The 50497-nt window shown below is 42.9% G+C and overlaps 2 protein-coding genes and 1 long non-coding RNA gene across 3 annotated transcripts; all 3 read left to right on the top strand.

Annotated features, from left to right (window-relative positions):
* Nucleotides 1-1588: 1588 nt before the first annotated feature.
* LOC114442058 (uncharacterized) lies at nucleotides 1589-2473 on the top strand. Its single transcript, XR_003671305.1, has 3 exons — nucleotides 1589-1814; nucleotides 1960-2148; nucleotides 2353-2473. It is a non-coding gene; the product is annotated as an uncharacterized LOC114442058 (long non-coding RNA).
* A 19065-nt stretch (nucleotides 2474-21538) lies between these two features.
* LOC114441114 (dynein heavy chain 2, axonemal-like) lies at nucleotides 21539-27685 on the top strand. Its single transcript, XM_028413897.1, has 19 exons — nucleotides 21539-21598; nucleotides 21730-21910; nucleotides 21989-22081; nucleotides 22182-22420; nucleotides 22591-22782; nucleotides 22860-23017; nucleotides 23093-23180; nucleotides 23325-23530; nucleotides 23785-23914; nucleotides 24105-24287; nucleotides 24408-24622; nucleotides 24712-24858; nucleotides 25383-25539; nucleotides 25643-25752; nucleotides 26296-26425; nucleotides 26571-26759; nucleotides 26964-27093; nucleotides 27199-27367; nucleotides 27535-27685. The coding sequence occupies exons 1-19, from the start codon at nucleotides 21539-21541 to the stop codon at nucleotides 27683-27685; spliced, it is 2928 nt and encodes a 975-aa protein (XP_028269698.1).
* Nucleotides 27686-41740: 14055 nt separating this feature from the next.
* On the top strand, nucleotides 41741-47414 carry LOC114441111 (dynein heavy chain 2, axonemal-like). The gene is made up of 18 exons (XM_028413890.1): nucleotides 41741-41800; nucleotides 41932-42112; nucleotides 42191-42283; nucleotides 42384-42622; nucleotides 42792-42983; nucleotides 43061-43218; nucleotides 43294-43381; nucleotides 43526-43731; nucleotides 43986-44115; nucleotides 44306-44488; nucleotides 44609-44823; nucleotides 44913-45059; nucleotides 45584-45740; nucleotides 45844-45953; nucleotides 46495-46624; nucleotides 46770-46958; nucleotides 47163-47292; nucleotides 47398-47414. Exons 1-18 carry the CDS (start codon nucleotides 41741-41743, stop codon nucleotides 47412-47414), a joined length of 2625 nt encoding a protein of 874 aa, XP_028269691.1.
* Nucleotides 47415-50497: the final 3083 nt, after the last annotated feature.

Raw genomic sequence — 50497 nt, 5'->3', positions numbered from 1 at the left:
GGTCGAACCAGCTGGACATCAACTTTGACAAGTGGGTCTAACAAAAGTACACACAAATTACACAAAGACACAAAGTTTCACACTACGACTGTAAAATCTCCTTGTGTGTTCTTTTCCAGAAACCTGCTGGAGATGTTCTCTGAAATCTGCCACTGGAAACGACTAAAATTGAGATCCCCCCCAGATTGTGTCTGACATATACCAGGAGAAGGATGATCTCAAACTCCTCAGGGATAGGGTCGTGATGCTGATCAGGAATTATAACAGGTCACACACACGCACGCACATACTGTATATGTTTGCATTGTACCATTTGTACCTCTTCCCTCTGGAAAGAGGTACAGGAGCATCAGAACTCACACCAACAGACTGAGACACAGCTTCTTCCCCAGAGCTGTGAAATCCATCACTCCACATCCCACAGACTGAGTAATAAACCTCTGTACACAGACACTGTGCACTTTAAACCATTAATACACTGCTTCTTGTACAATATCATACTGGTCACTTTAAACACTTTAATTTGCACTGTTAGTTTTACTCTTTTTATTCTTATTCTATTTTATATTTATGTAGGTATATTATAAGCATGCCTCTTTTTTATTTTATGTGTCCAACTGTGTGCCTAAGCCAAGAGCTGCTAAACAAAAATTTCATTGTACCTGCACTAGTGACAATAAAGATTCTTCATTCTTGATTCTGTAATCACACATTGAACTCAAAATGCTTTTATCTAATGTTTTTTATCTCCGTTTGGGTACACATCAGGATCATCGGAATGCTGTCCCCAAACGAGCTGAGCCTGTTTAGGGATAAACTTCGTTTCATTGATGAGAAGATTCAGCCAGGTCTAACCAGCCTCAACGTGGTTGTCCAAAGCAGCTTCCACTGCGTTGTCTGTGACTCCCTCCCTCATGTTGACAAGGTTTTGTAACATGTCATTACAAAAACAGTTTAAAGATAATCATCAATGGATTATAATTACTGAGCAGTTCCTCTTGTCATCTCTCCTTTCCCAATAATCACTCTATAGCTCCAGTGATAGTAGATGATTACAAGAGTCATATGTTCCATATGCAACCTCTTCCACCAGATTAGTGAAGCACTGCTGGTTAGACTGGATGAAACACTGTGTACAGGTAACTACAAATGTAATTAAAGCTGCAAGCAGCGACTCACACGCCGCCGCCTCCCCTATCGTCCCACATCCTCTCTCCCCCTGTACTGGCACTAGCTGTGGTCTGCAGGGCAGAAGAGTACACCAAAACACACATATAGAAAAGAGGATAGAAAAGACAGGTCCTCCAGCCAGTAGGTGGCGCAGTGACTGTAGCAATACGATACAGCCAGAAAAACATCTATTTCTTGTGAGTTGGTGAAGGGTTAAACTTTGTGGCAGTGCCACAGCCAGACGGCATGACAAAGTGCTGCGTTTTTGATAACTTTTGGTCCCTAACCCCTTAAGTGCAAGTGCACCAATTTTCAGCCCTATCAAGCAATTCCCCTAAGAGGAGTTTGCAAAAGTGTGGGGAGTGCAAAATGTTAATATTAATTAAAAAAATTGCATTTCAATCGGGCTCTGGCACGTTTCTTGCTCGGACCCTAATGATGACCTTCAAGCATTGATTTTATACCCATACAGTACATTTTTTCATTTGATTTGATTTACCTCATTGTATTGTAGGAACTTGGAGTTTGAGGACGACCAGAAAGTTCACCAGCAGAGCCAACTCAAAATAATCCAGTCTGCACACCACGCTATTGCTGATATCCTGACCCACCTCAACAGAATTTTCAATACTGATGGAACTGAGGTACATGTCATTCACTTAGTAGTGGTAGGGTTCCACCATGTATATGCATGTGTAATTTAAGGAGTGGTTTACTTGTAAAGTAATAGCATAATAGTGATGCTTTTACAAGAATGGGTACTTTACAAGGTTTTTCATGGCATTTCAGGTCCAGGAAGCCTGGGTGGCCTTCACAGAGAAGGTGGACCACGTGGTAGAGGAAGCTCTTAGACGTAACATCAAGAAATCCATGAAGAAGCTATCTAGAGCCATCAATGGGGATAGCAAGACATCACCCAATCCCTTGCTCAAAGTCTTCGTAGAACCGCGTCAGGCATCTCCCCAAACTGAACCAAAGGTCCATGTGATAATGATTTGGTTTCACTTTAACATGTTCATTGTATACTGTACTCATTTTTCAGGCACACTTTAGGCTGTCTTTAAGAGGCTTTTATTCATCTGCAACTAGAGCTCAATGTTGCCATGTAGCCTTGTTTTTACAGCTCTTTAAAAGTCAAAGAAATACAAGAAAATTGAGTGTATGTCTGTGGTGGTTTGACAGGTGGAGTTCTCTCCAAGTCTCGCAAAGCTTGAACAGATTCTAAACATTTTGCCCCAGCTCATCAGCATCATCTCAGACATTGAACGCCTCACAGAAGGCTCTCAGCTAAATCCGATACACGTCAACATAGGTTTGAACATTTTTTACATTCTGCATAAACAGTATGTATATGCGACTATATGTGTCATTTGGTGCCTTTTATCTGGTGTCACCCTGGTCTTCTCTTATCCCTCAGAGCAAAATGAAGAGATAAGAAATATTCAGGAAGCTGTTTCTGCAGGGATGGCTGCCAATGCCAACCTCTTGCAGGACTGTGTGAAGACATGGGACCAATACAGGGACATCTGGAAGTTCAACTTTGAACAGGACCTGTCAGTATCTTCTCTTGATGCAGCTATATGCAGGTAAAAATGAACATGATCTAAAGTAAATACAATGCAAAATGTATTGTAAATTTTTTACACCCAGTACTCTAATTATCACCCTGTAATGCATGACTGCAAAAAAACATGCTCCAGATGTGCATACCAAGATTTCCTAAGCTTTGTCTGCCTCATTTGCTGCTCTGTAGGTACACAGAGATAACCAACAATGTTCAACAGGAAGAGACTGTATTTAACATCGGATTCATCGTGCTGGACTGTTCACTTCTCAAGTCCTTGTTGGTACAGCACTGCACTGAGATTACCCAGTTTCTCAGTCAGATCCGCCTTAAATATTAGTGTGCAGGTGTTAGTGTGCAGTAAACCACAATAGTTTACTATGGTTTATTATGCTGCTGGAGGTGTCATGACCTGGTGTTTATTTATGGTTTTGTTTTCCTTGTTTTGGGTTTTTAGTTTAATCTGTGTTTAGTTGTTGTTATTTTCCTGTAGTTCTGGTGTTTTGTTTCCTTGGGTTTGTGTTTTGTGTTTCTAGTTGTCTAGTTGTCTAGTCTTGTTTTGTGTTTCTAGTTGTCTAGTCTTGTTTTGTGTTTCTAGTTGTCTAGTCTTGTTTTGTGTTTCTAGTTGTCTAGTCTTGTTTTGTGTTTCTAGTTGTCTAGTCTTGTCTTGTTTTGTGTTTCTAGTTGTCTAGTCTTGTTTGTGTTTCTAGTTGTCTAGTCTTGTTTTGTGTTTCCTGTTTTACTTTGGTAGTCCTGTCCTCCCTGTGTATTGTCTTGAGTTTTGCTTCCTGTTTTCCCTCCTGGTTGATTACCAGCCCTGCCCTCATGTGTGTCACCTGTGCCTCGTTGTCTTCCCTGGTCCCCTTGTATATAGTCTGTGTCTTCCCCTTTGTCCTTGCTAGTTCGTCTCGTCTGTGTGGGCTTTGTGTCACTCCATGTCTCGTCCTTGCCATGCCATGCCATGCTTCGCTCCAGGTAGTTTCTTTGTTTATGTTATGTTTTTGAACCCTGCCTTGAACCCTCGCTAAGTTTCCTAGTTTTGCCTAGTTTTGCTTTTCTGGTTTTGCCACGTGTAGTGTGATTTTCAGTTAGTTATTTTGTACTTTACCTTTTGACCACGACAAGTGTGATTTTTAGTTTTGTATTGTTTTGCCCTCCTGGCCTTTAAATAAAGGACTGTTTTTGGAACTTAGAACTGCTCTGCATCCTGCATCTGTGTCCGCTCTCACTCACAAACCCTGACAGGAGGTATTAACATACATAATCTGTTTTACAATTCGTACAGCAGCCCATATTTCCTTCTCCTATGAGTAGACTTACAAAGGCCTTTAAGCTGTAGTTCTGTTTCACAAATCAGTTTGATTTAAGTCCAATTTGGGAAATTACATTAACGGGCATTTATTTTTCACTTAAGATTATTTTCTGTAGTAACAGTAGTTCAAATAAACTGTTAACCTAAATTTAGTTAAGTACATGTCAGGTAAATTACATGGCAGCATCACCCAGAAACAATGTAGTTCCTATGTGATGTACACAACATATTCTTACAAATAGATAATACAGACAAATAGTAAACAAATAGTTCAGTAGGTTAGTGTAATCCCCACTACATGTTCCTGCATTAACTGATAATACATATTTTTTAAAAGTTATTAAATGTATTTACATGTATTTTTATTTATCCTTTGTACTGGAGTCTCAGCCTTCTCTACATACATACGATCTCACTCGCTGATAGGTTTCCTTTTGATTTGGTTCAATTTGTGTTGTTATTAACCTTGACTTAAAACAAGTCTGCAGCTATTGTAAAGCTACAGAAATTGATCAATTCCATTGTGCATTTTTATCCAAGTATTTAACATGCTTCAAGACTGACTCAAATCCTTTGATTTTTTTTGATTTCGTTATTAAAGTTTTCAGATCAGATTGTGTTTTCTTGATCACCGTTTCACCACTCGGAGCCAACATACCTGCACACATACATCTTCATTCAAAGTTACAGCTGATTGACAGGCGTAAATTAGCAGCACAGTCTCATTTCATAACGTGCAGAGCCTGCTTTTGACTCATTACAGTTTTTTCTGAATGCTTAAACACTATCAATGATTCTTATAGCACAATTTCTAAAACTATTAATAGTTATAGCAAAATCACTCACTGAGTTTGCAAAACTAAAAGCAAAAAAGCTTTTTGCTGAACTGTAAACACAACTCACTGCTTTACACACAACTTCCAAATGATCAACACACTCCTAGTAAAACTACACACATTTATGGCTGGTATTTACACTATTTTGCCAACTGTCTGGCTACACTGTCACTTGTGAGAACTGTTTTAGATCATTAGCTCACTTTGCAATCAGCATGAGCTCTGTAAATAAGCCACAGGTAAGCTTCAGTGTGGAGAACAATGGAGGGAGAAGACTGAGAAGAGTGAGAATTAGAGGAGGATGAGGACATGAGGAAGCAGGAGGAAGAGGAGGAGGAGGACAAAGACTAGGAGGTGAATTTAGAGGAACAGGTTGCTTAAGCACATTTCTGTAACTATTGGCTATTTGTGCAAAACTCTACACACAAATAAAAAAACCTTACACCAAATCAGCAAAACATTGTAGATCTCTTGCAAAAGCCAATACATCTTGCTTAACTCTTCAAACCTTTGTAAAAATGGTATTTTTGTACCACACAGTTAACACAAACCATCATATTACTAAGCACACAATGTGCCAACTACACACTGATGGTATTAACTGAAAACACATCTGGCTTTTGCTTTCTCTGTGCACAAGGTCTGTCCATGTGAGGTCAAACTTTTGTCATAAATAGTTCTATGAACACACAGGGATTCAAATTTAAAGTATGAATGTTTATTCACACACATCAAAACAAACACAAGAAAACATACAATTTCATCAACATCACATGCATGCAATGTCTTCTAGTCCAAGGTACCGGGGAAAATGTCTCCTGGAGTGCCATATCCAGGCCTGACATGATGCCTGGTCCATATCCTCGCATGCCTCCTTCCAGATGCTGGATGTCTAGTAATTCTGTGGAGTAACAGTTTCAGTTTTACATGTACAGTATTGTTGTTTTTCTCATTAGAGTATGGTACACCTACAAAACTTAGAGTGAGGGAACTGTACTAACCCATTCTCATCAATATGTCCTTATGATGCTTGCTACAGTGTAGCGGCTCAGGCTGAACCCGTTGTCCAGCTTCCCTCAGGGTCAATCCAAGTTTGATCACATGATCCACTATTGTAGCTCCGATGACATCAGTAATTCTATTTCTTCTTACCCTTCCTCCTTCCTCTTCACCTCCTCGTCCTCTTCCTCTAAATTCACCTCCTAGTCTTCGTCCTCCTCCTCTAATTCTCACTCTTCTCAGTTTCCTTCTCCCTCCATTGTTCTCCACACTGAAGCTTACCTGTGGCTTATTCACAGTGCTCATGCTGATTGCAAAGTGAGCTAATGATGTAAAACAGTTCTCACATGTGACAGTGTAGCCAGACAGTTGGTAAAATAGTGTAAATACCAGCCATAAATGTGTATAGTTTTACTAGGAGTGTGTTGATCATTTGGAAATTGTGTGTAAAGCAGTGAGTTGTGTTTACAGTTCAGCAAAAAGAGTGCTGTGAAGTGGATTATATTTATACATTTGCAAATTGTGTGTTACAAAAGTGCAAATTGAGTGTAAAGCAGTTTTTTGGCTTTTAGTTTTGCAAACTGTCATATGCAGTACGGAAATAGGACCCAAATGCAGACCAAAGTAACGTTTAAACAAAGGTGAGTTTTAATGAAAGCCAAAAACAGTCCAGAGGACAAAAAATAACTAAACTCAACTAAGATCAGAACAGATCAAAACCACAAAGTACAAACAAAAGGAAATCAAAAACCAACAAACCAAGGAGATCTAATCCAGGGGAGGACGGGAGGAATACGGAGGACGACAGGACGGAAGAAGGCCAGGTAAACTGAAGAACACGGCACGGGGAATGACAAACACAATGATCCGACGAAGACAAAGGGGAGCATGAGACTTAAATAGGGAGGAGACAGCACAGGTGAAGACAATTAGGGAGGAGCTGGTAATCAGAGGGAGGAGGAACAGAAGGAGAGAGGGGAGGAGCAGAGAAAGACAAGAGGAGAAGCGAAGAAAGAAGATGACAGGAGGGAGAGAGAGGAAGAGGAAGAAGAGAGGGAAGGACTGAGGAGGAGCAGAGAAAGAGGAGGGAGGAAGAGAAGGGGAGAGGGAAGGACTGAGGAGAAAAGAGGACAAACACTGGAAACTAAATAACAAAATAAACAATAAAACAACAAAACAAGGAGCCAAAACCCTGGCTCATGACAAACTCAGTGAGTGATTTTGCTATAACTATTAATAGTTTTAGAAATTGTGCTATACAAATCATTGTTAGTGTTTAAGCAATCAGAAAAAACTGTCAGGGCTGGTGGAAGATGGAGGACACAAACGCAGCGGAGCCGGAAGTATCAGGCAATACTCTGTGTTTAATACAGGCCAAAGTTCGGTACACGGGTAATCATTCAGCGTAGCAGTAGTGTCCAAAAGGGCAAAGGCAAAAACAGTGGTCAAAGTTCAAAGCAGTGGTCGGTACACAGTGGATAAGTCCGCGAGGCAAAGGTAACAAAAGGGCAAGGCAAAAACAGTAGTCCGATCCAAAAACAGGTAATACACAGGAAAATCCAAACTCACTCGAAAACACACTGGGGAGATCACAAGAGCGGGAGGCTACTTGGACGGCTATGTCGCTAGGATTACTCACAAGACGAACTGGCAACGAGAGGGAGGAAATACACAGACTTTAAACACAAGAGGGCGGGAAGCCACAGGTGAGGCACATTAGGGCGGAGCAGGTAATCACGGGAGGGGGGAAGGGTGCACACACGAGGAAGGGGGAGTCAACAATCCTGAAACACAGAGGGAAAAATGAATACCAAAATAAGACAGGAAGTAACTAGTCAAACTCGGGTAAATGCACACAGAAAATAAGCTATCAAAATAAAAGCCCTGGCTCAAATCCTGACAGTACCCCCCCCCTCAACGTGCGCCTCTTGGCGCACTACCTGGTTTATCCGGATGGAGGCGGTGAAAGTCTTGGATAAGAGTGGGGTCCAAAATCCTTGAAGCCGGCTCCCAAGATCTCTCCTCAGGACCATAACCCTGCCAGTCCACCAGATATTGCAGGCCCCTGCCCCGTCGTCTGACGTCCAGAAGTCTGCGGACAGTGTAGGCTGGCTGACCGTCGATGATTCTGGGAGGTGGCGGGGGTGCAGCAGGTGGATGCAGTGGGCTGGTGGAGAATGGCTTCAACTGAGAGACGTGAAACACGGGATGGATCCGGAGCGTCCTGGGGAGGCGGAGTTTGACGGCCACAGGGTTGATGATCTTGATGATCTCGAATGGTCCGATGAACCTGGGTGAAAGTTTCTTAGATTCGGTATGGAGTTTGATATTGGACGTGGAGAGATAGACCTGCTGTCCAACGGAGTAGTCTGGAGCTCGGGAGCGGTGTCGGTCAGCCAGCCTCTTGTTGGTAGTGGACGAACGGAGCAGGGCAGCACAGGCCTCCCTCCAGACACGCCTGCATCGGCGATACTGATGCTGGACGGACGGTACAGCCACCTCGGTCTCTTCTTCAGGGAACAACGGTGGCTGGAAACCCATGGAGCACTCAAAGGGAGAGAGACCAGAAGCGGAAGAGGTGAGCGAATTGTGAGCATACTCAACCCAGGGGAGGTCCGTGCTCCAGGTGGACTGGCGCCGGGTACAGACGCAGCGAAGGGCAGCCTCCAGGTCTTGATTAGCCCGCTCGGTTTGGCCATTGGTTTGGGGGTGGAACCCTGAGGAGAGACTAGCAGAGGTGCCGAAGGCTGTGCAGAAGGCCCGCCAAACCTGAGAGATGAACTGTGGACCCCGGTCAGAGACGATGTCCTGTGGGAGCCCATGTAAGCGAAAAACATGTTTAATCATTAGTTGAGCGGTTTCTGCGGCAGAAGGTAGCTTGGGGAGGGCTATGAAGTGAGCGGTCTTAGAGAATCGGTCTACGATTGTGAGAATCGTAGTTTTACCCTTTGACAGGGGTAATCCAGTCACAAAGTCTACAGCTATGTGTGACCATGGCCGAGTAGGCACAGGGAGGGGCTGCAACTCCCCTGCAGGCGGCTGGTTGCCAGTCTTTCCTTGGGCACAGATGGTACAAGCTCCCACAAACTCTCTGACATCCCTTACCAGACCGGGCCACCAGAAGCGACGTCGGATGAAGGATTCAGTTCGGCGGGCTCCAGGATGACAGGTAAGGCGGGAGGCATGTGCCCACTGGAGAACTCTGGTGCGCACACTCTGAGGGACAAACAGACGATTAGCAGGCCCCCCACCAGGGTCCGGTTCCAGGACCTGAGCTCTTTTGATGTCATCAGAGAGTTTCCAGGTAAGTGCGCCTAGTACACAGGAGGGGGGTACAATGCTCTCTGGTACTTTGTTCTCTTCCTCGGGCTCGAACTGTCTCGAGAGAGCGTCAGGTTTCACATTCTTAGAGCCAGGGCGGTAAGAGATAGTAAATTGAAAGCGATCAAAAAATAATGCCCACCGCGCCTGCCTGGAGTTCAGCCGCTTTGCAGTTCGGATGTAAGACAAGTTTTTGTGATCCGTCCAAACCACAAAGGGCTGTTCAGCTCCCTCTAACCAATGACGCCACTCTTCTAAGGCTAGCTTGATGGCTAGAAGTTCTCGATTGCCCACATCGTAATTACGTTCTGCTGGGGTCAGACGGCGAGAAAAATAAGCACAAGGGTGCGTTTTGTTATCTTTCTCAGATTTTTGTGATAGGACGGCCCCCACCCCATAGTTAGAGGCATCTACTTCTACCACAAACTGGCTGGAAGGGTTGGGCTGAATGAGAACAGGCGCGGAGGAAAACAAGGTCTTAAGGCGAGAAAAGGCTGCTTCAGCTGCAGCTGACCAAACAAACGGAACCGAGGGAGAAGTGAGACCTGTTAGAGGAGCAGCCACGGCGCTGAAACCCCGAATGAACCTTCTGAGAAAATTGGCAAAGCCCAGGAATTTTTGTAGATGTTTACGGCTGGCCGGGGTAGGCCACTCCAGCACTGCTTTAACCTTATCTGGGTCAGGTCTCACCTCCCCCCCGGCCACAACAAACCCAAGGAAGGATACAGTGGAGGAATGAAACTCACATTTGCCAGCTTTCACAAATAGCTTGTTTTCCAACAGGCGTTGGAGTACAAGTCGAACATGTCGCCGATGTTCTGTAATATTTCTGGAAAAGATCAAGATGTCATCGAGATAAACAAAAACAAACCGATGAAGAAAATCCCTAAGAACATCATTGATCAAATGTTGAAACACAGCAGGAGCATTAGTTAGTCCAAATGGCATTACCAGATATTCAAAATGTCCCAAAGGTGTATTGAAGGCTGTCTTCCACTCATCTCCTGAACGAATGCGCACCAGGTGGTAGGCGCTTCGAAGGTCCAACTTGGTAAAAATCCGAGCTTCCTGCAGAGTCTCGAAAGCAGAGTTCATTAGTGGTAGAGAGTAACGGTTCTTTATGGTTATGGCATTCAGTCTTTTGTAGTCTATGCAGGGTCGGAGAGTTCCATCTTTCTTTCCGACAAAGAAAAATGGGGCACCCACAGGTGATGTGGAAGGCCGAATTATGCCGGAAGCCAAGGACTCAGAGATGTAGTTTTCCATTGCCTCCCGCTCCGGCTTAGCCAGGCTATACAGCTGTGCTTTGGGCAGGGTAGCCCCTGGCAGGAGGTCAATGGCACAGTCATAAGGCCGATGGGGAGGGAGAGAGAGAGCTCTGTCCTTACTAAAAACTTCAGCTAGGTCATGATACTCGGGCGGAACTAAGGATAGGTCTGGTGAGGGCGGCGCCGTAGGATTCCATCCACTGTCGGTAGCCAGAGCTCGGAACTCGATAGCGTAGTCCACCACGCTGCGTTTTCCTTGGGAGATGTTAAAGAGAGACCGCGCTGCTTCCCTGCCGGGCCGGGTTCGTTGGAAGACCTGGGCGAATGCTGCAACGAAGGCCTCGTATGTATCACAGCTGGGAGTAGCGTTATCCACCTCCGCCGTAGCCCACGCTTCGGCTCGCCCGGATAGACGAGAGACGAAGCAGGAGATCTTTGATTCATCCGTGGGGAAGGCGGCAGGCTGTCGAGCGAACAGGAGTCGAAACTGGGTGATATATGGGCGACAGTCACCCGTTTCACCCGAAAAACGTTCGGGGAGAGCCACAGGAATCTGGAACATAGCGGTCTTAACTGGTACCGGATGAGCGGCGGCGTCGGCGTGTGTTGGAACAGCCGGTGGGTTAACCGGAAGGCGCTGTTGTTGTAGCTGGTGGGCGAGTTGACCGATCTGATCGCTCAGGGAAGCAAATTGTCGCTCAGATGTTCCCGACAGCTCCACGTAGGCCTGGTGGAGACGCTCAAGTTGTTCTTCCTGCTGCCTCAGTCGGCGGCCTTGCCCGGAAAGCGCCGTTCGGACTGGCTCAACGTCTGCTGTGTCCATTTTGCTGGCCAGTTCGTAATGTCAGGGCTGGTGGAAGATGGAGGACACAAACGCAGCGGAGCCGGAAGTATCAGGCAATACTCTGTGTTTAATACAGGCCAAAGTTCGGTACACGGGTAATCATTCAGCGTAGCAGTAGTGTCCAAAAGGGCAAAGGCAAAAACAGTGGTCAAAGTTCAAAGCAGTGGTCGGTACACAGTGGATAAGTCCGCGAGGCAAAGGTAACAAAAGGGCAAGGCAAAAACAGTAGTCCGATCCAAAAACAGGTAATACACAGGAAAATCCAAACTCACTCGAAAACACACTGGGGAGATCACAAGAGCGGGAGGCTACTTGGACGGCTATGTCGCTAGGATTACTCACAAGACGAACTGGCAACGAGAGGGAGGAAATACACAGACTTTAAACACAAGAGGGCGGGAAGCCACAGGTGAGGCACATTAGGGCGGAGCAGGTAATCACGGGAGGGGGGAAGGGTGCACACACGAGGAAGGGGGAGTCAACAATCCTGAAACACAGAGGGAAAAATGAATACCAAAATAAGACAGGAAGTAACTAGTCAAACTCGGGTAAATGCACACAGAAAATAAGCTATCAAAATAAAAGCCCTGGCTCAAATCCTGACAAAAACTGTAAAGCCATCGCCATATGATGTCACTCCCAAGTTTGTAAATGCCACTTCGAACAGCAGATGTGCCACAATAATATGGATCTGAAACAAACACAAAACTCAGCACACAAAATAATGAATACAGCACAAGAAAAAGAAGAGCTAAGGGTTATTTTTACTACAGACACAACAAATGTACTGGAAAGAAGAAAGAACAGAAAAACAGAAATGCAGCAGGAAGAATCTTACTCGGCCATTTTCTCTGACGAGACTGCAGCTGCTGGTACACGAGTACACCAGCCGCATACTGAGCATGTGTCAAACAAACTCGCTGCCACACAAGCGGAGCAGGGTGTCTCCCACCCGGATTCTTCCTGGTCCATTGTCTCTACGAATACCAATGGCTGGGACCGCTACATTAAGTGGAAATGGGAAGAAATTGTATCTATTGCTATATTTCGGCAATTATTTGGGTATATACCACCCACCTCTGTTAACCCGTATCAATAATATTTTATAATATATATATATATAAAAGCCCCAATAGTAAGCCCCCACCTGCTCAACACAAGAGCAGCTGACCCGAGAGAGAAAATCATGGACAAGATGAACACCTGGAACCTCCGCAGCCGGTTACCAAGACTAAGTTAAGTATTAAGATTAAGATTAAGATTAAGAAACCTTTATTAGTCCCACAATGGGGAAATTGCATTTTTGCAACGGCATACAGACAGCAAGGGATAAGTTAGGAAAAAGATATATACAATATAAAATAGGCTACCAATAAAAGATATATACATTATAAACAGTTTACATATTTAACAGTTATTGCACAGGTGAGTGGAGGTAGAAATGGTATATAAACTGTACATAGTGCAACTAAATAAATAACAGTAAAATAAAAGCACACTGTGGTGTGTAAGTATTGCTCCTATCAGAAGTGTTTATTATAGAGTCTGACAGCAGCAGGAAGGAAAGACCTTCTGTATCTCTCCTTCACACACCGAGGGTGGAGCAGTCTGCCACTGAAGCTGCTCTGCAGGGCTGACAGGGTGTCCTGCAGGGGGTGGGACTCATTGTCCAGCATGGATGTTAGTTTTGCCAGGACCCTCCTGTCACCCACCTCCTGCACTGAGTCCAGAGAGCAGCCCAGGACAGAGCTGGACTTCCTGATGACTCTGTCCAGCTTCTTCCTCTCCCTCTCAGTGATGCTGCTGTTCCAGCAGACCACACCATACATGATGACTGATGCCACCACAGAGTCATAAAAGGTCTTCAGGAGTGCCCCTTTCACTCCAAAAGACCGCAGTCTCCTCAGCAGGTAGAGCCTGCTCTGGCCCTTCCTGTACAGTGCGTCTGTGTTGTGAGTCCAGTCCAGTTTGTTGTTGAGGTGAACACCCAGGTATTTGTAAGAGTCCACCTGCTCAATGTCCATTCTCTGGATGTTCACCGGTAAGGGGGGGGCTGAGTGTCGTCTGCGAAAGTCCACCACCATCTCCTTGGTTTTCCCTGCATTGATCAGGAGGTGGTTTCGCTGACACCAGTCCACAAAGTTCTGCGTCAGTCCTCTGTACTCCGCGTCATCGTCATCTCTGATGAGACCAACAATCGCAGTGTCATCAGAGAACTTCTGCAGCACACAGCCGTCAGTGTTGTGTCTGAAGTCCGACGTGTAGAGGGTGAAGAGAAAGGGGGCCAGGACGGTCCCCTGAGGGGCACCCGTGTTACAGGTGAGCAGGTCAGACACACAGTTCTGGGCTCTCACAAACTGTGGTCGGTTTGTGAGGTAGTCCCTGATCCACTCTGACAGCAGGTGGTCCACCCCTGTCTGCTCCAGTTTGTCCTTCAGGATCGCCGGCTGGATGGTGTTGAAAGCACTGGAAAATTCTCACAGTGCTGCCGGGCTTCTCCAGGTGAGAAAGAGCTCGGTGTAGCAGGAAGGTGACAGCATCCTCCACTCCAACATTAGGCCTGTAGGCGAACTGCAGCGGATCCATGGAGGAGCCCACTGTGGAGCGGAGGTGTCTCAGGACCAGTCTCTCCAGTGTCTTCATGAGGTGGGATGTCAGAGCCACTGGTCTGTAGCTGCTGAGGTCTTTGGGGTGTGGTGTTTTAGGCACTGGTACCACACAGGAGGTCTTCCAGAGCTGTGGTACCACCCCCAGCTTGAAAGTCTACCCGAGGATGTGAATGCAGCACTACAAACAATCCCTACCGTGACCATCACTGAGACCAACAAGCTAATGTACACCACAGCAACAGTGAGCCTTGAGATGCTTGGCCACAAAATACACACCACCAAGGAGCAGTGTCCTACATGGAGGAGAAGGTCAGAGGCAAAAATAAGGGCAACTCGGAGAGAAGTTAGCCAACTATCAGAACTACAGAGAATAAACTGCTTTTTGAACCAAAAAAAAGAAAGAAAGAACGAGTGACACTGGACCAAAAAAAACTGCATGCGCCCACACAGTCCTACCACGGCCTGAATGGACTCACGAGGCGCCACCTAGCGGTTTGAAGGACAACAAAGAAGCCAGATTAAGCCAGATTGAGCACGGACACGCGTGTGTGATAGCAAGACTTGAAAATAGGTCTGAACTCATGGAAATGATAGTGATGATCAGATCATGTGTTCCCATCTGTTTCAGTCCCTCTGAAAGAGCTGCTCATCAAAGTCACTGGGGTCCTGCGGGCTGTTTAATAACAGCCACTTTGACAAGTTTATGCCTCATTTCTGGTCTGTTTCTGCTCTCTTTATTTTGTGTCTCTGCTCTTTGATATAGCTGCTCTCCTCTACACAGACCTGAATCAGTCTTTCCACGTTGTCCTTCTATTTACCTCCCTCACACATTGCCACTAACACACCGGGAGTAACCTCTTGCTGTGAAGTGTTGTGGTGTGTGGAAACTGTTGGAACATCTGGATCAAGTGACTACGGTACTTAGTCATAAAAATATCTGAGCGTGTGCTCATTGAATCTCTAAGTGATCTGGTGAGCTGTGCTGACTAGCACTTGCATGAAGACAGTCCACAGCTTTAAAAAGTAAAAAGAAAGCACACCTTTCTAATGAATCTGTATTTACAGTGTTGCCTGAAAATATGTCCTGATTGATATTAGCCCATTTTCATACACGTCCTAACAGTGGAAAAAGTGTTCTCAATCAAACTAATGAAACCAAAATCTTTAACTTTGTCCTTACATATGTGCAAGGGGCACAAGTATGTGAACCTTCAGGATCAGCAGTTTTTTTAAGGCTAAATTAGAATCCAGCTGTTCAGAGGTGTTTTCAATCAATGGAAAACTGATTCTTGTCATGTTATTCATGTCATCTATAAATCCCTACAGGTCTTGAAATGAATGTGATTGTAAGGGTGCCCAAATGTATGCACATGCCTGTTTCTGTTTAAATGCACATAAAAAATGTTTCTGTTGGGCCAATAAAAATGATTTCACTACTGAAATGTTTCCGTTTCTATAAGGTATAACATATGTGAACATTAAGTTGCTGCTTCAAAAGCTCAGCAAGTGACAAACCGATGCACTGACTGCCTTTGTGTGTACGTATTTATCCATCATTCTGTGTTGTGTGTCTGTGCAGGAGTGCATTTTTTGTTCCAATCATACACAAACACACACACAGTGATGGTGCTCTCTAGCGGCTTTCCAGTTTTTTTCCAAGATCGTAGCATTCAGATGAATGCTTCAGATGAACAGATCAGAAAATGTTATCTGAATTTACAGCGTACATTTAAAAGTTATTGACTCTACTGTGCAGGTGAGATCTGATCATATGTGGCAGGTCTGGTTTAGGAGCAGCAGACATCAGTAAAATGTCAGGTAGACGAAGTTGGAGTCATTTAGTGCTGATCTCAAAGGGTCTGGTAATTTAACCCTCATGCGTTGTTCGGGACATTTTTGTCCTCTGAGAGAAATTTTTCTGTTTATTTTGGCCATAACTTTGTCAATATGTGGACAAATTGAATCATTTTTCCTCAATAAGCTTAATTTTACATAAATTTTGTTAATATGATTTTAAAATTTTTCATAGGTCAACGGTACACTGTGGGCAAATTTTACCCCCTAATGTGTTGTTCGGGGACAAAAACGTCCCCTAACTTTAACGGTTTTAAAAATATATTAGATAAATATTTTTTTGAAATTTTTTTGCATAGACCTTTTAATTAACTTCAGTTCTAATCAACAGTAGTGAAAAAATCATTTTCCCCCAGGATTTTAACCCTTTAATCACCAATTTTATAAGGGGTGGTGCTGAAAATTGAAAAAAAAACACACAAAATGGCTCATTTTTAATAGAAAAGGTGAATGTGGACTGGATTCTTTTTAACCTTTATTATAGTCTTGGTCATGTCAAACATCAGTAAAAAAATTGACTTTATTGCATTATTAGTTTTTGCACAGCACTGGATTTTCTTTTTTTCTCCCATTTTGTCCCATAGACTTACATTATAAACACACTTTTTTTGACTGCACAGCCATGGCACTAAATAATCATGCATTCTTGATTGTTGGTGGTTTACCCTGTTGGTAGGAGGTAACATTTGTGATTTTTACAGTTAACAACTTAATTACCATATTAACCCTTTACCTGCAGGCCTGTGCTCATGTACTGTAGTTTCTGGCTTAAGTATATGGAGTTATAGGGAGTATTTTAGCACATAATTGTGTGTCTACACACTGTGTGTGTATGTTAGAGAGGAAGAGAGCCATTTGCACACTGTCAGGGAAGGAAAGTCAGGAAAATAAAGTTACTAAGTAAGTGAAGTGTACCTAATTCAGACGTACAACGGCAATGCATAAGCATGTAAAATGAAAACATCCAGGAGTTCTGGCGTCTGAAGTTGTGGATGGGTAAAATAGCTGTTTTTTTTTTTTTTTTTAGCTTTCGGAAAACACGTCCTCCAGTAGAGTGACTTTACTTTTAGGTTAGTGTCTCAGTTGAGATCACTGAATTAGTCTAAGTGAGGTCTAAGTGCCCCTTTTCCATGGTGTGTTGCGCTCCACACGACCATACGTACATGTGCATGTTACTAAATAGACACCATAGATAGATAACTTGATAACATAATAAATAATCATTGACTAACCAAATCTAATCTACAGTTTAGTCCCCTACTAAAATTAGTATTAAAAGTAGTTTAGTAAAGTAAAGTAAAGTAAATTTGTTGCAGCCCTAAAAGTAAGTGCCGGGCCCTTTGATGCTGAGAGGTTCAGACTAAACAAAACAAAAACACTAGTGGACTTGCATGCATCCTCCTGGTCATTTAATGGTGACAAGAGCAGCAAGCAGCATGAAGAGAGGATTCACCTGTGCATGAGTGAAGGATTCACTTGTGAACGAATGAAGGATTCGCTTGTGAACAAGTGACGGATCTACTTGTGCAGCCTTCACAGCTTCACAGCCTGGCCCTTCATAGAGCCAGGCTGCACAATCATTTCCAGAGATTGTGCACAAGTGAATCCTCTCTTCATGTTGCTTTCTGCTCTTCTCACCATCAAATGACCACAAGGTCACATGTAAGACCACTTGCCTTTTTGTTTTGTTTAGTCTGCACCTGTAGACATCAAAGGGCCACACGTGCATAGCAACACTTTCTTTGTTTTTGTTTACTATGAAGACTCTGTGGTTGTGTGTACTCACAGACAACAAGATCAGTGTGCAAATGGCTCTCTTCCTCTCTAACATACACACACAGTGTGTAGACACACAATTATGTGCTAAAATACTCCCTATAACTCCATATACAAGCCAGAAACTACACTACATGAGCACAGGCCTGCAGGTAAAGGGTTAATATGGTAATTAAGTTGTTAACTGTAAAAATCACAAATTTTACCTCCTACCAACAGGGTAAACCACCAACAATCAAGAATGCATGATTATGTAGTGCCATGGCTGTGCAGTCAAAAAAAGTGTGTTTATAATGTAAGTCTATGGGACAAAATGGGAGAAAAAAAGAAAATCCAGTGCTGTGCAAAAACTAATAATGCAATAAAGTCAATTTTTTTACTGATGTTTGACATGACCAAGACTATAATAAAGGTTAAAAAGAATCCAGTCCACATTCACCTTTTCTATTAAAAATGAGCCATTTTGTGTGTTTTTTTTTCAATTTTCAGCACCACCCCTTATAAAATTGGTGATTAAAGGGTTAAAATCCTGGGGGAAAATGATTTTTTCACTACTGTTGATTAGAACTGAAGTTAATTAAAAGGTCTATGCAAAAAAATTTCAAAAAAATATTTATCTAATATATTTTTAAAACCGTTAAAGTTAGGGGACGTTTTTGTCCCCGAACAACACATTAGGGAGAAAAAAAGAAAATCCAGTGCTGTGCAAAAACTAATAATGCAATCAAGTCAATTTTTTTACTGATGTTTGACATGACCAAGACTGTAATAAAGGTTCAAAAGAATCCAGTCCACATTCACCTTTTCTATTAAAAATGAGCCATTTTGTGTTTTTTTTTTTCAATTTTCAGCACCACCCCTCATAAAATTGGTGATTAAAGGGTTAAAATCCTGGGGGAAAATGATTTTTTCACTACTGTTGATTAGAACTGAAGTTAATTAAAAGGTCTATGCAAAAAAAATTCAAAAAAATATTTATCTAATATATTTTTAAAACCGTTAAAGTTAGGGGACGTTTTTGTCCCCGAACAACACATTAGGGTAGTGTTTGCGAACAATGCATGAGGGTTAATGTTTACACAGGTTTGCAGTGCATGGCAACGAGACGTAAAAACGTGATGACGTGCCCTACGACAGATGCGTACTGAATGACGGAGTCTTTTTGAGAGAAGTGCCGCGTCTCACTGTACAGCTGACAGTTTAACAGCAGAGAACGTTAACAAGCAAAGACGGACTGCTCTGCTGCTCCAGTAAAACATCACAGTTTATCACAGACAGTCTGCTCACACGACACAAACTAATTCATGGTTTACACATGTTCGCATTTCTGGAGAGTTGCTTTTATCCAGCCGCCGCTAAAAAGGCCCGAGCAGGCTGCCGGCCAGGACGCAGCCTCCCCGGGCAGCAGGGAGCAATGAGCGTCCCTCTCCCTCTCCATCGTTTCGCTTTAACTTCTCTAATGGCTCCAGCATCGCTCCCTGCTGCCCGCTCCTGCCCGCACCGGGCAGCAGGGAGCGACACGATGGACAGGGAGAGGGACGCTCCGCTCCACTCCCCTGCGCTCCTGGAGCCCCCCTGTACTCCGGCACGTTCCCCAGAGAGGGACGCTCAATGCTGCACGGGGAGGCTGCTCTCTGGCCGGGCAGCCTGCTCCCATGCGCCCGGTCCATGAATTCTAATAGGGCTACTATACTACAACTAATAATAACAATATTTCGTGCGCACGTTATACATAATTCCTGGCGACAATTTATTTCTTTTCTTTTTGACCATGTCACAGAGGGGCTCCGTAGTTTTGGAGAACTTCACTTGTACAGACGCTCTCTGATAGCAGGCTGTCTGCAGAAGTGTTTAGTCTCGCAGTGAATTGTGTCGAAGTGCTGAACCGGTGTTGTGCACCTTCCGAGCCCTCTGCGTAGCTGGAACCAACAACCAGGCCCTGCAGCACCGCGTGACGCACCACGATGCAGACAGAGAGAGAGAGAATGTTCTGCTCAGAGAGTGATGATGCAAACGTTACACAATGAGTTGAAAACAAAAATAAGAATTGCCTGTTGACTTTGTATGATTTATGATTGTATTAGTTTGGCTGGCGGGCCATAGAAAATCCGACCGCGGGCCGTAGTTTGGACACCCCTGCTGTAGATCTTCTGTCTGATTCATACAGCCTGTCATAGCTCCCCTCTTTTCTTTATTTATCCCTCTCTGCTCTGCCCCTCCTTGGCATGGCAACCTGTCATTAGTTATGAGCTGACAGACAGGATTTTGGCTTGCCGGCTGCATCTCTGCGAAGATTGTCTGCATGTTTGGTGGTTATATGTCTGTGTTGCACTACCTGCATAAAAGTCATTCCAAACTTGTTTTAATTAAATACGCTGTAATTGACTTCAGAACTTATTGGTTAACACATATTAAAGGTGTACACAAATTAATATAAATACTAAAATAGCTGACAATTAAATATTTTGCAGCTCACGTGACTGAAAATATAATTGTCCCTTTTTCTGTCTTCCCCTAATGTAACAGTAATTTGCCATTTTGCCACTAGGGGGCGACCTGGGACAATTTAAAATAAAGGACTTCACCAAGGTTGTACAGATTTAGCCACATATTATTTTATTTTAGATTATTTTAGATTAGATTTGTTATCGTCCAGCATATTAGGTAACAAGGCTACAGCAAACATTTTTTTCCACCATTCTTTGGCTACATCAACACAAAGTGTGGTTGTGTGTATGGCAAAAAGCATAGACGCATGACTCTTAACATTCGTTTGTATTCTAAATCTTTGCAGTTCGCAGAAAATCTTGTCTTTAAAAATGCAACGTGAGCACGCATGTAACATGAACGAGCTCGTTTTCACGCCCTCTCTGCGCCTGGTTTCCCAGGCGACCAAACCTCCCCATTGGGACAGGCACACAGGTTTAACGGAATTAACGGGAAATTTTAAGAACGGCGTGTCATAAAAGTTTTATTTGCGCATAGCTGTCACTGTGAACCTGTAGAGTTAGAATTACGTTACGTTGCACCGCGGGAGGACCGTTACCCGAAAGGTAAAGAAAATAACGATGCTAAAAGTTTGCAAACTGGCTAATGCTAAATGCTATTTTGTTAGCTAGGCTACATCTATGGCGTACGTTAATGTAGATGAAAACACGAGTTGTTTATTAGTAAATATAAGTGAGCTTTAAATGTAAGAGTCAATAAAAGCAGTGTAAGCTAAATGGCCAAGGTCTTAGTAACAATGCTGAGATATGCTCTGTTAACGTAAAAAACGGCAATGAATCATTACTTAAACTTTTAAATTCAAATCTGTTTGCTTCATTTGCACATCACTAGTAATTATGTTTTTGTCTCTGTGTGCATTCACATGTTTCCATAGCCATGGCGGAAGGAGTAAATTTGGAGGTGGGGGCTTCGAAAGAACAGGAAGAGGATTATAATAAAGCCATTCGTCAGGTAAAGATGGATAGTGGATCCACATTCTGTAACTTTACCTCATACTACAGAATTTTAACTTAACATGGATATATATTTCCCCTAAAAAATTAAGGCAGAATAAATAGCTGTCTTTTTGACAAAGTTACCGTCTAAGCTAACAGACCTACCTGTTATATTTACTTTAATACAAAATGAAAGTGCAGAAAAGTCTTGCACATCCTAATATGTTGGCAATAGGTGCACTGAAGGTTCAGTTCAGTGCATACATGGGAGGTGTTCAGACGCACAATGTGTCAAATGTGTGTCAGTGTTGAGTATTATACTCTCTACTACTTGCTTAGCAAAATATTTAGTTTTAGTTTCAATTTTGCAAAGTATCCTTGGTTCACAGATTTTCCATTTGCCCTCTCCTTTCTTTTTCTTTTGTCTGCCCATCCACTGGAAGTTGTTTATCTGTTTTGCACCTGGTGTACCCAATGAATACTGGACAGAGGAGAATGAGAAGGCATTGGATACATTTATTATGGACACCTCCATCAGAACCATGATAATCTACAATGATACCTCTGTCGGGCTTCGTGTGGTGTACTCCATGCCATCATTGGTACAGTATTTTACTTTCTTCTCTACTCTCAACTGATTTCTTATTATGAACAAATCAGATTATTTATTTATAGTATTTCTGTAGATTTTTCTCTTTTATTTCACCATTGTATATAAATGTTTGCCTTACAGGAAGAAGTAGAGAAGCTGTCCTATTTTATCCGCAAGCCAGGAGCTGTAATCACAGTGGAGACGTTTTATGAGGCCCTCCAATTTGGCTGTGTGCATGGCAATGCCATCCAGAGTCTGTTGCAGTTCATGAACTCCATTGCCAACACCGAAGAGATGCACTGCTACCTTTTCAGTATTACAGGTATTTAAATCAGGAAATTGGAGTTCACATTTCTGATGATGTGTTGCAGTGTCATAATTGAAAGATTTTTTTTTACAGATGAGATGTTTGTTGTGTATATCCCATCTGAAGCCCTACAGTGCAGTCCTGAGGAAGCCTGCAAAGACAAGAGTCTGGTACAGAGAATTGAGAGTAAGCTTGAGAAACCATTTATGTTTGTGACTCTTTGTTCAATACACAGTCCTTGTCTGTGTTTTTTTCCACCACTCACTCATTTTTTATCACATTATAGCTGTTATGATTCACTGGATGGACCAGATCAAGGAGCTACTGAATGAACAAGAAATAGTGACAATGATGGACAATTGTGGTCCGCTGCCAGAGATTGACTTCTGGGAGAGGCGCTACGCCAAGCTGTTGGACATCACCCAGCAGCTAGAAAAGTCAGAGGTCAGACACATCCAGAATATCCTGCAGCTTGCTTCCTCTCTGTATGTACATCGCTTTTGCGAAGTAGCCAACAAAATTCAGGTATGTAACACAAAACAATCATTTTCTTACAACAGTACTATACATGTAATGTCTCCTGAGTATTTCTTATTTATTCTGTTCAGCAATTTGTTATGTAGAAAGTTATTCTGTAATTTCTAATGTAGGAATTTGATATCATATCATATTTTCCTTCTGTGTGTGGTGTCCAGGAGTGCTGTCTGCAGGCCAAGTCAAACCTGACCTTTCTGTCCATACTGAAGGAGCCCTGCAAAGAGCTAGCCCAACTCAAACCAAGCCAAGTTGCTTCCAAGCTGCCGAACATTGTCAATCTTATTCGTATTATCTGGAACAACTCCATCCACTACAACAGCAGTGAGAGGATCACCGGCCTCTTTCGGCAGGTATGTGAATATATATGTTAAATACATCCACACCACATGTAACCAACCCACCAACTTTTTGTGTTTGTTTTCTGCAGATAAGCAATCAAATCATCTACCTGTGCTCCCAAAGCATCTCCCTGGACAAGATTTTTAAGGGCCACGTGTTATCCAGCAAACAAGTCCTCGCTGACTGTTTGCAGTGCTGCACGTCCTGGAAGGAAATTTATCTGCAGGCTTCACAGCTGCACTCCAAGTAGGAGAGTTTTCATCTGTACAGAGTACACAGCTGAGTTTATTTGTAATGCTACATGTCTGTTCTTTATTTCAGGTATTCCCCTAAAGGCTGGGATCTGGATGAAACAAGGTTTTTCGTGGTGATTGATGCTTTCATTCAGAGGCTCACTGACCTGCTTGAGGTAAACACAGTAGCATCTGCATGTTATGTCGGCGGACATAGCTGACATGACCAAATGGCCCAAGTTGACTAGGCTTCTTTTTGAATATATTGTAAATCCCTGGAACATATTTTGATTTATTATTATTTTCTCGTCCCCTCTCAGGTGTGTGACTGTCAGCATCAATTTGCCCGTTGGGAGGATGGAGAGCAGACATCCCTGCCATGCTTTGGTGGTCTCCAAGGGGAAGAGTTCACCGGCACCCTCCAGACACTGGAAGATACATTTCATCATGGCCTGCAGAACCTGTGCTCTGTTGATAAAGCCATCTTTGATGTCACTGATAACACATGGTGCAGTGAATTCAGCAGGTTGATCTAATGCTTTTTATTCTTAAGACTAAATATTTTAGCAGGAAAATATTTAATGTACTACCGAATTCCCAAAATGTGTTTTATGGGTATGTGTAAGAATTGGCCACATCAGAAGGTGCTTCCCTTTAGACAGAGACATTTTCCAAAGAAAGCACTCACTTGTGCGCATGCATAATATCTAAATATCTATAATGTGTGTTCGTGTGCACTCCTGTTTTAATGTGCTTCTGAAGTGTTTTTTGTGTACACAGATTTTGCGCACTGGTAAAGAATCTGGAAATGATGATGCAGAACTTGATCAATTCAGTATTTAAGACAGTGTACTTATTCGAGGAAGGAGTCCGGCTTCTGGACATTTTCAGGCCTGTGTCTGCTCGTGAGGTATCATTCACAGTCTATACATTAGATTTGTCATTAGTTACTTCAACTTAATTTATTTAAAATTCTATTACTTAGAACAAATAGGCAAAAGTAACCGCACTTTTAGGCTAGATGCATTGTTTATAGTCTGTCCCATGTTTGCCTTCTCTTGCACTCACACAATTCATACATACAATCTTCTCAATCACAGGCCATTAAGCGCGTCACAGATGAAAAGGCAGAGGAGGTGTACAACATTTTTAACAAGGAGCTCAAAATGGTTAACAATATCCTTAACAAGAACACAAGTTCTTCTTCTCTCCATATGCCCAAGATATCAGCACATGTCTACAAGCTGATGGGCCTCAAACATCGTTTAGAGACACCCATGGAGGTGAGTGCATAACACTATACATATCAAACCTGCTTTTTTTTTGTGTGTGATGGTTACTTCACTACATCCTTTTATTCTTTCCTGGATTTTCTCCCTTTTGTCCTCTTTATCCCACTTTAGGTGCTCCAAAAGGCTTACTTCATGCCTGACTCTAACACACGCAAAGCAGTAGTTTCCTCCTGTAGCCAGACAATCCAGGTTTTAGATGAGCTAGTCAGGAAGAGCTTCAGTGAGTGGAGCCAGAAATTGGACGGACAGCACTTAAAGAGCCTGGAGCAGCCACTCATGGTGCGCTACGCAGACGGGTCGAACCAGCTGGACATCAACTTTGACAAGTGGGTCTAACAAAAGTACACACAAATTACACAAAAGACACAAAGTTTCACACTACGACTGTAAAATCTCCTTGTGTGTTCTTTTCCAGAAACCTGCTGGAGATGTTCTCTGAAATCTGCCACTGGAAACGACTAAAATTTGAGATCCCCCAGATTGTGTCTGACATATACCAGGAGAAGGATGATCTCAAACTCCTCAGGGATAGGGTCGTGATGCTGATCAGGAATTATAACAGGTCACACACACGCACGCACATACTGTATATGTTTGCATTGTACCATTTGTACCTCTTCCCTCTGGAAAGAGGTACAGGAGCATCAGAACTCACACCAACAGACTGAGACACAGCTTCTTCCCCAGAGCTGTGAAATCCATCACTCCACTATCCCATACACATCCCACCCACCCAAAGACTGAGTAATAAACCTCTGTACACAGACACTGTGCACTTTAAACCATTAATACACTGCTTCTTGTACAATATATTCATACTGGTCACTTTAAACATTTAATTTGCACTGTTAGTTTTACTCTTTTTATTCTTATTCTATTTTATATTTATGTAGGTATATTTTAAGCATGCCTCTTTTTATTTTATGTGTCCAACTGTGTGCCTAAGCCAAGAGCTGCTAAACAAAATTTCATTGTACCCTGCATAGTGACAATAAAGATTCTTCATTCTTGATTCTTGTAATCACACATTGAACTCAAAATGCTTTTATCTAATGTTTTTTTTATCTCCGTTTGGGTACACATCAGGATCATCGGAATGCTGTCCCCAAACGAGCTGAGCCTGTTTAGGGATAAACTTCGTTTCATTGATGAGAAGATTCAGCCAGGTCTAACCAGCCTCACGTGGTTGTCCAAAGCAGCTTCCACTGCGTTTGTCTGTGACTCCCTCCCTCATGTTGACAAGGTTGTAACATGTCATTACAAAAACAGTTTAAAGATAATCATCAATGGATTATAATTACTGAGCAGTTCCTCTTGTCATCTCTCCTTTCCAATAATCACTCTAGCTCCAGGTGATAGTAGATGATTACAAAGAGTCATATGTTTCCATATGCAACCTCTTCCACCAGATTAGTGAAGCACTGCTGGTTAGACTGGATGAAAACACTGTGTACAGGTAACTACAAATGTAATTAAAGCTGCAAGCAGCGACTCACAGCCGCCGCCTCCCCTATCGTCCCACATCCTCTCTCCCCCTGTACTGGCACTAGCTGTGGTCTGCAGGGCAGAAGAGTACACCAAAACACACATATAGAAAAGAGGATAGAAAAGACAGGTCCTCCAGCCAGTAGGTGGCGCAGTGACTGTAGCAATACGATACAGCCAGAAAAACATCTATTTCTTGTGAGTTGGTGAAGGGTAAACTTTGTGGCAGTGCCACAGCCAGACGGCATGACAAAGTGCTGCGTTTTTGATAACTTTTGGTCCCTAACCCCTTAAGTGCAAGTGCACCAATTTTCAGCCCTATCAAGCAATTCCCCTAAGAGGAGTTTGCAAAAGTGTGGGGAGTGCAAAATGTTAATATTAATTAAAAAAATTGCATTTCAATCGGGCTCTGGCACGTTTCTTGCTCGGACCCTAATGATGACCTTCAAGCATTGATTTTATACCCATACAGTACATTTTTTCATTTGATTTGATTTACCTCATTGTATTGTAGGAACTTGGAGTTTGAGGACGACCAGAAAGTTCACCAGCAGAGCCAACTCAAAATAATCCAGTCTGCACACCACGCTATTGCTGATATCCTGACCCACCTCAACAGAATTTTCAATACTGATGGAACTGAGGTACATGTCATTCACTTAGTAGTGGTAGGGTTCCACCATGTATATGCATGTGTAATTTAAGGAGTGGTTTACTTGTAAAGTAATAGCATAATAGTGATGCTTTTACAAGAATGGGTACTTTACAAGGTTTTTCATGGCATTTCAGGTCCAGGAAGCCTGGGTGGCCTTCACAGAGAAGGTGGACCACGTGGTAGAGGAAGCTCTTAGACGTAACATCAAGAAATCCATGAAGAAGCTATCTAGAGCCATCAATGGGGATAGCAAGACATCACCCAATCCCTTGCTCAAAGTCTTCGTAGAACCGCGTCAGGCATCTCCCCAAACTGAACCAAAGGTCCATGTGATAATGATTTGGTTTCACTTTAACATGTTCATTGTATACTGTACTCATTTTTCAGGCACACTTTAGGCTGTCTTTAAGAGGCTTTTATTCATCTGCAACTAGAGCTCAATGTTGCCATGTAGCCTTGTTTTTACAGCTCTTTAAAAGTCAAAGAAATACAAGAAAATTGAGTGTATGTCTGTGGTGGTTTGACAGGTGGAGTTCTCTCCAAGTCTCGCAAAGCTTGAACAGATTCTAAACATTTTGCCCCAGCTCATCAGCATCATCTCAGACATTGAACGCCTCACAGAAGGCTCTCAGCTAAATCCGATACACGTCAACATAGGTTTGAACATTTTTTACATTCTGCATAAACAGTATGTATATGCGACTATATGTGTCATTTGGTGCCTTTTATCTGGTGTCACCCTGGTCTTCTCTTATCCCTCAGAGCAAAATGAAGAGATAAGAAATATTCAGGAAGCTGTTTCTGCAGGGATGGCTGCCAATGCCAACCTCTTGCAGGACTGTGTGAAGACATGGGACCAATACAGGGACATCTGGAAGTTCAACTTTGAACAGGACCTGTCAGTATCTTCTCTTGATGCAGCTATATGCAGGTAAAAATGAACATGATCTAAAGTAAATACAATGCAAAATGTATTGTAAATTTTTTACACCCAGTACTCTAATTATCACCCTGTAATGCATGACTGCAAAAAAACATGCTCCAGATGTGCATACCAAGATTTCCTAAGCTTTGTCTGCCTCATTTGCTGCTCTGTAGGTACACAGAGATAACCAACAATGTTCAACAGGAAGAGACTGTATTTAACATCGGATTCATCGTGCTGGACTGTTCACTTCTCAAGTCCTTGTTGGTACAGCACTGCACTGAGATTACCCAGTTTCTCAGTCAGATCCGCCTTAAATATTAGTGTGCAGGTGTTAGTGTGCAGTAAACCACAATAGTTAACTATGGTTTATTATGCTGCTGGAGGTGTCATGACCTGGTGTTTATTTATGGTTTTGTTTTCCTTGTTTTGGGTTTTTAGTTTAATCTGTGTTTAGTTGTTGTTATTTTCCTGTAGTTCTGGTGTTTTGTTTCCTTGGGTTTGTGTTTTGTGTTTCTAGTTGTCTAGTTGTCTAGTCTTGTTTTGTGTTTCTAGTTGTCTAGTCTTGTTTTGTGTTTCTAGTTGTCTAGTCTTGTTTTGTGTTTCTAGTTGTCTAGTCTTGTCTTGTTTTGTGTTTCTAGTTGTCTAGTCTTGTTTTGTGTTTCTAGTTGTCTAGTCTTGTTTTGTGTTTCCTGTTTTACTTTGGTAGTCCTGTCCTCCCTGTGTATTGTCTTGAGTTTTGCTTCCTGTTTTCCCTCCTGGTTGATTACCAGCCCTGCCCTCATGTGTGTCACCTGTGCCTCGTTGTCTTCCCTGGTCCCCTTGTATATAGTCTGTGTCTTCCCCTTTGTCCTTGCTAGTTCGTCTCGTCTGTGTGGGCTTTGTGTCACTCCATGTCTCGTCCTTGCCATGCCATGCCATGCTTCGCTCCAGGTAGTTTCTTTGTTTATGTTATGTTTTTGAACCCTGCCTTGAACCCTCGCTAAGTTTCCTAGTTTTGCCTAGTTTTGCTTTTCTGGTTTTGCCACGTGTAGTGTGATTTTCAGTTAGTTATTTTGTACTTTACCTTTTGACCACGACAAGTGTGATTTTTAGTTTTGTATTGTTTTGCCCTCCTGGCCTTTAAATAAAGGACTGTTTTTGGAACTTAGAACTGCTCTGCATCCTGCATCTGTGTCCGCTCTCACTCACAAACCCTGACAGGAGGTATTAACATACATAATCTGTTTTACAATTCGTACAGCAGCCCATATTTCCTTCTCCTATGAGTAGACTTACAAAGGCCTTTAAGCTGTAGTTCTGTTTCACAAATCAGTTTGATTTAAGTCCAATTTGGGAAATTACATTAACGGGCATTTATTTTTCACTTAAGATTATTTTCTGTAGTAACAGTAGTTCAAATAAACTGTTAACCTAAATTTAGTTAAGTACATGTCAGGTAAATTACATGGCAGCATCACCCAGAAACAATGTAGTTCCTATGTGATGTACACAACATATTCTTACAAATAGATAATACAGACAAATAGTAAACAAATAGTTCAGTAGGTTAGTGTAATCCCCACTACATGTTCCTGCATTAACTGATAATACATATTTTTTAAAAGTTATTAAATGTATTTACATGTATTTTTATTTATCCTTTGTACTGGAGTCTCAGCCTTCTCTACATACATACGATCTCACTCGCTGATAGGTTTCCTTTTGATTTGGTTCAATTTGTGTTGTTATTAACCTTGACTTAAAACAAGTCTGCAGCTATTGTAAAGCTACAGAAATTGATCAATTCCATTGTGCATTTTTATCCAAGTATTTAACATGCTTCAAGACTGACTCAAATCCTTTGATTTTTTTGATTTCGTTATTAAAGTTTTCAGATCAGATTGTGTTTTCTTGATCACCGTTTCACCACTCGGAGCCAACATACCTGCACACATACATCTTCATTCAAAGTTACAGCTGATTGACAGGCGTAAATTAGCAGCACAGTCTCATTTCATAACGTGCAGAGCCTGCTTTTGACTCATTACAGTTTTTTCTGAATGCTTAAACACTATCAATGATTCTTATAGCACAATTTCTAAAACTATTAATAGTTATAGCAAAATCACTCACTGAGTTTGCAAAACTAAAAGCAAAAAAGCTGCTTTACACTCAGTTTGCACTTTTGTAACACACAATTTGCAATTGCATAAATATAATCCACTTCACAGCATCTTTTTGCTGAACTGTAAACACAACTCACTGCTTTACACACAACTTCCAAATGATCAACACACTCCTAGTAAAACTACACACATTTATGGCTGGTATTTACACTATTTTGCCAACTGTCTGGCTACACTGTCACTTGTGAGAACTGTTTTAGATCATTAGCTCACTTTGCAATCAGCATGAGCTCTGTAAATAAGCCACAGGTAAGCTTCAGTGTGGAGAACAATGGAGGGAGAAGACTGAGAAGAGTGAGAATTAGAGGAGGATGAGGACATGAGGAAGCAGGAGGAAGAGGAGGAGGAGGACAAAGACTAGGAGGTGAATTTAGAGGAACAGGTTGCTTAAGCACATTTCTGTAACTATTGGCTATTTGTGCAAAACTCTACACACAAATAAAAAAACCTTACACCAAATCAGCAAAACATTGTAGATCTCTTGCAAAAGCCAATACATCTTGCTTAACTCTTCAAACCTTTGTAAAAATGGTATTTTTGTACCACACAGTTAACACAAACCATCATATTACTAAGCACACAATGTGCCAACTACACACTGATGGTATTAACTGAAAACACATCTGGCTTTTGCTTTCTCTGTGCACAAGGTCTGTCCATGTGAGGTCAAACTTTTGTCATAAATAGTTCTATGAACACACAGGGATTCAAATTTAAAGTATGAATGTTTATTCACACACATCAAAACAAACACAAGAAAACATACAATTTCATCAACATCACATGCATGCAATGTCTTCTAGTCCAAGGTACCGGGGAAAATGTCTCCTGGAGTGCCATATCCAGGCCTGACATGATGCCTGGTCCATATCCTCGCATGCCTCCTTCCAGATGCTGGATGTCTAGTAATTCTGTGGAGTAACAGTTTCAGTTTTACATGTACAGTATTGTTGTTTTTCTCATTAGAGTATGGTACACCTACAAAACTTAGAGTGAGGGAACTGTACTAACCCATTCTCATCAATATGTCCTTATGATGCTTGCTACAGTGTAGCGGCTCAGGCTGAACCCGTTGTCCAGCTTCCCTCAGGGTCAATCCAAGTTTGATCACATGATCCACTATTGTAGCTCCGATGACATCAGTAATTCTATTTCTTCTTACCCTTCCTCCTTCCTCTTCACCTCCTCGTCCTCTTCCTCTAAATTCACCTCCTAGTCTTCGTCCTCCTCCTCTAATTCTCACTCTTCTCAGTTTCCTTCTCCCTCCATTGTTCTCCACACTGAAGCTTACCTGTGGCTTATTCACAGTGCTCATGCTGATTGCAAAGTGAGCTAATGATGTAAAACAGTTCTCACATGTGACAGTGTAGCCAGACAGTTGGTAAAATAGTGTAAATACCAGCCATAAATGTGTATAGTTTTACTAGGAGTGTGTTGATCATTTGGAAATTGTGTGTAAAGCAGTGAGTTGTGTTTACAGTTCAGCAAAAAGAGTGCTGTGAAGTGGATTATATTTATACATTTGCAAATTGTGTGTTACAAAAGTGCAAATTGAGTGTAAAGCAGTTTTTTGGCTTTTAGTTTTGCAAACTGTCATATGCAGTACGGAAATAGGACCCAAATGCAGACCAAAGTAACGTTTAAACAAAGGTGAGTTTTAATGAAAGCCAAAAACAGTCCAGAGGACAAAAAATAACTAAACTCAACTAAGATCAGAACAGATCAAAACCACAAAGTACAAACAAAAGGAAATCAAAAACCAACAAACCAAGGAGATCTAATCCAGGGGAGGACGGGAGGAATACGGAGGACGACAGGACGGAAGAAGGCCAGGTAAACTGAAGAACACGGCACGGGGAATGACAAACACAATGATCCGACGAAGACAAAGGGGAGCATGAGACTTAAATAGGGAGGAGACAGCACAGGTGAAGACAATTAGGGAGGAGCTGGTAATCAGAGGGAGGAGGAACAGAAGGAGAGAGGGGAGGAGCAGAGAAAGACAAGAGGAGAAGCGAAGAAAGAAGATGACAGGAGGGAGAGAGAGGAAGAGGAAGAAGAGAGGGAAGGACTGAGGAGGAGCAGAGAAAGAGGAGGGAGGAAGAGAAGGGGAGAGGGAAGGACTGAGGAGAAAAGAGGACAAACACTGGAAACTAAATAACAAAATAAACAATAAAACAACAAAACAAGGAGCCAAAACCCTGGCTCATGACAAACTCAGTGAGTGATTTTGCTATAACTATTAATAGTTATTGTGCTAGAAATTGTGCTATACAAATCATTGTTAGTGTTTAAGCAATCAGAAAAAACTGTCAGGGCTGGTGGAAGATGGAGGACACAAACGCAGCGGAGCCGGAAGTATCAGGCAATACTCTGTGTTTAATACAGGCCAAAGTTCGGTACACGGGTAATCATTCAGCGTAGCAGTAGTGTCCAAAAGGGCAAAGGCAAAAACAGTGGTCAAAGTTCAAAGCAGTGGTCGGTACACAGTGGATAAGTCCGCGAGGCAAAGGTAACAAAAGGGCAAGGCAAAAACAGTAGTCCGATCCAAAAACAGGTAATACACAGGAAAATCCAAACTCACTCGAAAACACACTGGGGAGATCACAAGAGCGGGAGGCTACTTGGACGGCTATGTCGCTAGGATTACTCACAAGACGAACTGGCAACGAGAGGGAGGAAATACACAGACTTTAAACACAAGAGGGCGGGAAGCCACAGGTGAGGCACATTAGGGCGGAGCAGGTAATCACGGGAGGGGGGAAGGGTGCACACACGAGGAAGGGGGAGTCAACAATCCTGAAACACAGAGGGAAAAATGAATACCAAAATAAGACAGGAAGTAACTAGTCAAACTCGGGTAAATGCACACAGAAAATAAGCTATCAAAATAAAAGCCCTGGCTCAAATCCTGACAGTACCCCCCCCTCAACGTGCGCCTCTTGGCGCACTACCTGGTTTATCCGGATGGAGGCGGTGAAAGTCTTGGATAAGAGTGGGGTCCAAAATCCTTGAAGCCGGCTCCCAAGATCTCTCCTCAGGACCATAACCCTGCCAGTCCACCAGATATTGCAGGCCCCTGCCCCGTCGTCTGACGTCCAGAAGTCTGCGGACAGTGTAGGCTGGCTGACCGTCGATGATTCTGGGAGGTGGCGGGGGTGCAGCAGGTGGATGCAGTGGGCTGGTGGAGAATGGCTTCAACTGAGAGACGTGAAACACGGGATGGATCCGGAGCGTCCTGGGGAGGCGGAGTTTGACGGCCACAGGGTTGATGATCTTGATGATCTCGAATGGTCCGATGAACCTGGGTGAAAGTTTCTTAGATTCGGTATGGAGTTTGATATTGGACGTGGAGAGATAGACCTGCTGTCCAACGGAGTAGTCTGGAGCTCGGGAGCGGTGTCGGTCAGCCAGCCTCTTGTTGGTAGTGGACGAACGGAGCAGGGCAGCACGGGCCTCCCTCCAGACACGCCTGCATCGGCGATACTGATGCTGGACGGACGGTACAGCCACCTCGGTCTCTTCTTCAGGGAACAACGGTGGCTGGAAACCCATGGAGCACTCAAAGGGAGAGAGACCAGAAGCGGAAGAGGTGAGCGAATTGTGAGCATACTCAACCCAGGGGAGGTCCGTGCTCCAGGTGGACTGGCGCCGGGTACAGACGCAGCGAAGGGCAGCCTCCAGGTCTTGATTAGCCCGCTCGGTTTGGCCATTGGTTTGGGGGTGGAACCCTGAGGAGAGACTAGCAGAGGTGCCGAAGGCTGTGCAGAAGGCCCGCCAAACCTGAGAGATGAACTGTGGACCCCGGTCAGAGACGATGTCCTGTGGGAGCCCATGTAAGCGAAAAACATGTTTAATCATTAGTTGAGCGGTTTTCTGCGGCAGAAGGTAGCTTGGGGAGGGCTATGAAGTGAGCGGTCTTAGAGAATCGGTCTACGATTGTGAGAATCGTAGTTTTACCCTTTGACAGGGGTAATCCAGTCACAAAGTCTACAGCTATGTGTGACCATGGCCGAGTAGGCACAGGGAGGGGCTGCAACTCCCCTGCAGGCGGCTGGTTGCCAGTCTTTCCTTGGGCACAGATGGTACAAGCTCCCACAAACTCTCTGACATCCCTTACCAGACCGGGCCACCAGAAGCGACGTCGGATGAAGGATTCAGTTCGGCGGGCTCCAGGATGACAGGTAAGGCGGGAGGCATGTGCCCACTGGAGAACTCTGGTGCGCACACTCTGAGGGACAAACAGACGATTAGCAGGCCCCCCACCAGGGTCCGGTTCCAGGACCTGAGCTCTTTTGATGTCATCAGAGAGTTTCCAGGTAAGTGCGCCTAGTACACAGGAGGGGGGTACAATGCTCTCTGGTACTTTGTTCTCTTCCTCGGGCTCGAACTGTCTCGAGAGAGCGTCAGGTTTCACATTCTTAGAGCCAGGGCGGTAAGAGATAGTAAATTGAAAGCGATCAAAAAATAATGCCCACCGCGCCTGCCTGGAGTTCAGCCGCTTTGCAGTTCGGATGTAAGACAAGTTTTTGTGATCCGTCCAAACCACAAAGGGCTGTTCAGCTCCCTCTAACCAATGACGCCACTCTTCTAAGGCTAGCTTGATGGCTAGAAGTTCTCGATTGCCCACATCGTAATTACGTTCTGCTGGGGTCAGACGGCGAGAAAAATAAGCACAAGGGTGCGTTTTGTTATCTTTCTCAGATTTTTGTGATAGGACGGCCCCCACCCCATAGTTAGAGGCATCTACTTCTACCACAAACTGGCTGGAAGGGTTGGGCTGAATGAGAACAGGCGCGGAGGAAAACAAGGTCTTAAGGCGAGAAAAGGCTGCTTCAGCTGCAGCTGACCAAACAAACGGAACCGAGGGAGAAGTGAGACCTGTTAGAGGAGCAGCCACGGCGCTGAAACCCCGAATGAACCTTCTGAGAAAATTGGCAAAGCCCAGGAATTTTTGTAGATGTTTACGGCTGGCCGGGGTAGGCCACTCCAGCACTGCTTTAACCTTATCTGGGTCAGGTCTCACCTCCCCCCCGGCCACAACAAACCCAAGGAAGGATACAGTGGAGGAATGAAACTCACATTTGCCAGCTTTCACAAATAGCTTGTTTTCCAACAGGCGTTGGAGTACAAGTCGAACATGTCGCCGATGTTCTGTAATATTTCTGGAAAAGATCAAGATGTCATCGAGATAAACAAAAACAAACCGATGAAGAAAATCCCTAAGAACATCATTGATCAAATGTTGAAACACAGCAGGAGCATTAGTTAGTCCAAATGGCATTACCAGATATTCAAAATGTCCCAAAGGTGTATTGAAGCCTGTCTTCCACTCATCTCCTGAACGAATGCGCACCAGGTGGTAGGCACTAAATGCACACAGAAAATAAGCTATCAAAATAAAAGCCCTGGCTCAAATCCTGACAAAAACTGTAAAGCCATCGCCATATGATGTCACTCCCAAGTTTGTAAATGCCACTTCGAACAGCAGATGTGCCACAATAATATGGATCTGAAACAAACACAAAACTCAGCACACAAAATAATGAATACAGCACAAGAAAAAGAAGAGCTAAGGGTTATTTTTACTACAGACACAACAAATGTACTGGAAAGAAGAAAGAACAGAAAAACAGAAATGCAGCAGGAAGAATCTTACTCGGCCATTTTCTCTGACGAGACTGCAGCTGCTGGTACACGAGTACACCAGCCGCATACTGAGCATGTGTCAAACAAACTCGCTGCCACACAAGCGGAGCAGGGTGTCTCCCACCCGGATTCTTCCTGGTCCATTGTCTCTACGAATACCAATGGCTGGGACCGCTACATTAAGTGGAAATGGGAAGAAATTGTATCTATTGCTATATTTCGGCAATTATTTGGGTATATACCACCCACCTCTGTTAACCCGTATCAATAATATTTTATAATATATATATATATAAAAGCCCCAATAGTAAGCCCCCACCTGCTCAACACAAGAGCAGCTGACCCGAGAGAGAAAATCATGGACAAGATGAACACCTGGAACCTCCGCAGCCGGTTACCAAGACTAAGTTAAGTATTAAGATTAAGATTAAGATTAAGAAACCTTTATTAGTCCCACAATGGGGAAATTGCATTTTTGCAACGGCATACAGACAGCAAGGGATAAGTTAGGAAAAAGATATACAATATAAAATAGGCTACCAATAAAAGATATATACATTATAAACAGTTTACATATTTAACAGTTATTGCACAGGTGAGTGGAGGTAGAAATGGTATATAAACTGTACATAGTGCAACTAAATAAATAACAGTAAAATAAAAGCACACTGTGGTGTGTAAGTATTGCTCCTATCAGAAGTGTTTATTATAGAGTCTGACAGCAGCAGGAAGGAAAGACCTTCTGTATCTCTCCTTCACACACCGAGGGTGGAGCAGTCTGCCACTGAAGCTGCTCTGCAGGGCTGACAGGGTGTCCTGCAGGGGGTGGGACTCATTGTCCAGCATGGATGTTAGTTTTGCCAGGACCCTCCTGTCACCCACCTCCTGCACTGAGTCCAGAGAGCAGCCCAGGACAGAGCTGGACTTCCTGATGACTCTGTCCAGCTTCTTCCTCTCCCTCTCAGTGATGCTGCTGTTCCAGCAGACCACACCATACATGATGACTGATGCCACCACAGAGTCATAAAAGGTCTTCAGGAGTGCCCCTTTCACTCCAAAAGACCGCAGTCTCCTCAGCAGGTAGAGCCTGCTCTGGCCCTTCCTGTACAGTGCGTCTGTGTTGTGAGTCCAGTCCAGTTTGTTGTTGAGGTGAACACCCAGGTATTTGTAAGAGTCCACCTGCTCAATGTCCATTCTCTGGATGTTCACCGGTAAGGGGGGGGCTGAGTGTCGTCTGCGAAAGTCCACCACCATCTCCTTGGTTTTCCCTGCATTGATCAGGAGGTGGTTTCGCTGACACCAGTCCACAAAGTTCTGCGTCAGTCCTCTGTACTCCGCGTCATCGTCATCTCTGATGAGACCAACAATCGCAGTGTCATCAGAGAACTTCTGCAGCACACAGCCGTCAGTGTTGTGTCTGAAGTCCGACGTGTAGAGGGTGAAGAGAAAGGGGGCCAGGACGGTCCCCTGAGGGGCACCCGTGTTACAGGTGAGCAGGTCAGACACACAGTTCTGGGCTCTCACAAACTGTGGTCGGTTTGTGAGGTAGTCCCTGATCCACTCTGACAGCAGGTGGTCCACCCCTGTCTGCTCCAGTTTGTCCTTCAGGATCGCCGGCTGGATGGTGTTGAAAGCACTGGAAAATTCTCACAGTGCTGCCGGGCTTCTCCAGGTGAGAAAGAGCTCGGTGTAGCAGGAAGGTGACAGCATCCTCCACTCCAACATTAGGCCTGTAGGCGAACTGCAGCGGATCCATGGAGGAGCCCACTGTGGAGCGGAGGTGTCTCAGGACCAGTCTCTCCAGTGTCTTCATGAGGTGGGATGTCAGAGCCACTGGTCTGTAGCTGCTGAGGTCTTTGGGGTGTGGTGTTTTAGGCACTGGTACCACACAGGAGGTCTTCCAGAGCTGTGGTACCACCCCCAGCTTGAAAGTCTACCCGAGGATGTGAATGCAGCACTACAAACAATCCCTACCGTGACCATCACTGAGACCAACAAGCTAATGTACACCACAGCAACAGTGAGCCTTGAGATGCTTGGCCACAAAATACACACCACCAAGGAGCAGTGTCCTACATGGAGGAGAAGGTCAGAGGCAAAAATAAGGGCAACTCGGAGAGAAGTTAGCCAACTATCAGAACTACAGAGAATAAACTGCTTTTTGAACCAAAAAAAAGAAAGAAAGAACGAGTGACACTGGACCAAAAAAACTGCATGCGCCCACACAGTCCTACCACGGCCTGAATGGACTCACGAGGCGCCACCTAGCGGTTTGAAGGACAACAAAGAAGCCAGATTAAGCCAGATTGAGCACGGACACGCGTGTGTGATAGCAAGACTTGAAAATAGGTCTGAACTCATGGAAATGATAGTGATGATCAGATCATGTGTTCCCATCTGTTTCAGTCCCTCTGAAAGAGCTGCTCATCAAAGTCACTGGGGTCCTGCGGGCTGTTTAATAACAGCCACTTTGACAAGTTTATGCCTCATTTCTGGTCTGTTTCTGCTCTCTTTATTTTGTGTCTCTGCTCTTTGATATAGCTGCTCTCCTCTACACAGACCTGAATCAGTCTTTCCACGTTGTCCTTCTATTTACCTCCCTCACACATTGCCACTAACACACCGGGAGTAACCTCTTGCTGTGAAGTGTTGTGGTGTGTGGAAACTGTTGGAACATCTGGATCAAGTGACTACGGTACTTAGTCATAAAAATATCTGAGCGTGTGCTCATTGAATCTCTAAGTGATCTGGTGAGCTGTGCTGACTAGCACTTGCATGAAGACAGTCCACAGCTTTAAAAAGTAAAAAGAAAGCACACCTTTCTAATGAATCTGTATTTACAGTGTTGCCTGAAAATATGTCCTGATTGATATTAGCCCATTTTCATACACGTCCTAACAGTGGAAAAAGTGTTCTCAATCAAACTAATGAAACCAAAATCTTTAACTTTGTCCTTACATATGTGCAAGGGGCACAAGTATGTGAACCTTCAGGATCAGCAGTTTTTTTAAGGCTAAATTAGAATCCAGCTGTTCAGAGGTGTTTTCAATCAATGGAAAACTGATTCTTGTCATGTTATTCATGTCATCTATAAATCCCTACAGGTCTTGAAATGAATGTGATTGTAAGGGTGCCCAAATGTATGCACATGCCTGTTTCTGTTTAAATGCACATAAAAAATGTTTCTGTTGGGCCAATAAAAATGATTTCACTACTGAAATGTTTCCGTTTCTATAAGGTATAACATATGTGAACATTAAGTTGCTGCTTCAAAAGCTCAGCAAGTGACAAACCGATGCACTGACTGCCTTTGTGTGTACGTATTTATCCATCATTCTGTGTTGTGTGTCTGTGCAGGAGTGCATTTTTTGTTCCAATCATACACAAACACACACACAGTGATGGTGCTCTCTAGCGGCTTTCCAGTTTTTTTCCAAGATCGTAGCATTCAGATGAATGCTTCAGATGAACAGATCAGAAAATGTTATCTGAATTTACAGCGTACATTTAAAAGTTATTGACTCTACTGTGCAGGTGAGATCTGATCATATGTGGCAGGTCTGGTTTAGGAGCAGCAGACATCAGTAAAATGTCAGGTAGACGAAGTTGGAGTCATTTAGTGCTGATCTCAAAGGGTCTGGTAATTTAATGTTTACACAGGTTTGCAGTGCATGGCAACGAGACGTAAAAACGTGATGACGTGCCCTACGACAGATGCGTACTGAATGACGGAGTCTTTTTGAGAGAAGTGCCGCGTCTCACTGTACAGCTGACAGTTTAACAGCAGAGAACGTTAACAAGCAAAGACGGACTGCTCTGCTGCTCCAGTAAAACATCACAGTTTATCACAGACAGTCTGCTCACACGACACAAACTAATTCATGGTTTACACATGTTCGCATTTCTGGAGAGTTGCTTTTATCCAGCCGCCGCTAAAAAGGCCCGAGCAGGCTGCCGGCCAGGACGCAGCCTCCCCGGGCAGCAGGGAGCAATGAGCGTCCCTCTCCCTCTCCATCGTTTCGCTTTAACTTCTCTAATGGCTCCAGCATCGCTCCCTGCTGCCCGCTCCTGCCCGCACCGGGCAGCAGGGAGCGACACGATGGACAGGGAGAGGGACGCTCCGCTCCACTCCCCTGCGCTCCTGGAGCCCCCCTGTACTCCGGCACGTTCCCCAGAGAGGGACGCTCAATGCTGCACGGGGAGGCTGCTCTCTGGCCGGGCAGCCTGCTCCCATGCGCCCGGTCCATGAATTCTAATAGGGCTACTATACTACAACTAATAATAACAATATTTCGTGCGCACGTTATACATAATTCCTGGCGACAATTTATTTCTTTTCTTTTTGACCATGTCACAGAGGGGCTCCGTAGTTTTGGAGAACTTCACTTGTACAGACGCTCTCTGATAGCAGGCTGTCTGCAGAAGTGTTTAGTCTCGCAGTGAATTGTGTCGAAGTGCTGAACCGGTGTTGTGCACCTTCCGAGCCCTCTGCGTAGCTGGAACCAACAACCAGGCCCTGCAGCACCGCGTGACGCACCACGATGCAGACAGAGAGAGAGAGAATGTTCTGCTCAGAGAGTCATGATGCAAACGTTACACAATGAGTTGAAAACAAAAATAAGAATTGCCTGTTGACTTTGTATGATTTATGATTGTATTAGTTTGGCTGGCGGGCCATAGAAAATCCGACCGCGGGCCGTAGTTTGGACACCCCTGCTGTAGATCTTCTGTCTGATTCATACAGCCTGTCATAGCTCCCCTCTTTTCTTTATTTATCCCTCTCTGCTCTGCCCCTCCTTGGCATGGCAACCTGTCATTAGTTATGAGCTGACAGACAGGATTTTGGCTTGCCGGCTGCATCTCTGCGAAGATTGTCTGCATGTTTGGTGGTTATATGTCTGTGTTGCACTACCTGCATAAAAGTCATTCCAAACTTGTTTTAATTAAATACGCTGTAATTGACTTCAGAACTTATTGGTTAACACATATTAAAGGTGTACACAAATTAATATAAATACTAAAATAGCTGACAATTAAATATTTTGCAGCTCACGTGACTGAAAATATAATTGTCCCTTTTTCTGTCTTCCCCTAATGTAACAGTAATTTGCCATTTTGCCACTAGGGGGCGACCTGGGACAATTTAAAATAAAGGACTTCACCAAGGTTGTACAGATTTAGCCACATATTATTTTATTTTAGATTATTTTAGATTAGATTTGTTATCGTCCAGCATATTAGGTAACAAGGCTACAGCAAACATTTTTTTCCACCATTCTTTGGCTACATCAACACAAAGTGTGGTTGTGTGTATGGCAAAAAGCATAGACGCATGACTCTTAACATTCGTTTGTATTCTAAATCTTTGCAGTTCGCAGAAAATCTTGTCTTTAAAAATGCAACGTGAGCACGCATGTAACATGAACGAGCTCGTTTTCACGCCCTCTCTGCGCCTGGTTTCCCAGGCGACCAAACCTCCCCATTGGGACAGGCACACAGGTTTAACGGAATTAACGGGAAATTTTAAGAACGGCGTGTCATAAAAGTTTTATTTGCGCATAGCTGTCACTGTGAACCTGTAGAGTTAGAATTACGTTACGTTGCACCGCGGGAGGACCGTTACCCGAAAGGTAAAGAAAATAACGATGCTAAAAGTTTGCAAACTGGCTAATGCTAAATGCTATTTTGTTAGCTAGGCTACATCTATGGCGTACGTTAATGTAGATGAAAACACGAGTTGTTTATTAGTAAATATAAGTGAGCTTTAAATGTAAGAGTCAATAAAAGCAGTGTAAGCTAAATGGCCAAGGTCTTAGTAACAATGCTGAGATATGCTCTGTTAACGTAAAAAACGGCAATGAATCATTACTTAAACTTTTAAATTCAAATCTGTTTGCTTCATTTGCACATCACTAGTAATTATGTTTTTGTCTCTGTGTGCATTCACATGTTTCCATAGCCATGGCGGAAGGAGTAAATTTGGAGGTGGGGGCTTCGAAAGAACAGGAAGAGGATTATAATAAAGCCATTCGTCAGGTAAAGATGGATAGTGGATCCACATTCTGTAACTTTACCTCATACTACAGAATTTTAACTTAACATGGATATATATTTCCCCTAAAAAATTAAGGCAGAATAAATAGCTGTCTTTTTGACAAAGTTACCGTCTAAGCTAACAGACCTACCTGTTATATTTACTTTAATACAAAATGAAAGTGCAGAAAAGTCTTGCACATCCTAATATGTTGGCAATAGGTGCACTGAAGGTTCAGTTCAGTGCATACATGGGAGGTGTTCAGACGCACAATGTGTCAAATGTGTGTCAGTGTTGAGTATTATACTCTCTACTACTTGCTTAGCAAAATATTTAGTTTTAGTTTCAATTTTGCAAAGTATCCTTGGTTCACAGATTTTCCATTTGCCCTCTCCTTTCTTTTTCTTTTGTCTGCCCATCCACTGGAAGTTGTTTATCTGTTTTGCACCTGGTGTACCCAATGAATACTGGACAGAGGAGAATGAGAAGGCATTGGATACATTTATTATGGACACCTCCATCAGAACCATGATAATCTACAATGATACCTCTGTCGGGCTTCGTGTGGTGTACTCCATGCCATCATTGGTACAGTATTTTACTTTCTTCTCTACTCTCAACTGATTTCTTATTATGAACAAATCAGATTATTTATTTATAGTATTTCTGTAGATTTTTCTCTTTTATTTCACCATTGTATATAAATGTTTGCCTTACAGGAAGAAGTAGAGAAGCTGTCCTATTTTATCCGCAAGCCAGGAGCTGTAATCACAGTGGAGACGTTTTATGAGGCCCTCCAATTTGGCTGTGTGCATGGCAATGCCATCCAGAGTCTGTTGCAGTTCATGAACTCCATTGCCAACACCGAAGAGATGCACTGCTACCTTTTCAGTATTACAGGTATTTAAATCAGGAAATTGGAGTTCACATTTCTGATGATGTGTTGCAGTGTCATAATTGAAAGATTTTTTTTTACAGATGAGATGTTTGTTGTGTATATCCCATCTGAAGCCCTACAGTGCAGTCCTGAGGAAGCCTGCAAAGACAAGAGTCTGGTACAGAGAATTGAGAGTAAGCTTGAGAAACCATTTATGTTTGTGACTCTTTGTTCAATACACAGTCCTTGTCTGTGTTTTTTTCCACCACTCACTCATTTTTTATCACATTATAGCTGTTATGATTCACTGGATGGACCAGATCAAGGAGCTACTGAATGAACAAGAAATAGTGACAATGATGGACAATTGTGGTCCGCTGCCAGAGATTGACTTCTGGGAGAGGCGCTACGCCAAGCTGTTGGACATCACCCAGCAGCTAGAAAAGTCAGAGGTCAGACACATCCAGAATATCCTGCAGCTTGCTTCCTCTCTGTATGTACATCGCTTTTGCGAAGTAGCCAACAAAATTCAGGTATGTAACACAAAACAATCATTTTCTTACAACAGTACTATACATGTAATGTCTCCTGAGTATTTCTTATTTATTCTGTTCAGCAATTTGTTATGTAGAAAGTTATTCTGTAATTTCTAATGTAGGAATTTGATATCATATCATATTTCCTTCTGTGTGTGGTGTCCAGGAGTGCTGTCTGCAGGCCAAGTCAAACCTGACCTTTCTGTCCATACTGAAGGAGCCCTGCAAAGAGCTAGCCCAACTCAAACCAAGCCAAGTTGCTTCCAAGCTGCCGAACATTGTCAATCTTATTCGTATTATCTGGAACAACTCCATCCACTACAACAGCAGTGAGAGGATCACCGGCCTCTTTCGGCAGGTATGTGAATATATATGTTAAATACATCCACACCACATGTAACCAACCCACCAACTTTTTGTGTTTGTTTTCTGCAGATAAGCAATCAAATCATCTACCTGTGCTCCCAAAGCATCTCCCTGGACAAGATTTTTAAGGGCCACGTGTTATCCAGCAAACAAGTCCTCGCTGACTGTTTGCAGTGCTGCACGTCCTGGAAGGAAATTTATCTGCAGGCTTCACAGCTGCACTCCAAGTAGGAGAGTTTTCATCTGTACAGAGTACACAGCTGAGTTTATTTGTAATGCTACATGTCTGTTCTTTATTTCAGGTATTCCCCTAAAGGCTGGGATCTGGATGAAACAAGGTTTTTCGTGGTGATTGATGCTTTCATTCAGAGGCTCACTGACCTGCTTGAGGTAAACACAGTAGCATCTGCATGTTATGTCGGCGGACATAGCTGACATGACCAAATGGCCCAAGTTGACTAGGCTTCTTTTTGAATATATTGTAAATCCCTGGAACATATTTTGATTTATTATTATTTTCTCGTCCCCTCTCAGGTGTGTGACTGTCAGCATCAATTTGCCCGTTGGGAGGATGGAGAGCAGACATCCCTGCCATGCTTTGGTGGTCTCCAAGGGGAAGAGTTCACCGGCACCCTCCAGACACTGGAAGATACATTTCATCATGGCCTGCAGAACCTGTGCTCTGTTGATAAAGCCATCTTTGATGTCACTGATAACACATGGTGCAGTGAATTCAGCAGGTTGATCTAATGCTTTTTATTCTTAAGACTAAATATTTTAGCAGGAAAATATTTAATGTACTACCGAATTCCCAAAATGTGTTTTATGGGTATGTGTAAGAATTGGCCACATCAGAAGGTGCTTCCCTTTAGACAGAGACATTTTCCAAAGAAAGCACTCACTTGTGCGCATGCATAATATCTAAATATCTATAATGTGTGTTCGTGTGCACTCCTGTTTTAATGTGCTTCTGAAGTGTTTTTTGTGTACACAGATTTTGCGCACTGGTAAAGAATCTGGAAATGATGATGCAGAACTTGATCAATTCAGTATTTAAGACAGTGTACTTATTCGAGGAAGGAGTCCGGCTTCTGGACATTTTCAGGCCTGTGTCTGCTCGTGAGGTATCATTCACAGTCTATACATTAGATTTGTCATTAGTTACTTCAACTTAATTTATTTAAAATTCTATTACTTAGAACAAATAGGCAAAAGTAACCGCACTTTTAGGCTAGATGCATTGTTTATAGTCTGTCCCATGTTTGCCTTCTCTTGCACTCACACAATTCATACATACAATCTTCTCAATCACAGGCCATTAAGCGCGTCACAGATGAAAAGGCAGAGGAGGTGTACAACATTTTTAACAAGGAGCTCAAAATGGTTAACAATATCCTTAACAAGAACACAAGTTCTTCTTCTCTCCATATGCCCAAGATATCAGCACATGTCTACAAGCTGATGGGCCTCAAACATCGTTTAGAGACACCCATGGAGGTGAGTGCATAACACTATACATATCAAACCTGCTTTTTTTTTGTGTGTGATGGTTACTTCACTACATCCTTTTATTCTTTCCTGGATTTTCTCCCTTTTGTCCTCTTTATCCCACTTTAGGTGCTCCAAAAGGCTTACTTCATGCCTGACTCTAACACACGCAAAGCAGTAGTTTCCTCCTGTAGCCAGACAATCCAGGTTTTAGATGAGCTAGTCAGGAAGAGCTTCAGTGAGTGGAGCCAGAAATTGGACGGACAGCACTTAAAGAGCCTGGAGCAGCCACTCATGGTGCGCTACGCAGACGGGTCGAACCAGCTGGACATCAACTTTGACAAGTGGGTCTAACAAAAGTACACACAAATTACACAAAAGACACAAAGTTTCACACTACGACTGTAAAATCTCCTTGTGTGTTCTTTTCCAGAAACCTGCTGGAGATGTTCTCTGAAATCTGCCACTGGAAACGACTAAAATTTGAGATCCCCCAGATTGTGTCTGACATATACCAGGAGAAGGATGATCTCAAACTCCTCAGGGATAGGGTCGTGATGCTGATCAGGAATTATAACAGGTCACACACACGCACGCACATACTGTATATGTTTGCATTGTACCATTTGTACCTCTTCCCTCTGGAAGAGGTACAGGAGCATCAGAACTCACACCAACAGACTGAGACACAGCTTCTTCCCCAGAGCTGTGAAATCCATCACTCCACTATCCCATACACATCCCACCCACCCAAAGACTGAGTAATAAACCTCTGTACACAGACACTGTGCACTTTAAACCATTAATACACTGCTTCTTGTACAATATATTCATACTGGTCACTTTAAACATTTAATTTGCACTGTTAGTTTTACTCTTTTTATTCTTATTCTATTTTATATTTATGTAGGTATATTTTAAGCATGCCTCTTTTTTATTTTATGTGTCCAACTGTGTGCCTAAGCCAAGAGCTGCTAAACAAAATTTCATTGTACCCTGCATAGTGACAATAAAGATTCTTCATTCTTGATTCTTGTAATCACACATTGAACTCAAAATGCTTTTATCTAATGTTTTTTTTATCTCCGTTTGGGTACACATCAGGATCATCGGAATGCTGTCCCCAAACGAGCTGAGCCTGTTTAGGGATAAACTTCGTTTCATTGATGAGAAGATTCAGCCAGGTCTAACCAGCCTCACGTGGTTGTCCAAAGCAGCTTCCACTGCGTTTGTCTGTGACTCCCTCCCTCATGTTGACAAGGTTGTAACATGTCATTACAAAAACAGTTTAAAGATAATCATCAATGGATTATAATTACTGAGCAGTTCCTCTTGTCATCTCTCCTTTCCAATAATCACTCTAGCTCCAGGTGATAGTAGATGATTACAAAGAGTCATATGTTTCCATATGCAACCTCTTCCACCAGATTAGTGAAGCACTGCTGGTTAGACTGGATGAAAACACTGTGTACAGGTAACTACAAATGTAATTAAAGCTGCAAGCAGCGACTCACAGCCGCCGCCTCCCCTATCGTCCCACATCCTCTCTCCCCCTGTACTGGCACTAGCTGTGGTCTGCAGGGCAGAAGAGTACACCAAAACACATATAGAAAAGAGGATAGAAAAGACAGGTCCTCCAGCCAGTAGGTGGCGCAGTGACTGTAGCAATACGATACAGCCAGAAAAACATCTATTTCTTGTGAGTTGGTGAAGGGTAAACTTTGTGGCAGTGCCACAGCCAGACGGCATGACAAAGTGCTGCGTTTTTGATAACTTTTGGTCCCTAACCCCTTAAGTGCAAGTGCACCAATTTTCAGCCCTATCAAGCAATTCCCCTAAGAGGAGTTTGCAAAAGTGTGGGGAGTGCAAAATGTTAATATTAATTAAAAAAATTGCATTTCAATCGGGCTCTGGCACGTTTCTTGCTCGGACCCTAATGATGACCTTCAAGCATTGATTTTATACCCATACAGTACATTTTTTCATTTGATTTGATTTACCTCATTGTATTGTAGGAACTTGGAGTTTGAGGACGACCAGAAAGTTCACCAGCAGAGCCAACTCAAAATAATCCAGTCTGCACACCACGCTATTGCTGATATCCTGACCCACCTCAACAGAATTTTCAATACTGATGGAACTGAGGTACATGTCATTCACTTAGTAGTGGTAGGGTTCCACCATGTATATGCATGTGTAATTTAAGGAGTGGTTTACTTGTAAAGTAATAGCATAATAGTGATGCTTTTACAAGAATGGGTACTTTACAAGGTTTTTCATGGCATTTCAGGTCCAGGAAGCCTGGGTGGCCTTCACAGAGAAGGTGGACCACGTGGTAGAGGAAGCTCTTAGACGTAACATCAAGAAATCCATGAAGAAGCTATCTAGAGCCATCAATGGGGATAGCAAGACATCACCCAATCCCTTGCTCAAAGTCTTCGTAGAACCGCGTCAGGCATCTCCCCAAACTGAACCAAAGGTCCATGTGATAATGATTTGGTTTCACTTTAACATGTTCATTGTATACTGTACTCATTTTTCAGGCACACTTTAGGCTGTCTTTAAGAGGCTTTTATTCATCTGCAACTAGAGCTCAATGTTGCCATGTAGCCTTGTTTTTACAGCTCTTTAAAAGTCAAAGAAATACAAGAAAATTGAGTGTATGTCTGTGGTGGTTTGACAGGTGGAGTTCTCTCCAAGTCTCGCAAAGCTTGAACAGATTCTAAACATTTTGCCCCAGCTCATCAGCATCATCTCAGACATTGAACGCCTCACAGAAGGCTCTCAGCTAAATCCGATACACGTCAACATAGGTTTGAACATTTTTTACATTCTGCATAAACAGTATGTATATGCGACTATATGTGTCATTTGGTGCCTTTTATCTGGTGTCACCCTGGTCTTCTCTTATCCCTCAGAGCAAATGAAGAGATAAGAAATATTCAGGAAGCTGTTTCTGCAGGGATGGCTGCCAATGCCAACCTCTTGCAGGACTGTGTGAAGACATGGGACCAATACAGGGACATCTGGAAGTTCAACTTTGAACAGGACCTGTCAGTATCTTCTCTTGATGCAGCTATATGCAGGTAAAAATGAACATGATCTAAAGTAAATACAATGCAAAATGTATTGTAAATTTTTTACACCCAGTACTCTAATTATCACCCTGTAATGCATGACTGCAAAAAAACATGCTCCAGATGTGCATACCAAGATTTCCTAAGCTTTGTCTGCCTCATTTGCTGCTCTGTAGGTACACAGAGATAACCAACAATGTTCAACAGGAAGAGACTGTATTTAACATCGGATTCATCGTGCTGGACTGTTCACTTCTCAAGTCCTTGTTGGTACAGCACTGCACTGAGATTACCCAGTTTCTCAGTCAGATCCGCCTTAAATATTAGTGTGCAGGTGTTAGTGTGCAGTAAACCACAATAGTTAACTATGGTTTATTATGCTGCTGGAGGTATTAACATACATAATCTGTTTTACAATTCGTACAGCAGCCCATATTTCCTTCTCCTATGAGTAGACTTACAAAGGCCTTTAAGCTGTAGTTCTGTTTCACAAATCAGTTTGATTTAAGTCCAATTTGGGAAATTACATTAACGGGCATTTATTTTTCACTTAAGATTATTTTCTGTAGTAACAGTAGTTCAAATAAACTGTTAACCTAAATTTAGTTAAGTACATGTCAGGTAAATTACATGGCAGCATCACCCAGAAACAATGTAGTTCCTATGTGATGTACACAACATATTCTTACAAATAGATAATACAGACAAATAGTAAACAAATAGTTCAGTAGGTTAGTGTAATCCCCACTACATGTTCCTGCATTAACTGATAATACATATTTTTTAAAAGTTATTAAATGTATTTACATGTATTTTTATTTATCCTTTGTACTGGAGTCTCAGCCTTCTCTACATACATACGATCTCACTCGCTGATAGGTTTCCTTTTGATTTGGTTCAATTTGTGTTGTTATTAACCTTGACTTAAAACAAGTCTGCAGCTATTGTAAAGCTACAGAAATTGATCAATTCCATTGTGCATTTTTATCCAAGTATTTAACATGCTTCAAGACTGACTCAAATCCTTTGATTTTTTTGATTTCGTTATTAAAGTTTTCAGATCAGATTGTGTTTTCTTGATCACCGTTTCACCACTCGGAGCCAACATACCTGCACACATACATCTTCATTCAAAGTTACAGCTGATTGACAGGCGTAAATTAGCAGCACAGTCTCATTTCATAACGTGCAGAGCCTGCTTTTGACTCATTACAGTTTTTTCTGAATGCTTAAACACTATCAATGATTCTTATAGCACAATTTCTAAAACTATTAATAGTTATAGCAAAATCACTCACTGAGTTTGCAAAACTAAAAGCAAAAAAAGCTGCTTTACACTCAGTTTGCACTTTTGTAACACACAATTTGCAATTGCATAAATATAATCCACTTCACAGCATCTTTTTGCTGAACTGTAAACACAACTCACTGCTTTACACACAACTTCCAAATGATCAACACACTCCTAGTAAAACTACACACATTTATGGCTGGTATTTACACTATTTTGCCAACTGTCTGGCTACACTGTCACTTGTGAGAACTGTTTTAGATCATTAGCTCACTTTGCAATCAGCATGAGCTCTGTAAATAAGCCACAGGTAAGCTTCAGTGTGGAGAACAATGGAGGGAGAAGACTGAGAAGAGTGAGAATTAGAGGAGGATGAGGACATGAGGAAGCAGGAGGAAGAGGAGGAGGAGGACAAAGACTAGGAGGTGAATTTAGAGGAACAGGTTTGCTTAAGCACATTTCTGTAACTATTGGCTATTTGTGCAAAACTCTACACACAAATAAAAAAACCTTACACCAAATCAGCAAAACATTGTAGATCTCTTGCAAAAGCCAATACATCTTGCTTAACTCTTCAAACCTTTGTAAAAATGGTATTTTTGTACCACACAGTTAACACAAACCATCATATACTAAGCACACAATGTGCCAACTACACACTGATGGTATTAACTGAAAACACATCTGGCTTTTGCTTTCCTCTGTGCACAAGGTCTGTCCATGTGAGGTCAAACTTTTGTCATAAATAGTTCTATGACACACAGGGATTCAAATTTAAAGTATGAATGTTTATTCACACACATCAAAACAAACACAAGAAACATACAATTTCATCAACATCACATGCATGCAATGTCTTCTAGTCCAAGGTACCGGGGAAAATGTCTCCTGGAGTGCCATATCCGGCCTGACATGATGCCTGGTCCATATCCTCGCATGCCTCCTTCCAGATGCGGGATGTCTAGTAATTCTGTGGAGTAACAGTTTCAGTTTTACATGTACAGTATTGTTGTTTTTCTCATTAGAGTATGGTACACCTACAAAACTTAGAGTGAGGGAACTGTACTAACCCATTCTCATCAATATGTCCTTATGATGCTTGCTACAGTGTAGCGGCTCAGGCTGAACCCGTTGTCCAGCTTCCCTCAGGGTCATCCAAGTTTGATCACATGACCACTATTGTAGCTCCGATGACATCAGTAATTCTATTTCTTCTTACCCTTCCTCCTTCCTCTTCACCTCCTCGTCCTCTTCCTCTAAATTCACCTCCTAGTCTTCGTCCTTCTCCTCTAATTCTCACTCTTCTCAGTTTCCTTCTCCCTCCATTGTTCTCCACACTGAAGCTTACCTGTGGCTTATTCACAGTGCTCATGCTGATTGCAAAGTGAGCTAATGATGTAAAACAGTTCTCACATGTGACAGTGTAGCCAGACAGTTGGTAAAATAGTGTAAATACCAGCCATAAATGTGTATAGTTTTACTAGGAGTGTGTTGATCATTTGGAAATTGTGTGTAAAGCAGTGAGTTGTGTTTACAGTTCAGCAAAAAGAGTGCTGTGAAGTGGATTATATTTATACATTTGCAAATTGTGTGTTACAAAAGTGCAAATTGAGTGTAAAGCAGTTTTTGGCTTTTAGTTTTGCAAACTGT

Source organism: Parambassis ranga, chromosome 9, assembly GCF_900634625.1.
Source record: "Parambassis ranga chromosome 9, fParRan2.1, whole genome shotgun sequence".
In the NCBI taxonomy this organism is placed as follows: domain Eukaryota; kingdom Metazoa; phylum Chordata; class Actinopteri; family Ambassidae; genus Parambassis; species Parambassis ranga.
This window is presented reverse-complemented; position numbering and strand designations above follow the sequence as displayed.

Bases quoted from the DNA above. Each gene is read 5' to 3' on its own strand.
- LOC114441114 (XM_028413897.1), top strand. From the start codon at position 21,539: ATGATAATCTACAATGATACCTCTGTCGGGCTTCGTGTGGTGTACTCC. The intron at 21,599-21,729 runs GTACAGTATTTT...TTTGCCTTACAG, and splicing joins TGTACTCCATGCCATCATTG to GAAGAAGTAGAGAAGCTGTC. The intron at 23,915-24,104 runs GTATCATTCACA...TCTCAATCACAG, and splicing joins GGCCTGTGTCTGCTCGTGAG to GCCATTAAGCGCGTCACAGA.
- LOC114441111 (XM_028413890.1), top strand. From the start codon at position 41,741: ATGATAATCTACAATGATACCTCTGTCGGGCTTCGTGTGGTGTACTCC. The intron at 43,382-43,525 runs GTAAACACAGTA...GTCCCCTCTCAG, and splicing joins GGCTCACTGACCTGCTTGAG to GTGTGTGACTGTCAGCATCA. The intron at 46,625-46,769 runs GTACATGTCATT...ATGGCATTTCAG, and splicing joins TCAATACTGATGGAACTGAG to GTCCAGGAAGCCTGGGTGGC.